At 38.1% G+C, this 70,589-nt stretch overlaps 3 protein-coding genes across 3 annotated transcripts; 2 read left to right on the plus strand and 1 right to left on the minus strand.

Annotated features, from left to right (window-relative positions):
* Positions 1–964: 964 nt before the first annotated feature.
* On the plus strand, positions 965–29,420 carry kcnk12 (potassium channel, subfamily K, member 12). Its single transcript, XM_055029338.1, has 2 exons — positions 965–1,693; positions 28,412–29,420. The coding sequence occupies exons 1-2, from the start codon at positions 1,354–1,356 to the stop codon at positions 29,302–29,304; spliced, it is 1,233 nt and encodes a 410-aa protein (XP_054885313.1). The 5' UTR covers positions 965–1,353; the 3' UTR covers positions 29,305–29,420.
* A 19,177-nt stretch (positions 29,421–48,597) lies between these two features.
* On the plus strand, positions 48,598–55,549 carry msh6 (mutS homolog 6 (E. coli)). The gene is made up of 10 exons (XM_055029339.1): positions 48,598–49,008; positions 49,697–49,899; positions 50,007–50,185; positions 50,300–52,856; positions 53,021–53,304; positions 53,382–53,499; positions 54,001–54,090; positions 54,168–54,322; positions 55,152–55,351; positions 55,426–55,549. The coding sequence occupies exons 1-10, from the start codon at positions 48,743–48,745 to the stop codon at positions 55,505–55,507; spliced, it is 4,134 nt and encodes a 1,377-aa protein (XP_054885314.1). The 5' UTR covers positions 48,598–48,742; the 3' UTR covers positions 55,508–55,549.
* A 16-nt stretch (positions 55,550–55,565) lies between these two features.
* On the minus strand, positions 55,566–69,051 carry fbxo11a (F-box protein 11a). The gene is made up of 22 exons (XM_055029340.1): positions 68,752–69,051; positions 65,637–65,761; positions 65,453–65,534; positions 64,222–64,366; positions 63,690–63,819; positions 62,655–62,738; positions 62,443–62,575; positions 62,255–62,361; positions 62,025–62,136; positions 61,589–61,695; positions 60,942–61,079; positions 60,558–60,775; positions 60,298–60,478; positions 60,046–60,168; positions 59,386–59,471; positions 59,179–59,255; positions 58,929–59,072; positions 58,714–58,824; positions 58,503–58,610; positions 58,313–58,421; positions 58,127–58,225; positions 55,566–57,094 (listed from the first exon to the last, which is right to left on the minus strand). Exons 1-22 carry the CDS (start codon positions 68,843–68,845, stop codon positions 56,965–56,967), a joined length of 2,643 nt encoding a protein of 880 aa, XP_054885315.1. The 5' UTR covers positions 68,846–69,051; the 3' UTR covers positions 55,566–56,964.
* Positions 69,052–70,589: the final 1,538 nt, after the last annotated feature.

Below are 70,589 nucleotides of genomic sequence, written 5' to 3' on the forward strand. Positions count from 1 at the left end.
AACATTAGTGAGCAAACAGCATCATGAAAACAAGGAGCACCAAATAGGTCAGAGGTCAAGAAGTTTAAATCAGCTTAAAGTTATGATGCAATACGGTATGGAACATCTGCAAACCAAGACATGCACTTGAACTGATAGAGCAGGCATAGAGATTACATTAAAAAAATCCCTAAGGTCTAAGGTGGAAGTTAAGATAAAGCCCATACTTGAATCTAATTGAGAATGTTCAGACTCTCCACATCCAATTTCACTGGATTCAAACACTTTTGACAGAAAGAGTGGGGGGGAATATATCAGTTTTTGGATTAAACCCAAAAAGACATTCAACTATGATAGCAGAGGAAAGTGGTTCTATTGACTACAAATGCACACCACACTTTTCAGGTGGACTACTTTTGCAAGGCTCTGTGCAAGTTAGTTCTTGCAAACTAATACAACAAACTATTTATTTAGAATGTTTTATTTTTTAATGTGATTGTCCTGATGATTAATCAGTTTCACTTCTCTGGTGTTAGAGATTTTCTGCACAGATTCTTCCTTCCCGTTGAATATTTAATTTCGCTGCGTCTTTATCTCCGCATTAAGACTTTTATTTTTATTAAATTGCCGCATGTGCACCCCCACTACAAACATGAATTTGATAAAAACACACCGAGGCACGAAGTAACAAAGTATCGGGGAGGGGGGAAACACACCGTGCCATCTGAAGACAACTAGAGAAGCGCGGGAATCCTCTTTTTTTTCTGCCAACTGCTCAAAACCCGATTTATAGTGAAGAGTGATCTCACCGTGTGCGCTGTGGTGGGATTCAGTGTGCCACTACAACATGCACACAACGACTGCGGCTCTGCTCTTCCCAGAACACCAAACCTGAGGATACAGGACTTTATTCGAGATCGACAGCGAGATAAGCTGTAAATTACGCCTCCCCTTTTTTATCTTTTGTGGAGACTGGGGGGTTTTGGTGCAGGGGACTCGAAGGATGCTGCTGCCTGTTGGAGCACAAAGACGCGCGGTTCCTTGTTGGGTTCAGTCTGCAGTCCACTTACCACCAACTGCATTGCCACACAATCGTGGGAAGAGAATGTGTGTATTATGAAACTCTGCGCCCGCCTGGAGCTTTTCTTGTCAACTCTTTGTGGATCATCGCGCTGACGTTCGCATGTGGAGTGCAGATCATCACTCTTTGAAACAACTACAATGTGGTGCGCAAAGTAAAGTGGAGGAAATGTTGCATCCGAGCGCAGTGGACGGGCAGGACTGTGACTTCCAGAGCGTGCCCGCCGACCTGTGAACGCCGCACTCGATGTGGCGCTTGTCGCTGTCCGACGCGCGTGTGGTGCTGAAATTTGGATGATGCCCAGCCTGCGACTGCAGGGCTGCCGCTCCCTGCACCTGAACGAGGACAACGGCCGCTTCGTCCTGCTCGCCGTGCTCATCCTGGTGTACCTGCTGTGCGGCGCTGCGGTCTTCTCGGCCATAGAGAGGCCCTCGGAGCTGCGGGCTCACGGCCGCTGGAACGGGACGCTCCTCAACTTTAGTGAGACCTTCAACATCAGCCTGCAGGAGCTCAACTCTTTCCTGCGGGAGTACGAGGCCGCCATAGCCGCCGGGATCCGGGCTGACGCTCTTAGACCGAGATGGGATTTTACAGGAGCTTTTTATTTTGTTGGAACTGTGGTGTCGACTATAGGTGGGTGATGTTTGCAGCGTTCACTCAATGCCTTGACCTTTGAGTCCATTTTGTTGCAGGGAGATAGTGGAGAGAGAGAAAAAAAAGTCAACACACACTTGAAAAAATGCCAGGTTTTACAATGCAGATAAAACACGAGAGAAAGGTAATTCAGTTCAGAACTTTTTCAATCTTTAATGTGGCCGATAGCTTGTATGAATCATCCAAGACTCCTTGTTTGACAGAAAATTAATCTAAAATAAGACCTAACTCCTCTTAAAGTCCTTCTGATTAACCACAAATAAAGTTCAGCTGTGAAGGAAGGAAATTTCCTTAGTCAAACACCACAGAAAACAATGAAGACGACCCTGAAGCAGAGAAAGAAAATATTGCAACTTAATATTTCTGGGAACTGAATGTTCCCCAAAAACCAGTGACAGAAAGTGGCTATAGCTGAGAGGCATGCAGCTGCATTTTAGTGTCACCATCAGCAAGTACTGACTATATGGGGGACAAACATGCCAATATATGAACCTTCTCTCAGAAATGACACCCACGTTTGGTGTAAATGAGCAAAAAGCCATTCAAAGCCTAACAGTAAGCCTAAAAATGATGTTAAGATCAGAAGTGAAACACAGTGAAGCATGGTGGTGGCAGCATCATGCATTGGGACCTTATCCAAGTTCCAAATACCAGTCAAAGTTGACCCAAAACCTTCAAAAAAAAATTTCTAGAAAGCTAAAGGTGAGGATTAACTTTAGATTTCTGCATGACAGCAACGCAAAGCATAAATTACATCATCTGAAGGAGACTTAAGAGGAGAAAGAGACGGCACACCAGAGTGAAATTGAAACTACAAAACGGTTTGAAAAGAAGTTGTGAACAGAAAACGTTATCATCAGAAAGAGTTGAAAGTTTCTTGTAAAGAGCAGCAGACAAATATTATCAGATCAAGACGTGCCAGGTTGACTGTGGTTATCTGATGGAGCCAACACAAAGTTCATGTTCAGGCCAATTTTGTTTTTTGTTTTTTTGTTCACTACTATTTATTTGATACACTTGAAGTTTAAAATGAATGTGTCACATGTTGATTTAAACAAAAGTTTTGAATGAAAAGGAGTGGTTGGAGGAAAGAAATCCTATATAGCCTACCTCTTCTTGCAAAAGTCAATTCAATATAATATTAGCAACTTAACATCAATTAAGATAACTCTTTAAAAACAAAACAGGCTACGTATAAAAACATAACAAAACAGGATATATTTGTAATGATGCAGCACTCTACTTGCTTTAATTTTTCATTTTGTATTTCCTCCTAACAGATTTAAAATTACATTTAAAGTGAGCTGCACAAGTTAAGGGGCATGTCAGTGGTGGAGAAAGTTCTGAACTATTATCTTGATCTCATTTTTAATATACTGAGGCCTGTAATTTTAACAGGGATGTGTAAACAGTTTATATCCACTGTGGTGGTTTCTTCTTGGAAACATAAGTTTGTAGGTGTCCTAAAGCTGAAAATGAGGAACCACCTCACATTGAGAAGACAGTTGAAATGAAGTAATTTCAGGCCAGATGGGTTTTGGAACCACATGTCTTTCTAAATGGTTAAATAATCATGTCATTACTTTCAGTCTGGATATCTGAGGGACTGGAGCAGTCTCCCTCTGGATCACTTTCTTTCTGCTGGCTTGTTCGCAGAATACCAGATTAAACTTCCGTTTTTTTTTAGTTGGCTTTTATTTTGGTCGTGTGTTAAATTTTTTTGGCTCTGATGGACTTTTGGAAATGGGGGCAACATCTGACTTGTTTGCCATTTGGATCTGCTCGCTCATCGCTGGCTATAGGACAGCACCCATGGGTGCAGCCTCTCTTTTTTTGTCACATTTCTCATCAAACTAACAGGAATGTCAATGAGAAGCCCCTTCTACTCTCCTCCCCCCGTTTAACATTTACTCATGCAATAGGTCAGAAAAGAGCAAGTGTACCTCCCAGGGCAACCTGAGGGCCAACGGTGTGACGCTGTGCATGGCTGATGGCTCTGACATCCACTTTCCACTCATATACAGTCCTTACAGAAAGAATTTATTTCCTTTTTTCCACATTTGTGCTGTTATGTAACTTTTAAAGTGTTTAGTAACATCTCTCGGCATTCACCAACACAACGAAGCTCTTAGCTGTGACATGGAGGGAAGAGTAAATTTTAGTTCAGCCCTCTTTTACCCAGATACCCCTAAATGAAATCTTGTGCAACCAGCTGCCTTCAGATGTAAACACAGATTGGTGGATGTTGCAGAAATTTACAATTCTAAACACATTTTTCTTCAGTAGGGACAGAAAAACAAGACTTCATAGTCAAGTAAAGTTTATTTTTATAGCATATTTCAGCAACCAGAAATATGTGTTACATCATAAAAACATCATACAGAAATGATTAAAGAACAAGCAATAAACATTACATTTTGTCAAATAGCATCAAAGTCATCAAAATCAACTTTTAACTTACTACTAATCAAATGCTACTCTAAAAGGTTGGATTTTAAGTCTTGATTTAAAGGAACTTGGTGTTTCAGGTGTTTTCCTTCTGGTAAAACTCTGAAAGTTCATTCCTGATTTGAGGAGCATAGAAGCTAAATGCTGCTTCTCCATGTTTGGTTCTGGTTCTGCAGATGAAGAGCAGACCAGAGCCAGAAGACCTGAGATGTCTGGATGGTTGATACAACAACAGCAGATCTTTAATGCATTTTTGTGCTACACCACAGTAAGATGACTGGAGCTTGAGTTAAGATTTAGCACCTTTTACTGGAATTACAGCGGCAAGTTTATAGAAACGGAAACCTTTGCCAATTTCATTTCTCTCTGTGAAAAGCAATTTTAGAGTCTTTCCACAAATTCTCGGTTAGAATCAGGTCAGGATTTTGACATTAATATGCTTTTAAGCCCAATTCCACGGCTCTGGTTGTATATTTAATATTCTGCTGCTAGAAGATGAACCTGTGCCTCAGTGAAGTAGAGCTTTGTTGTTCCTGACAGGTTTTCTGGAAGGATTGACACACATTTACTATCAACTATGACCAGTTTCCCAAGAAACTCAAGAAAAGCAGATCCACTCCTTTGTTTCACTGGGTCTGCACAACTTCATGTTGTCGACAGATTCGTACCTGAGTTGGACCTCCAGTCAGAATGGTCACTCTCAGCTGATTAATTGTTAACTAAAGTATACAAACTTCAAAAAAATTAGGCTACATGCTGAAATAACATGTTAAGAGCAGAGATTAAGCCAAATTACAAAATATGTATACATTTTGCATTTAAGATAAATGCAAAATGTAAGATAAAAACAAAAAGCCTTTATATGTAATTATGTAACATATAAAGAACTAGTTTTAGTTTAGTTTTAGCTTCACCCGGTTCAGTAGGAATGCTATTATTGCAGATTCGGCAATAAAAAAAGAAACTGAATTGTTTCCTTTGTATTCAAAGGTTTGTTTACTAATCCTCTGAAACAAACCGATGAATCTTAGGAGTTTAATCTAATATGCACATATAAAATTTGACTTGTGAAGCAATAAGTTGCAGGTGATCTTATTTTGGTTAATTAAAGAAAGATGAATACAAATGAAGCTCAGACAACAGTTTTATATTGATATATTATTATTTCCCTATCACTTCACCTACTTTGTGTTGATTTGTCTCATAAAATCCCTCTAACATACGTTGAAGTTTGTGGTTGTGCCGAGACAAAATGTGAAAAAGTCGAATGCACACTTTGGCAAAGCCCTTTGGACAGAGAGTGAATATAAATGGATGAAAACAGTCCAGGTTGTAATCAAAGCTGACAGCAGCTTTATCTCAGACATCGCCCTAAACACAAACATGTACTCATATACGTGCAACATGATGGCATACCCCTGGCTACTACTTTTAATTGAAAACTGCAGTGAGACAGGATGTGAGAGGAAACTGATGGTCATGTTCGCTATGATTCCTCAGGGAAAATTGGATTCACATAGGCAGAACTGTCACAACTTTATTTACTGTAGACCTGTCAGGAGAGCTTTATTGGCCCTCCCACCTTCCGCTCTTGGATACACAAATGCACTCATACGCAGCTCTCAGGGCGACCGCGCACTCAGCCACAGCAGCTGTGTTTGCTTACATGTCTGTGGCAGGTTGTCCTCCTTTGTACTTTAGTTGTCATGCAGCATCACTGTCTTCCCTGACAGGTAGATTATCTAAACTGACTCAGCTGCTTATGTAAAGGAGGGAGTTAAAGTGAGATGCTAATATTCTCTGTTTCTCCCGTAGTTTTTCTGTTAGATTTCCTTTTGGGATTTCATCCAGCTTTGATCTCCTCTCCCAACCTCATCCACCGGTCTGCGTATGCCTGTCTTTTGGCATGCTGGTGAGCTGCTGATATGAAAGGGATTTGAGGACCTCCCCACATCACTTTTTATAAGAGCGGCTTTCCCCCCCTGTGAGCTCTGGATGCTTCTCCTAAACACTTCCTGTCTCTGACTCAGCTGTGGGAGAGGCTTCAAATCAGCAGTGACTCTTTGCTCCCCTTGATGTGCCTCCATGGTATCACTTTGAAAGATAAAAGCAAAGCTGCGGCCACATGATGCAGGTTGTTTACCAGAGGTTTGTGGTCAGGATCACTGACGATTAGGTGCTTTCACGGATGCGTTGTTAGGAATACAGGAAAGATTGCCTCCAAAATGCTTTCTGGGTCAAATAGGTTAGAAACAACTGCAATGTTTGCTGACTTTACATATTCCACTCTGTGGCCTTTCAGGGTATATCAGAAGTTCTCCTCCAGCAACTACTATATTATTATTTTAGGCTTTTGGATTAAGTACCAGATAGGATGTTCACCACATTTTCAAATATAACCCAAGCTATTTCCCATGGCAACCATAATCTTAACCCTCCTGTTGTCCTCGGCTCATGTCGACCGAGGACAAGCCCTTAAAAAATATGTTTTTCAATTGCAGCTGCATACAGAAACTTTAATCTAACAGTCCTGCATCAGAACTATGGTGTGCACAACTCAGGGGGAAGTTTAGGCTCAAGCAATCCAAATGTGAACTTTACAAAAAAAATAAAGATAACCAAACCCAGGCCTCAGGTCAGACTGACCGGAAGACTAAGGAAATTACAGCTGGACAGGCAAACAGTATGGAATGGCATCACTGATCTCCGTAAAACTGATATCTTTTCAAATTTCCCCCCCTCCTGTTGCCCTCGGGTTGACATGACCCGAGGACAAGCCCTTATAAAACATTTTTTTAATTGCAACTGCATACAGAAACTTGAAATCTAACAGTCCTGAATCAGACCTACAGTGTTCACAACTCAGATGGAATTTTCTGCTGGAGCAATTCAAATGTGAACTTGACGAAAAAAAATAAGAATAACCTCCTGTTGTCTTCGGGTCAAAATGACCCGAAGACAATAGGAGGGTTAAGTCATTTCCTCTATCAAGTCATCATGCCCTCTTAACCCCAGAACAGTAGCACATACTTTGTTCCTCCATTTCTCACATCTCTGTTAAAATGTGCTAATTTTTAAACTAATTTTGCACTAATTTTGCATTTAGTGCTCAAAATAATTAGCGCAAACTGTAAAACTCAGGCTGCGTTCACACACAGCCTGAAGTGACCTAATTCCATTTTTTTTTTTTTTTTTTTTTTTTTTTTTGCCTGTGGTGTATCTGATTGTTTCATGACAGTCTGAACAACACAGGTCAGATTTTCTTCTAATGCGACTCAGGCCACTTGGACATCCGATACGTATCTGAATCAAATGTGACCTGAATCTGAACGTCACTGATACTCGACAAATGTCACTATTCTGTGTCCTGATTCCCGCAAGCGGAAAAAACCCAACAACATCCATGACGGATCATAATGAGGATTAAGTTGTTAATATGCCAGCAACAACTTCATATGTGTAGGCTATGCTCCACCATTAGCACCTATACTTGCTTCCGCAAACACTGAGCACTACTTCTTCTTTATGTTCATATATTTGACACACACAAAAAAATCCAATTTGACAAAAAATAGGATTTTCATATCAGGCTGCAGTGTGAACGCAGCCTTAGTTACTTTGCAAATGCAAGCCACTTGCTGAGAATGGATAGTTTATTCAATAAAAGCAAGTATTCATGTCAATGAAAGTGTCAGTTATAAATGAAAAGTCCTGACCCAATTGTTTACAATCAATAGAGGCTTTGCCATGTTTCCATCATGACAGCTCATTCTTTTAGTGCAAGGAAGTTGAGTGTTTATGACACTATCTGAAAATGTCCAAGACAGCACTACACCCTATTTGCACAGTCATTTGAAATCTACAAATGGTTGAGTAATTTGTAAAGTATTTCTTAATTGCTTTCATTCATCAGTAAACTTCACATTTTCAAAACACTTAGTAGAAAGACCTAAACGGCAGCAATTCTCTCAGCATGTCACTTGCAAACAAAATGAAACAAGGAGAATAAAACCAGAAAAACTTTTACTTTCCACATACATAGAAAAGAGAAGCAAAACAATAATTACAAAACATGTTCACTAACTCCAAAGAGTTTCTTGGTAGCTGTCGCAAAGTAAAATGGCATGAATACAACTTCCCTTGTATGTAAACAAACCTCAGGAAGATTTTGCCCTCTTGGTGGCATGCCAAAGTCACCAAGCAATCTCTTATCGAAAGTGGAAATCATCAAAATACATGCATATGGAAAAACACAGGGATGTGAGAAGAGAAACTTACTTATTTTCTGTGACGTCAGTAAGTAGCCAGGTCATTGAGAGAGCAGTAGTGTGCTTGGGTGAAGTCCACTGATGTTATTCTTCTTTAATGAGGTTGAATGAGGTCGGTGCCTTTTATGGCCCCCACCAGTTACTGATTTAATACTAAGTTGTAAAACCTCTGACTTAAGTTCAGCCGACACCACAGGTAATTAGGGTTTGACATAAAATCACGGTTAGTGATAAAATCGATACATTTTTCTATTTCTCTGCCAAGCCTGATGAAACAATAAACATGTTTTACTTTTCTTAACATACAAAATGAACCCAAAATGTTTTAAAGTGTCTAAATATTTTTGGTTCTAATTGAGTGTGAGACATTTACTGTCAAACATCTAAACATTCTGCCAAGACGATTGGTCAAATTCTTATCCAGAATTATGACTAGAGCTTGTTGATGTGTGTAAAATGTGTAGCTGAAGTCTTTTTAACCAGATATTAGTGGAGTGTCTGCAAAATGTTGACTGTATGAATAAAATCTACAATAATTGATAGGGGGGAAAAAATTGGAAAGTTGAAATTTCTCGTATTAAAAGCCTGAATTAAAATGACATGTATGCCCAAAATGAGTTTAAGTGAAAAAAATGACTTCTAATTTTCTGAACAACTGACCCTCTTTCCAAAAACCCCATACATGGTGTGTATTTTCCAACTATAACTCACTCATTGTCTGTGGGTGCCTGGCTGACTCTGAAGCCTTTTTACTGACAACCAAACAGGAAATACTGTTTTCAGGAGACTCCAACATTCATCTGGCTGTTGGTTCGGCAAATCATTCCCCAAACGACCATCAGTACCTAATGACTTCACTGATCCCCTGATTTTTCCTTCAACATTATTTATTTCTCCAAGTATTTACCATGATGAACCAGGCTCTGCTTACAGGCACTCATGAATTTAATCTTTTTCTACAGAAGAAATGCTTTGCTGTAATTGGTAGCTCTTAATTACTTTTTTCATAATTAACTATAACTAATAATTAACTTTGTGAACTTTGATTTATCAAGATACCATGTTGTCTCTGTTTATGTCTGGAAATTACATTAAACTGTTTTTCAGTGATGAAATTCATTCAAGATTTCAGGCCTTGATGTTAGAAAAAGTATCAACCTTTGATTGAGTTCTAAGTCATGTCAATTTTATTTTTGTAATATGTTTCAGCAACAATTTCCATGTGCAGTTTGAATTGCTTTGTCATGTAAAGCAGCTCAAATGAAAGCATAACGCAATTACCTATTGTGTTGAGAACAGCAAACAAGCAATAAACATTATACTTTTTGAATGCCATCACCAAAATCACCGGCAAATATTGGAAGGAAGGATAAAACTTTTTAACAGGCTGCATTAATAGTCCGACTCAGGATTTAACATCTTACTGAAGGAGTTTACATGGAGACAAAAGGTGAGATGGGATGGGGGGATTTTTAGATACAGAACAAGATTTACATTCATGTTGGCCAAAGGTTTCCTAAACTTAAAGCCAGGTGACCTAAAACAAGAATATCACATGTAACAGTATCACAATACTGTTTTCAATGGCAACTGATGAAGAATTGCTGCTGGCGGGAGTCTCAATTTTCTCCAAATCTCAAAAAAGAAAAGAGAAAAACCCCAGCAAAAGTAGAAAACGAGACAGCATGTAGCACTTCCTGTTAGCTTGGCCATGTGAGAATAGTAAATAACATTCTCAGTTTGCATGAACACTAGTTCATATCCTGCCACATATAACATCAAAATTTGTGGATTAATTCAGATGCTATGTGTAGCTACCTGGTATTGGAATTAAAAAAGTCAAATAAAAACAGGTTCAGTTTTACAAACTGTGGTTTGAGTGCAACTTGCACCATAGATGGTTTAAGACCTCACAAAGTTTTTAAATAATAAAGCCAGTTTCTCTGCTGCTTCAGTTGCTTAAATGTTCCTGCTTGATGAAGTGAGTAGCACTTCATTTAGGCAGACAGAGAGTCTGCAGACAGAGTGTTGTATTGGAATAAAAGAAATTTCTATTGTGTTAAAATTGATCTGCTGCCTCTTATTAGTTTCACCGCTTTCTGAGAAAGAAGAAGGGATGAAATTGAAGTTTATTTTCAACACAGAGGTGCTGTTTGAGTTTAGGACCTTCATAGAGTCCATGGCATTAAACATCACAATAAATTGGTTTGAAGGGTCAGACAGTATCAGGATTGATGCAACAATAAGGTGTACCTTCATTATAATGTTTAATGATTTCTCAAATAACAAAAGGTTTCTGATCAGTAGATGCTGACCGATCAGCAGCAGCGCAGGGGTTTAATTTCCCCTGAAGGGGGAAAGCAGCTCCCATCAGTTATGAAGGGAGACCAATTATTCCTCTTGTAAACACTGCCTTGTACACACGTCAGGAGAGGTCATACATTCAACCACTGGGCAGTGGAGCTGTGGGCATGAGGTCAGCGGTGGGGTCAACATTTTACAGACACATCTTTCGTTATATCTCTCATTTAGCTGAGGTCCAAATGACGGGACGTGTCCCCTGGGAGAGCCGTCAGGTAGCAGATGCTTCCACAATTAGAGGGGGACGGGTGAAGCTGTTGTCCAGAAACAAAAGAGCTCCATGTCAACAAAGGCCAGACAGTGTGAAGGTTTCAGCTGGGAAATTTCTACCCTGTCGCCTCAGGTTCATAATGAGGAAGACCAGGTCTGACTCTGGATTGGAGGAGATGTGTGAAATGTTAAAACTCTACCGGTTTATTCAATGTATTAGAACTGAACTTTAATGGAAAGACCGATATGAACTTGTTAATTATTTTAAAGTGAAAGGAAAAGTAAATATAAAAATAGTTTAAAAACATTTACCATTTGTTTACATTGAACCCCTTTTACTCTGAAATCCCTAAATAAATTTCAATGCAACTAATTAGTGCAAATTAAGCCTCCGAGTTTAATTTGAGTATTAACTGAGCTGTTCTGCAAATGCCTCAGAGGTTTGTGAGAGAACATTGGAGAACATTGAGCATCATTACTGTCAAGGATCACAACAGTTTGAAGCAAAGTCATTTTATTTAAAGCAATTTACCAAACTTTCAACATCTAATTTCAACATCCGATGATAAATTTCTCATCGGAAGATAAAACAAGTGACACAACTATAACTTTATAAGATAGCAATGTGTCTTTATTAGTGAAATGTTTGATTCCCTTCTGTGCAAAGCTGTAATAGCTGCAACCCCTAATATTTGCACTTATCACTACAACAAAAAGTGATTTTACAAAGTGTTGAATCGGTGGGTAAAGACAAAACAGTTTTCTCTTTTTATCCATTGTAACAAACTTTTCTGCTTATTACACATGTATTACTTGTGTAGGTGGAGCACATAAAAATCTGTCAGGGCTGGTTGTTTTAATATTGCAAATCTGAAACCAAGTTTAATCTGAACTTTTCCAATTGATTTCTGACTGCTGATGTTGCTTGAAAGGTTTCCTATGAGAGCCTGCTTGTGTTGTGCTAGATGGAGGAACCTGACTATAACTGGCTTGATGGAGATTTCTGGTGTGAGCTGCTTGATTTATGAAACCCAGATTTCTTGATCTGATTAATTCTGGCAACCAGTAAATAATCAGGATGCAGAATTGGCTAAAGAGCAGAAAGAAGCAGAAAGAAACCAAAAAAGAAAACTCAATTACCAGATAGGGAGTGAGTGAAAAATGACTAAGAACATCACAAAATCTGGTCTCTGGCATGAAATCATGAGGCTCAGCTGGTGGTCAGACTTTTTAGCACATGCTGTCTTCATTCCTGTAATCAGCAGACAAGCAAAGAAAGATGAGTACTCCTCAGAAAAGCACAGTGGCAGACATGAAAGAATACAATAGAGGAAATAAACTCATGAACACTCAGTCAGGGCATGGACTCCTTACATAAGTATGTGACATATTCTGTTTTATAATCTTTTTGCATATGCTGCATAGTCGACAAACTCTTCCTTTTGCTCACTGAACGAAGCGGACATACTTTGCTTAAAGTCTTCAGTGCTGCACTAAACTACGTACAGTTTCAACCCTCCGACTTTTAATAGTGTAGCATTGCCCTACATTTCCAGTCTTAGCCTTCCTGTTTTCATTCTCATTAAGGAGGGCACAAGAGCCTGTTCTGCTAACACAGTTTCCATCAATATGGTTGCTATTTATAACCCTCAGTTAGGGCTGATCGCTGACAACTGCCAATTAGGACATTAGGACGTCTTTCTGTAGAAGTTTTGGGGTTTTTGTATCTTATTATTAGTCACTGCACAAATATTTCAGAGAAGAACAGTTGCTAAAAAATTTAGCAATAGGTTTTAATGTTTTGAGAGAAAGTGGATAAGCCCAGTTAGAGCAGGAGGCTGTTGTACAGTTTTGTGTTTTGTGATGTTTTTTCCTTGGGATAAAGTGTGTCCTGCTTGTACTTGCCCCTGGCAGCTACTGCAGCATCCTGCTCCATAGTAGTTGTAGCCACCCACAATGGGAGACAAGGCAAATAAGATAGTTTAACGCCACCAAACAGACCCACATTCTGATTTGTTTTGCTTTAAATGAGGTCTGGTTTAGACTAAGCGCAGTCAAAACCTTTCAGAGTGACAAATAATAACATGAGAGTGACAAGAGGAGGAGAAATAACTGATAAGATGTCTGTTGAATCTTTGGATTGTGCTTGCACCTTAAAATAATAAACAGAAACATGTATTGGATGTTTTCAATGCTATACATGGAAAAAAAAAGAACGAGCGCAAATCAAGTTAAACTCAATTAGAAATGCAGTCATATTAACCTGATTAAATAATTACATTAAATTTTACTACAATCAGAATAAACTAAATGTAAGCAAATTCTGTAGCTTTGTAGTTTTACTGGGGGTACAAAATTTAGATTGCAGAAATACTAGCTTAAACATACATCTTCTTTTGCAGCACCATGGACAGCACCAAAATGTCTCTGCACACAACAAAGTAATAGATTGTTTTATTTTGGGGGGTTTATAACTTCCTGTTGGAGCCAAACACCAATTTCCACAGAACATCAGTCACATAAAGAGTCGCAGACAGACTCCTTGTACTAATTACATGCACCACCTCCTTTGCCCTGCGATATTAAAAATGATACTTTCAGTCACAAGCTGATTGTCCATAACCTAATCCTAAATTAGCTGCCTTACTGTTTTATTTAAGATCTCCATGTATGCTTTCAAAGGGACTGTTTCCTCCCTTTCTAAAATTGAGAATCACAAACATTTGTTTTTATTCCACACAGTGTCAAAAGGGAGAGTCATATTAACTAAACACAGTGAGATTAGGTAACGCTGCAGACATTGAGCTTTTGCAGCGTTTTCACATGGCTGGGGTGAAAACAGGAGAAAATGTATGAATGAAACAAAAACACATTTTTCTCCACAGTTTATTTCACTTTACATATTTTTCTATATTGTAAAAAAGATGCTTGTTGCCTTTCCAATGATGATGGCTTTATATCATCATGTAAAAACAAAGAAAACAAAACAACCAAATGAAATCACATGTATATTGAATGGCACTTCAATCGAAAATATAGTAAGTTCCAATCAGATAATTTCAAGAAAACATGTAAAAATTCCAACTGATCGCATCTCGCCATTGGTTTTTCTGCAACACTTTATCCTGAGCAAGCATGTGGCGACAGTGGCAAGCAACCATTTCCTTGTAACAGGAAGAAACCTCCAGCTGAGACAGACTCAGTATGAGAGACCAGGACAGGAACGAGACACGGTGTAACAACAGCATCAGCGGACCAGGAATACTTTTTGGAAAAGAAAAAGGCAGAAAAAAACATAAACCTGAAAACAGCAAGAGAAAAAAAGCAAAGTCCTCCAGAAAAAATCACCAGTTATCAACAACAATAATTTGAACAAAAGTTAATGAACAACATGACCTGGGAGTTGACCCGATATGCTTACATGAGGAAAATAATTACTGTCATTCATAATGGGTGTTTTGTAGAAAACACATTCATTAACATCCAAACATTTCTTCTGAAGCAGCGGTCTTTAAAGGGATCTAAATATCCAGTTATTTTTTGGAGGAGGGGTTTAAAGTGAACAAAGTGGGAGCCACTGGGTCTAAACGTCGTCTTTGTCCAGGAAGCTCTTTTCTTATTGAAGTATGGTCTGCAGTGCTGCGATAAAGCTTCGACAAGGCTCCCTAATAGCTTTATGACAAAAAATAATGCCCAAAAAATAAATCAGAGTTCTGTCCTTCCATATTATCGTTGTTTTTTGATTATAAATGTCAGTTCACAATTTGACTTAATGCCAGGCTTACAGTAATAGGCAATTAATGTTGAGAAGGTGCATGAGGAGATTGCTGCTTGGCAATTTAAAAGAAGCTTTTACCACTACAACATCTTTCAGAAATTACAACAAAAAACCCCCAAAAAGCATATATTGTCAGCTTATTAAACTTCCCTCATTTTCTTTATAATGAGAAGCAGGCCTTAGCTAACAATGTTTATTTACTGCAAAGACACAAAGTATTACCAAGTATTTTTTGGTCCAGTTTCTAGAGCCAGTTTCTTGAGCAAATAAGTGAAATAACCCTGATGAATTATTTCACTTTTAACTTGAGAAAAATTTCTTGTTTTAAGTGAAGTAATCTGCCAGTGAAAATAGCAATTCTAAAATTAATTTTAGAAACATTTACTTAAAACAAACTATATTTTGCTGAAGACTTACTTGTAAGTTACTTTTGTGCTATTTCAAATGTACAAAGATATTTGCACTAGAAACTAGACCAAAAATGCTTGGTAAGATTTTGTGTTTTTGCAGCACAGAAAAAAGTAAAAATAAACTAACAACTAGCTTGAAAATAAATCTGCAGTCTCTTATGACTGCTGTGTATTTCATAAAGTCATTTCATGCTTATTCTCATATCAGAAAGTCAATATTTCTTTCTGATTCTTTTTTGAGTCACTTTCAAAAACCGCTGATTTTGCAGCTGAACTTTATTGACCCTCCCCAGTGAGGTCGGTGAGACTATTACATGCCTGACAGGGCCCTGCGTATCTAGAAGAGAATCGCACATTAAAGGCCTCCCCTGTCCTGTGCTTTGTAAATCCACGTGGCACTGAGGTTACGAGACGGTATCACCTCAGGCTGGTGGAGCGTGCATCTGGCATTTAAGCTGTGCGAGAAACCATGTAGTAGATGGCTAACTCTTTGACGGCGAGCTGTGTTTTCACAGCGAGGTGGTGTTCTCATTTATATTAATTGATGTGTGCGGCCTTGCTGAGAAAAAAACCATCTGTGTTGTTGTTACTGTGGGTACATGCGCTACCAGGAGGTGGGTGGGACCTGTTTGCAACCTGTGAAAGTGAATTCATCGTGTTTGTGGTCTGTCTCTCACGTTGCTGCCAGACTCTGCTGACTCCTCTTTAGCAGCTATCCCTAGTCTGCTTGAAATTACCACACTAGAACTTATGATTTGTCCTTTTAACTGCTTGGAAGCCACATGTTTTGAATCTGCCTGGCTATGCCACACAGAATGACAATCACCTCAAAGGACTGATGTGAGTCGGTCAATAAAACTTTTTTTCTTCCCAGTTTTGGCTGCCGTCTACTACCTCCCCTCTCACCCCCTTTCTTTAGATCTCTTCTTACTGCTGGGTGAAATCACAGGCTCAGTGGAAATGTCACTGTTAAAAATGGAAAACAGAGGGCCTTCAGTCACATGAAAGGCACCACAGGTCATTTTAGAAAGTGCACAATCCAGATGCTCAGCATAAAAATGGTCTCACTGGCAATTTGGCAATTTACGTTGAGCTAAACACCAGCTATGCAGCACAGACGTTCTGTAAAGATGAGTCTAATTTTTGGTAAAATGCATATTATATCTATCTTAAAGCTGCTCCACTCAGCACTTTCTATTATGAAATGAAATCAGAGGAAGTCTGAGCTCACCCACAATTACTTTTACTGGCCACAAGTTAGAGCTTAACGGAAAAATAACAATTCAGCTATGGTTATTTAGGTAATTTTACCAATTCAGCATCATTAGGTTTAACTTTAAGCAACAGCTTAACATGGTAACTACATTTACAGCAAGTGTTACTCATAATGTAAACAACAGATTTGTGCTATTTAAGTGTCAACCCCAGACATTATAGGACGCAAAGGAAGGTTCAAGTTCACTGACAAGTCATTGTTACTGTGTCAGAAATTAGACAACCAAATGTGTTGAGTCGACGGGCAGCTATGTTTGTGAATATAACTCTAATGTGTTACCTCTCATATTCTGCATGTCTAATGCAAATCGCTGTATTTCAAACGTTAACATTGATTTGCTCTTTTCTCACATAGGCTGAATAAATTTGTGCCAATAACTTACCACACTAGCTGTGTGGTAAGTTACACTAAAAATCCTAACTGGTGATATGAGTAATTATAGAATCTAAATGGGCAAATAGAGCAATAATTGGGCAACACATCTGGTAATGATCTGTACAAACGCTTCCAAATAATGACAATCTTCCAGTTTGCACTTATGTTTAGGCTGAACAAATTTCAAGATTTGTTGACGTTGCTCACTTCAAGATTACCTATAAAGCTCTAAAACTAAATTTCTGTGTCTTTCTCAACTTTTTGCCAGAGCTGAATCATATGGGACCCACAGCAAAATGTAATGTAGGAGTTCATCTTCAACTTATTACCCGTCGTTCACCAAAGCAACCCACATACAGTTTTATTTTGCATTTTGCAGTGTTAGATTTATTGCTTATAACTAAACCCAGAATAAAATTAGCAATATCCCAGGCCGTGTTTTGCTTTCTTTGTTAAATGAAAAGAAATGACATGAATATGACTCCAACACAGAGCACCAGCCGTAATAAAACTAGCATCATTAGCTGTATAATTGTGACTGCTGTATTTGCTGTAACTTCTTGGAAAATTTGAGATTTAGAAACCTCTGGAGTGATTTGAAAAATAGACTTTTTTTGTGATGAAAAGTTTGATTAATGTCCCCAGTTGCAGCACAGAAGAAAGCTGCATGACTCAAACAGGTCTAATAAACCTACAAAGAGATAATTACACTGCAGACAGGGACAAATAAAAGGCAGGGCTTCAAAATAAAAAAACTAAAAACCCTAAAAAAAAAATTCTGTTGTTTTCAAACACAAATAGAAACCTGGAGTGACACTGAAACAGAGAGCATGTGAGGAGAACAGCAAGCAAATTAAAGCAGGAAATAATGTTTATCGAGACAAACGGTGGCTAAGCGGTGAAATGAAATGAAAAGCTCAATTAAAAAGAAATCCTTCTGAGTGTGAGGCTGAGGCTCTGGAGCAGGAAGTGAGGAAGGCGATGCTGAGGCTGAGAAAGAGATGGATTTTCAGAATATCTCAGCTAATCCTGTCTGGTGCTCCATCTCATTCTCCTGCAGTAGTTTTAAATGAAAGCGCCCAGTGGAGACCCCATGACAAAACTCTAGACTCTCCTGTTGCTATCAATCTTTACCAAAGTCGACACAGCTGAGCCACAGTTTCACAAAATATGTATTTACTTTTTCTTTTTTTTTCCAGGAAGACAGGGGATGACACATTCTTGAGAAACATAAAAAAAGTGAGATGAGATAAAATATTCAGTTGTTTCTAAGTTATGTATAATGAGCAAATTAAATGTGCATCTTCTGATACATTAATGCATTATGTAGGTTTGCGAAGCAATGCATTTGTGCATACATTCACATATGCATGTATATTGGATCACTAGTTTGATTTAGAACTTGTATGAAGATTCACAGACTGGATAAGCCATTGCTTCTTCCTGCTCCCTTTTTGGACACCTTTAGTTTTGTTTTACAGAATTTTAGCTGGAAATTTTATGTTGTTGCTAATAACCTCCCCCCACCCCTTGGATTTGATTTGTGTATATTTTTATGAAAGATAAAAAAAGAGAGGTAGGAATGATGGGGGTCTTATGCAGCGGTACCAGGGGCTGGTTATTTTAATTGAGACAACAATTAAATTTGTGGAAATAAAGTTCACAGTCACTCTCTCTCCATTGTCCCAATGTTTACTCTTTTCTGAGTGTTTCCTGAAGTGATCTGTAAGTTCAACTCTCCATTTATGAGTGTGTGTGTGCGCGTATGCGTGTGTGTGTGTGTGTGCGTGTGTGTGAGGGAGAAAGTGTTGGAGAATGTTCAATAAATCCCCATCATACTCCTGTACAGGACACTGTGCACACCTCTGCGCTCCTTTGCAGCAGGTCATAAATCTGCCTTGACTTGCTAAGACGCGTTCGCCTACGTTCAGTTTCTACAGACCCAGCTCTTCAAGCGAGACCAATTTCATTTTAGAGGACACACCAATTCCTTATGCTTCTTTCTCCCCAAACTGTTTAGTATTACACCTAAACTCCTCTATGCAAAGATGAAGCAGATTGTGAATTAACTGTTGTTTTTTTGACAGAAACATTGAAATTTTGATCTGGATTGATGGGGTTTTTTATGATACAAAATGGTTATTATGGATAACTTAAAGACATGAAAGTTTAAATGTTTTCAATAAGCAGAAAAAACATTTCTAGTGAAACTTTCTATCAGCTGGCAATAAGATTTATCTAATTTGTTAGCACTGTCACATTGCTTTGTACATGTGACAGTGCAATGACAATAAAGTTGAATTCTATTCTATTCTATTCTATTCTATTCTATTAAAGGGGACTTCTTATACAAAATTCACATTTGAATATCAACTGCTTCTAAAAACAGTCCGAGTGCTTAAAAAAGCACTCAACTGTCTTTTTAGCAATAAATTAATGTGTTTTGGTGTCTGGAAACAATCTGCTGAATATTAAGCCACATTCAACAGGCACTGAGCTAGCCTAGCCTCGTTACCAATCCAAGTCTGAGTTCCAGTACATTTGATCAACTGATTTTACCTTTGTATGCTCTGTATAATGTCTGCTGGTGAAGACAAGTGTTTTGTTAGACTTACCAACCAGAAACCACTTGCTGCATTCTTGTTGGTTGTGGAGGAGGCTCCACTTCTGCTTTTCAAAGATGCACAGCCGTATAATTGTCCATCTGTTTGCAGCTATTTTCAGGTATCAGTGTAAACGTTGAGTTGGGGACGTGGCCAGCAGCAGCTTATTTGTATTTAAAATGATAAAATTCCCCTAAAATATTTTGGGGAAAAAAATATATTGAACATGTTTTGTATAGCCCTTAGATTTACCATCACATGCTAAATGGATCATAAATAACCTTAACAACTATTTTTCCTGCTTGTGTGAGAGCTTGGCTATGTTTGGGGAAAAAAATCAATGTTGACATGTAGCTACAGTTTATGCAAATTAGTTTAAAGAATTTTCAAATTTTCTTGAGTTGCTTCAATTTTCATGAGCTTCAACCAAGCCAACCTGATAATAGATAAAATCTGGAGAAAGTTAAAAAGGTACACTCCAAGTCTGAGTTTGACCTTGAATTTGCAATATGGTTCATCACTATGATTGAGTTACAAAAGAAAGAGCCAGCACTGTATCATCCATCCTCAGATACATAAATCACATTTGCTCAGATTATATAATTTGTTTAGATTAGATCATTTTTCACATTCTTTCTGGGGAAAAAAAACATATAGGATTATGTATAGCTAAATATATTTGGTTTTTGTGGCAACATGTACAAAATATTCTGCTACCTTCAGGCTGCCACAGAAATGGGCACGTTTAGTTTCTGGAGAAGTCGGTGCTTGATCTAATCATGATCAAAAGAGCGTATCTTTATCATTTCTCTATGACAGCTTTCTGTATTTTCTCTATGTTTGATCCCAGATCATTATTGCAGCTGTCAGTAATACTGCAGCCCCTGATGGGGATCAAGTTTTTGCACAGCCCGGAATTTCATGGCTTTGTGCTTTCGCTTTTCACATGGTTGCTTAACTTCAAGCACTCATTTCCCTTTTGGCAAATGCTTTAAATGTTTTCATGTAATTGTCAAAAATCTGAGAAAAATATGAAAAGTGTGTTGGTATTGCAAAATCACATCTGCAAAATGTGTTAACTTAATTTGAAGACTTATCATGCGCATGTGAGGCTGGTTTAAAAGTTGGGTTAGGAGTAAAACTATATAGCTTTGCGTAGCTAAGCATTAATTCAAATACAGACAGGGGATTGAGCAAGAAAAGTCTAATACCCAGCAGAAAAGCTGACGGTTTATACCTGTTAGAGAGAAGGTGTAAATCTGGATGACAATTAAATAGAGAGACATAATCATTGCTTCAACTTGTAGTCACTGTGCCTTAAAATAGTCTTCATAATGCTAGAAGATTGTTTCCATTTTGCTTCAGTAAAACCCTGTTTTTATTTCATTGAGGTTGAATGTGACAAACCTTCATGACTCTAAGCAGTATATATCTGTGAAGTGGAAGGAAAGGGATACATTGCCTTCAAAATTTCTTGATGACTGAACATCTTTAGACTGGGATGCTCATAGGCGTTCAACTTCATTGCATCTAGAGCTCATTTTAAAAATTACCCCAAATTCAGTTATATTGAAAAGAAAGCATCCAGGATTGTCAGCAGGATGCATGGTCACACTATTTTCTTGCAGAAAGAAGGTTCTGGGTTTTTGTGTTTTTTTCTTCTCTATGTGCATGTGTGGGTTTTCTAGTTGCTGCAAATTTATTCTTGCGTTATCAGAAAACCGATCCACAACACATATTTTTCATTTTTGTTTGTAAAGAAACAAGAAATCATTCATCATTTCTTTCTCTTACTCATTTCTCACTTTGATCTTACTCCCCACCTTGCCATTTTCAATTATGCATTGCTTTGTTTTGGTCTGTCTCATAAAAGAATAACATAAAAGGCTGAAGTTTAGTTGTGAAAAGTGACTATGAATACTTTTTCACAGATTGGTTTCTGCTTTATTTCCTACCAAAATGACAAAAAAAATACACTGAAAAACGCTGAGAAATAAATGTTGGTCTGGATCTAAAAACAAAGCTGATTTTTTTTTTCCTCAGAAACAAAAATCAATATGGACAACAACAGAGTCATCAGTCCTCCAGGCTTTCTTTCTGTATTTCTTTAACCACTGAAACATACTTTAAGAAAAAGTGGATTCAGTAGTTATAAAATTGCAAAAAACAATGAATTTCAGGTTTTGATCTGATTGGTGCTTTCAGGATGTAAACCTACACAAAGCGCTACATGGGTAATTTATATCTGTATCGACGTGTTTTAATGAATGTTCCCACACTTTCTTTATAATCCTGCTGGTCCAATATTTCTTATCGCTGCATGCTCATTATAATTGCTTTGACAAGCGTAACAAATGCCATTAACGTGTGTTATGTGTGTGCGCTTAGGGTGATAAATTCTCATTGATTTGCTGCAGGGTCCCGCAGAAACATCACTGACTGCTGGCTTTTAGACATGTTATACTACAGTATTTAACATAACCATCAGTTCACAGATACATTGATATGATACAGTCTCCAACCAGACTGACCTATTTTTTGATGCGCTATTTGTAAACCTGGCAGCATCCTGTGTGTATTTCTGTTGCAGTCAGTAAACTTGGCAGCTCCTCAGCAGATGGTGCGGTGATGGTGTCGCAGGTCTGGCCGTGGTGCTGCTTCCTGGGCCCTCTGTCCTCTCTGCGGACCCCTGCTGCGCCACACTCGTGACTAATCAGTTCCTGCTTGTCATAAGAGGGGCGGGCAGGCGTGGCGGTCTCTGCTGCCACTTGTTTCAGGCCAATCTGAGGCTCTTCAGAATGATAGCACAGAATTGGTTTTATTGGGAGCCTGATTTTGGAGTCTATGGATCAGGATAGAAACAGCCTTTATTGTCCAGTGCCGAAATTCAGGTGCATCAGCAGCATCAAGACACATAGCATATTAATAACAAGATTAACAATAATAATACTGTGCAAGACCGCATAAAAATCATTGTGCAGTTGTCAGAAATAGAAATCAGTATTCAAAAGATGTACAACAAAGTACCCTGCAAAAAATCTTACCAATTTTTTGTCTATAATGTTGCAAATATATTTTTTTGTTTGTAGAAAAAAAAGACAAAAAGTAACTTTCAAGTAACTTTTTAGCTAAATATAGCAGTTTGTTTTACATCAATAATTTTTGTCAATTGACAAAAAGTGCTGCTTCCACTTTTTCCACTCATAACATGGGAAACATGTCTTGTTATAAGTGATAAAAATCACCCAGTGGATCTAATTATTTTCATCAAAGTTGAACAATATTGAAGAATTATTTACTTAAAGCAAGTTTCTATATCTTTTTTATTTGCACAAGGCAGACAAAATACTTGGTAAGATTTTGTGTTTTTGTAATACGTATGTGTGTTGAACATTAGTCCTATAAAGTATATCGCAGTACAGAAAAACACATTTGCAACAACAGAAGAAAAATTAATAAAAGTGCAATTACTGCAGGGATGTACACAGTGAGCTGGGGATATTTGAGTTTTTGTTGTTTATAAAAAAAAAGAAGCCATGTGCTTTGTGATCCTGTATTCCTTCATAGCTAAAAAAATGTTATTTTATGATAACTGATTAAAAACAAAAATGTTTCTTTTAAATCTGGATGTAAGAGTCTTATGCCTCAAGGTTTCCCATTACATTTTTTTTATCTTAATTTTTCCAACTGACCTTTCTACTCCTTTCTTTGTTTTATTTTTTGACTGAACTCCTTTCTCCTACAGCCAAGCTGCTCTAACATTAGACGGAAAGATTTATAGCAAGAACCTTGGGCGGATAACATTCTAGTAAAGTGAATCAATATGCCTCTTCGAGGAAGCATTAATTTGTAAATGGTGCCAAGCGGGTGTTTATCAAACAAAACATGAGCTCAAGCATATTCTTCCTGTGAGTTGTGAGACACACCAGGAGTCTGGTTCTAACCTGTCTTCATTTATGTCTGAACCCAGCTGGCTGTCAAACAGTGCTGAGAGTTTTAAAAGTTACCCAGATAATGAGTAAAAAATGTTCTGCTTTGGCAAAAAACAAATCAATCTTCTGTAAATGTCAGCTCATGTTTGGGTGATGTAATATATGCAGCCCTCAAAAGGGATTACAAATTACTATTACAAACCAACCAGGACAATACTTTATTAAACTACTTTCCCAGAGTTTAATCATAAATTAACTGCAATAAGCCACTTTTTTTGGCTTAGTTTTTAATTATTATACTTGTAAAAGTGAGAAGCATTTGGAAAAAAATTGAAAACATAAAATAGCCTAAAAGATTTTAAAAAATCTTTAGAGTGTCTAGTATTTGGATGTAATAAGCTGGGATGGCTGTTTATGTTCTTGTGTAAAATACAGATATTTCAGTAAAATTACTAAAAAATAAGTAGCTCTGGTTAGATTAAAACTGTTTGGCTATAAGAAAACCTCTGACCAAAACTCCAATAAAAACCCTTGCATGCTGCAGAGTTTGAACAGCACTCCTCTTCTCACATATGTATGAAATTTGCTAATTGATTGCTATTTAGAGTTGAGTGAAATGTAGAGTGTTCAATATCACTATTAGCACCACCCTTTCTAATTTAACCTCGCTGTTCATGTCCCCTGCTTTAATATAAAACATAATGTACCACTTAAATTTGCCACTGAAGTGAAAGCTGTATATTTTAGATTGTGTTATGTGATAATTGTAGAGCCCAGGTGATTTACACTTGATCACTGGCAGTAAAATCCATCCTAAATGCTTGATCCACCACAGTCTAGTATCGACCCGTTATGATAACCTGAGGCTTTGAATTAAGACGCCTTCTGAATCCAGAGGGATTTATGAAAAATGTAAGGCTGTCATACAAAGATTTTTAATGTTTAGGCTCTGCAGAAACTATTGAACAGATTAGGCCTTGGGGGTTTATTGAATGTTGTTGACATTAAAAAGACACAGCTCCATTATTGTAGTGATGTTAAGCTACCTTAGAATATTTTATTGTTCATAAATCAATCAGTCTGACAAACTACAACTATATAAAGATTTTAATTTTATCTTCACTCGAAGCAATGCCTACTACATGAAAAAACGCAGGATTCATTTTTAATTTATTTAGAATCAGTAAAAAACAATAACACTTTAATTGAAGATTATGACAAGAACCACTGAGAGCTAATCACTAATAGAATCAGGACTTAAAAATCAACTTGCATCAATTAATGAAAATCAGAGAAAAATCAAAGAAAATTGAAAGAAATAATAAAGGCCACCAAAAACTTTTACCACAGACCTTTGCCTCTCTTTGAGAAAAACCGAGTAACACTTTTGCCTTTTTCTCTCTCTTAAGATTGATTATGAATCGATAAGGTTTACTGATTTTATTTCATGAAACAGATAGAAATAAACAAATGTAGCCTTTTTACTGCCAAGAGAAAAGAAATGGACATTGCAGCCTCGCAATGTCCTATGCCTCACATATTTGAATATCCACCTGCAGGAATAAGACATTGTTTTGACTTGACCCATTGATCTACAAGGACATTTTTAATTGACCTGCAGAAAAGCAGTTGTTGTTGATGAAATGTGTCTGTCATTAAAAGACACATAAAATCATGTTCTTCTAACATCTATTAATTTCCCTATTTCAAATTCCCCCGCCTCAGATTGCAGAAACCTTTACCACAGACCTTTGCTAAAAACTGTCAAATCGTAATTAATGGTTATGAATGACACCGTCTAAATAACTCTCCTCCTTCTTGAAGCTCTAGTGTGTAATTATGTGTGCAGCCACTGAGGCATAGCGTCATTTTCCATGTTGAGTCGATAATACTTTATTTAATGTTAATGAATAAATATTCTCCCAGGGCTCCGACTGAATCGGATTAGCACACATATAATTTTCTGCGTTATCAAGTTCCACTGGATGAAATAACTCATCTCAACTCGTTCGCTGAGGTCAGCTCCTCCATTTCCCTCCCACTGGCTTCAGTTGTAGCCTTTATTTAAGAGCTTTATTGTATAAATAAATAAGTCTTTGTGAACAAATAAGCTTGTGTTTGCTTAGTTGGGGCTTTGCTTTCTATTATTGGATGTTATCCCCTAATGTGTCTTGACACAGTGGTCTGGAGTAATGGTCTGAAATGCTACACCGAATCAATGCCTGGTGCCTTTTCCTCTCTTAGGTAATTTACTTGGTAATGAGAGACGGTGCGGAAGGCTGTCTCTGCAAGCTCGAAGAAGAGGTAATCTGTTTTCCCACTGATTCAAGCAGGTTAAAGAGTCTTGCACTGCTAATTAATTAACTACAAAACACTGAAGTAGGATTTCACTGAAGGGCTCAATTTGGGTGACCAGAACCCTTCGCCCTTCTGCACCCTGGAGTTTTCCCGATGTCTGCTGGTGAACTTTGTCACTGTCATAAAAGCAGGCATTTCAGCATCTGTAACGTACAAAAGTCGTCTCTTGTTTGGTTTTTGTACACGTGAGCGAGCCGTGTTCCTTTTTGTCTATAAAACAATCTGTATCAATCAAAATTGATCTAAATGAGCTGGCATGTCAACAGAAGACGTGCTTCGGAGTGGTTTTCACGGCCAGAGATAAGGTCAAAAAAGCCATTTTGGCCATCATAAAAGAAGTATTGTCATGCTATTGATGTCATTTATTACCTGACAAGGATGGTTGGAGGAAAAAAGGAGGAAAACGATCTGGCCTAATGCTCTGAGGAGACTGAAACGGTTGATGGAAAAATCTATTAACCTTGCCCCGAAAGTGAACTTGCTGATATTTGAGCACGATTTTATTTGTTGACAAAAATAACATCTGTTACTTTGTTGATATGTGACATAACATAGTATAAATCCCTGTGTATCTGGTTGTTTGTTCTTAATGTGTCCTGACATTGAGCCTGGATCAGAAACCACCAATCACGTAATTCTAATAGTTAATGGGAGATATGTGCTTTGATGGTCAGTCATAAACATAAAATATAAAATATGGAGCTAAAGCTTAGAAGATAGCATGTGGAGCCTAATGAATGACTTGAAAGAGAAAACACAGTTTATGCTTGTTGGCAATTCAGATAAAGATGCTTAAAAAAAATGTTGAAATAAAATCAATTCAAATAATAAAAACAATTGATTAATATTTTATTGCGGTAGCATGATTACACACTATAAAAATATAACTAAATGACTCCTGTAACATATCTTTAAATGTTTATAATTATTCCTTCATTTTAAAGTTGATCACAGTGTGTTTGAGCTTTTAATTAGCATCCTATAACTTCTGGACCTTCATCATACAAAATGGGAAAGACAAGATAACTTGTTCAAATGATGCAGATGTGTGTCCAACTGCATAAAATCACTGCTTGCCTGAAAACTCTGATAGTGGCAGTCATGAGAAAAAATACAAAGTTTTACCTTGCCACCAGGAACAGTGAGAAGAAGTGGGTCCAGTAAATAAGAAAGATATTGTTGGCAAAATGTTATAGGAGAAGATCCTGTTCTTTTGGTACTGCAGACATACAAAGTATTAAAATAATACAGCTATCAATCAATGTGGCATCACACATATGTTTTTTTTATGAACCATTAATCTCAGAATGATCCTTTTTCTAAGCCAAATTAATGTATTTGAAATAAGAATTTGACTTTTTCTAACATTTTCAGTGTAAAGTTTTACTACTGCAGTAAGAAATTGATTCATTTAAAGGCTTTTTACACATCTTTATCAGGAGAGCCAATATGTGTGGAAGGGACAGTTCATTAATGTAATTTATTATTAATATACGCTATGCTATGAAACTGTGACTCCCACAAATGGATCCAAAGTGGGTTTTGGATCTTGAAAGGTTTATGATTTCTGCACCATTATTCTTTTTTTTTAATAGCCATTCCTATTTTTTTAATGTTTAGTACATTCAGTTGAAATAAGCTCAGCTGATTTATTTCAGTCAAGAAAATATATATAGTGGTTTGTTTTATAATTGTGGCAATTGAATGGCTGAGATAATATATGGTATTTGATATTGTCCATCCCCGTTTTTCATTAGCATGGCATCAAACCTTACAGAGTAATCATTCCTGGCCACGCAGCAAAGACAGAGAGATCTAAAAGACGCTTTAACGCTCGAGTAAAACTGAGACAGCTGCTCAGAAGGCACTGAGAAGTGAAATAACTGCTGCTGAGATAAAACACATTCACAAATTAAATTCTTAGCTCATCTATTTATATGCACTATATTGCACAACAAAGATAATGTACATTTTCAGGAAAATCATCAGTTTTCTTTGAAAAGACACTGAAATTTCTGTTTGGACTCCATCATATGTGGGGTTTCCCAAGGCTCTCTTTTGATTCCCTTATTTTTTTGCCATGACCTTGGACAAATTATTAGAAAGATCCATTATATCACCTTTATACAGATGACATTCAAAAAATTTTAGTTTGTCAAGCTATCTTAACCATTTAAGTGCTGAAATGAAACACAAACTAGTTGAATTAATTCCTTCTGCCAAACTTTGAGACGATCTGGTGTCTGATCATTCGCCAATGGGCAGCAGATTGGTTCAACTCTGACAACAAGGCAGACAATAGGAATTTAGTTGCTGTTTTCAACAAATCGATGTCTCAAAATTAATATGACTGAAACTGATGTATATCTCAAAAAGATATATATTTTTTAATTTGTATTTAACTAAGAAGGTCAGTGTCATAACATAAACTTGTTTTTTTATGCTTTTATTTCTTCTTGTGTAGTCTATTGGAAATAACATTGGATTCATAGTTAGGTAAATATCACATTCAAGACTTAAATAGATTTTTTCCTACATTGAAATGCAGCATTCTCAACACAATCCTCTTGCTCAAATCTGGACACCCCTCTTGATTTAATCTGTTCCCAAATCTAAAGAAAAGAAGTGTTCTGCCTCAGTTTTGAAACTAACTGCATGATATCTTTATGTCTCTGCAGGGTTTGGGATGACGACGCCCGTGACAATTGCAGGGAAGGTGTTCCTTATATTTTACGGACTTCTGGGCTGTGCTGCCACTATCCTCTTCTTTAACCTTTTCCTGGAGCGCATCATCACTCTGCTGGCTGTAGTGATGAAGGCTGTGAGGGAGAGGAGAATCAGGAACAGCGGTCTCCTTCCGCCGGGGATCCGACATGACTTCTCGGCCTACTCTCTCCCGGGATGGAAGCCCTCTGTCTATCACGTGATGCTGATTCTGGGATTGTCGGCCATTACCATTTCCTGCTGCGCGTCGGCCATGTACAGCCCAGTGGAGGGCTGGGCCTACTTAGACTCGCTCTACTTCTGCTTCGTCACCTTCAGCACCATTGGCTTCGGAGACTTCGTCAGCAGCCAGGACGCCTCTTACGGATACCAAAGCCTCTACAGGGTGGCCAACTTCTTCTTCATGTTAATGGGTGTCTGCTGCATCTACTCGCTCTTCAACGTCATTTCCATCGTCATCAAGCAGGTGCTCAACTGGATGCTGGAGAAAATGAGCTGTTTGTTTTGCCAACGTTGTAATAAGGCCAACGCCTTCCTGGGGAGGCGAAATGCCATCCGCCCGGGCTCCAGGGGTCGTAAGGGTCGCTTCAACCATCAGCCAGAATCAGACGGGCCTTGCGATAGCGACACTGAGGGACGGAGACTATCAGGGGAAATGATCTCCATGAAGGACCTGGCGGCATCGAACAAGGTGTCACTGGCGATCATGCAGAAGCAGCTGTCTGAATCTGCCAACGGATACCCCAGGACGGTCTGCGGCAGCTCCCGCCATAACGGCTTCTCTGGGGGAGTCGGGGCTCTGGGCATCATGAACAACAGACTGGCAGAGACAAGTAACTCCAGGTAGAAACCACAGAGAGGCTGAAAACAAAGCATTCACGCTCCTCTCAAGCCTCACTATAGAACTTTGACATGCTAATGAAAGGATAACTTGTTATGCATGAGCTATATCGTTTTTACTCCTGACTTGGATTACAAACTCGCGGTGAGGTTGGCGGCATGAAGAGAGAATCACAAAGCTGATCTTAAAGCATGGTGACCATATTCTAGACCGAAAGCCCTGAAATAAAACAAGTCACTAAAGAGCTTGGCTGGAATCCCTTGGTGCAGTTGGTCAGCTCATCAGACTTTTTATGGCTGAATCATTGAGCTGAACAGAAGCCAAGTGAAGCAAACTGCACAGTTTTTACTGTCTTGGGGTGTTGCCAGGTCATTTGAATGTACATATTGGATGCTGACGAAAACAAGTATAACCACTGAATGATATAGCACATACTGATCTATGCATTACACTTCTCATGCATTTTTGCACCATTTCTCAACCTTCCATATTTTTCTCCCCTACCACATCCTTTTGGTGATGATTGGTTTCTTTTCTGGGGGCCAACAGTGAAAAGTAGACGTAGCTGATTAAAACAGTGTTGCAGCATGGGATGCCTTTCCAGTGCTACACCAACAGGATACAAAGGGTTATTTCCTCTCTCTGCAGATGGAAGAAAGGCAAAAGATGAAGAATGAAAATCTATTTCATGTTAGAGAGGGACTGCCTTTCTTATCAGCTATAAGCACATGTTTGAGTGGCCACAGACATTGACTTGTCAGGTAAAAGAAGGCACCATCCAAATCTTTCTTTCTCTCTGCCATATATGTTAGGCTTAACAGCGATTAAAATAAAGAGTTTTAGTGTTTAAATAGTTATCGATTGCAATATCTTAAAAGTATCTGCAAAATAAAATAAATGAGAAAACATACCAAACATAGTTTGAAGATGCTGAGGAGATACATTCAAGTGCAAAAGCTTGGTCATAGATTTGTTTCTGATTTCAAAAAGTTTCAGATTCAGTGCCTTGCAAATGTACTCTTACCGTACCAAAAGTTTATTATATTACAACCACAAACTTCAAAGTATTTTGTACGGATTTTATGTGACTGACCATAGTAGCGTATACCTTCAAAGTGCAAGGAAATCTTTTCAAATGAAAACTGTTCAGTTCCCCTTATTCTACCAGGTCAGAAATAAAATTATGAATAAGTTTAAAGCAGTAATAGATTATAAATCATAGGAAGCTCTGTTCTAATCCGTAATCTGAAAGTTGGAATTAATATTGACCGAGAGCATTAATTGGAAAAGCGGCCAAGACATCCATGGAAACTGTTCACAGATTCTCCTGAGAGAGAATATCGTCTTGTTTTTGTTTGAATAGCAAGAGAAAACCTTCTGGAAGAAAATCTGAAATAAATACTGTTTGCAGTTTGCCAGAAGCAAGAGAGCGAACATCTAAAACAAACCTCTGCAACTCCACTCCTCAAGAGCCACTGTTCTGCAACTGTTGGATATATTTCTTTTGATTCACCTGAATCAAAAGGCTGAAGTACATCCTTGGTATGTCAGAAAGTTTCGCAAAAGTTAAAGTCACTAACTGTTCATTTTATTCTGGTTTACAGCAGCACTGATGTTGTGGCACTCAAAGACAGTGCTGTGGTGAGATGAGACTAAGATTTAGCTTTTTGTCCTTTAAGCAAAATGTGAGACTTATCGCCATAAGCATGGTATCCCATGGTGATACATGGTGGTGGCAGTATCATGCTGTGAAGATTTTTTTTTTCCTTAAGCAGGTATTGGGAAGCTGTTGAACAGATCATGTAAAGATGGAGGTAAAACCAAGACAAACCTGGAAGTAAACTTGTGAAAGGCAGCAAAACAAGAAAGATTGCTTCACTTTGCAGCAGGACAAATTTAAACACACAATAAGATTGCTTAGATCAAATCTTATGCATATCTTAGAGTGACCTAGTCAAAGTCCAGTATTCTTCATGAGTAAGAAGAAATATAGAACAATGTCATTTCACTAAGCTTTGTGTTGGAGCTCAGTCTTAAATCTGCATAGAGATCAATAAAGTTTGTGCTTTTAATTTGAAAACAGTTTTAAGGAATGTGAATATTTTTGCAAGACATTGTACAAATTAGAAAAATACCTACCTTAATTTAATTGAGGTGAAGGATCACTTCAGAGATTGTCAGATAATATAAAAGTCACATAAAAAGTGAGGAAAGATCTTAAGTACTTTTAGAAAAGACTCAGCTGTTTGAAAAATCACAAAGTACTCAAAACCAGTGAACCTGGAGCAGATGAAACAGAGACAGCGGAGCATCTCCAGGCAGCAGAGTCTTTCTGCGTTGTGATTTAAAAAAGAACCGATGACCAACAGAGAAATTGAAGGAAGAAAACTTTCTCAAAGAAGTATTCACACATGACAAAATCTGTCTTCAACTTCAAATATTAAAGTAGATCCAGTAGATGGAGTGAGGTTGTTGCAGCTTTTCCAGTCCAGCCACACTCTCATAAATATTACAGCTTTGCAAGACATTTTAAAGATAGTTTCTCATTCTTGATGTTTTATGTTCACTGCTCTTTAGAGGGACACCTACTGATTTTTGATGATGTTTAGCTTGGGGACCCAGCAGCTCTCTAAGAAAAGGTTACCTGCAGCAAAGTCCCCAAAGCAGGATCGATACATGCCTACTACCAGGAGTCAGATGTTTTATGAATACCTACATTCTTTATTCTGCGGGCAAACCTTTGTTTTCCATAATTTAAATCTGAAGCTTTATTCTTACTGCTCATGAAAACTCATTTTGTTTGCTTCAGGAGTCCTCTATACAGTCTGGCTTTGAAATTCTTGTTTCTATGAGATATTTATGTGTTAAAGATATGAAGCCATGCGATGTTTGATGTTCGACTCAACAGAGGAGGATACATTTATAGCTGAACTGTGTTGGTGACAGTGATGTGGGTAATGGGGGAGGAACGGCAGCACAAAGTTGCTGCTGCGTTAATCGACCCCTTCCAGATCCAGATCCAGATTCATGCTCAATGCAAATTTATAGCCACGGGTTCACCCACTGCCACGGTCTATCTTCAACATCTAACGTCCCGCGATGCACTTTGCATTTTTTTTGTCTTTCCTGTGTTTCTCCATCATCTCTCCTTTCACTTAGCATGTACTGAGCAAACACTGTCCTGCTTTCTTTCCTTTGCAGATTTGCTGCTCCTGCTCTTACACTGTGAATAACAGGCATGTCATTAATGTATATATGTAAAGAACTGGAATGTCTTTTAAAGACTGTTCACAATAGGGTGTGGACTGAATTTGAAGCTCTGCGTTTTAGTGCATAGATCTGAATAATTTTCTTTGCTCCCTATAGTTTCAATCAAGAGGAATAGAGAAAATGACTCAGGTAGTTAAATTTTCAGGCCTTGCTTAGTTTTTGTTTTTTTTCTGCATGCCATTATGGCAAAGCCATAGCTGTAAATAAAACAGAGTACTGTTTCAAATCTATTTTTCTACATATAGCTCAAATATCTACACATGGAACAAAGTATCTGCTTCAACTTGTCTGTCATACAGTCACTCTGCAGAAAAATGGAATAAAAGAACCAGAATTTGTCCATCCTGCAAAAGCATAAATACAAGAAAAGAATGAGAGCAAAACATTTCAAAATGTACAGAATTTGTTGCGTTTGTTACTGTTTTTTATTGGAACAAGTTTATATTTTATGTTTCCCCGAAACACAGACTAATGATGAGGTAGAGATGTGTCAAAGCTTACAGCAGCACAACAGCAGTGAACTTACACACCCCTAAAATGTCTTCGCAGTCATATGAATATTCTGCACCAAAGTACATTTTGAATCTAGTGAAGATTTCCCTGGTATAATTTGTCTCCATGGGTTAAAAGGAGTTGAATTTGCTGACACCTTTTCAAAATAATCAATGCAGAATGAATAATATTATATGAACCTTCACCTTTCCTCTGAGAACTAAGATTAAAGTGGCAGAGGTTTCATAACTTCCTTCAACAGCACATCTATGTAATCAGCTGCTGCATGTCCATAACCTTCCTCTCTAAAAGGATGACATTCTTTAGCATTTTGTGCTGTCGGATCATACTTCACAGGACTGAACAAAATACTACTTTGAATTCTTTCTTGAATATCGGCCACTGCTCTGCTGAAGATGTTGCTCAAATTAATATGATCATGTTTTAATCTGTATTTTTCCTGAAACTGAAACACGTCAAGCTTTTTAAGATACAAGCAATGGCGCTCAGATATTTGCATAGACTCATCATGATATGACTATAGCTGTTAAATGATTTTTATTGTCAACAAAAAACACAAAAATGTTCACTTTTGATGAAAATTTACTTTGAACTCATTGTGGATTTTCTATAATATACACACTAAAAAGAATTTAACTAGAAAGAAAAGACACATACCCCAACTAATCAAAAATGTTTTAGCTGTCGTCAACCAGGTCCAGATAGAAATTTGGTTAAATATTTGACCACTTTTTTTCTCAAAAATAGCAGCATTCATTTAAAATGGTTACCTTCATGACATAAAATTGACTTTTAAGCAAAACCCTAAAGATTTTTAATTTGTTTGAAGTTAGGCCAGTTCCAGAAACGTCGAAAAACAACAACCATAGAGGTCCACAAAGAGAATAAAGTTGTTAAAATGCTGGCTACAGTCAGACAACAACTTCAAAATTGCAAGCTATCCTCCACCGTTACCCTCCATGTTTACTTCCACAAACACTGATTACGTGGGACGTTACTGCGCCCTCTACTGCGAAATGCAGGACACTTTCAGCTTGTCTGCAGTTCACATTTTAGAACACAGACAGGTGGCATATATTTACCACGGCAAAAATAAATAAATAAATCAGATTTGATAAAAATCGGAATTGGGTCACTTCAGGCTACAGTGTGATTGTAGCCAAAAACCTCTGGAATGTAACGGTACAAATCACTGCCATTACGTAGCAACCCCAGTGAAGTCCAGTTCGTTTCCTTGCAACCCCAGAAGCTCCAGAACATTTGGTCAGCAGAGAGATCTCATTATCTTAAGATTTTGTGCAAGAAAATGTAATGAGCATGTTTCGTGCTGCCCACAGACCTGTCCTAACCTGTTCCAGGGAGCATAATTGCTCACCTTTAAGTTGTTATTGATTAATTTGGAGGTCACCTAGCAGCATTGAAACACTAAGACGGACACTCAGGATGATGCTGCCACAACCTTGTGGCCAAGTTTGAAAACTTCAGTTTTCGCACTCCAAGCTTTCTTCTTGCTACTGTGGTCAAACAACCCAAACTTTGTTTCAGCTGACCACAAATCATTTATCTACCTGGATAGTTTATGTGATTAATCTAAACACTAATAAGGCTAATTTAACTAAAGGATAATGGGGTGTGTGTATATAGTTTTAGCCAGTATTTTAAATTTAAATCCGGTATGGCTTTAAAAAAAAAAAACAATTCCGCCTAAACAAAAGAACTGTTCAAATCAATCATCACAGGCTTGAAATTAAAATCATATTTAGGTCTATGATGAGTGTATGTAGAGTTCTGGCTGACGCTGTAGTCATATCAACAGTCACTTTATATGTATGTGTGGCTTTAAATCAATTGCCTTACAGAAGTCATTGCATATAACAATCACTTTCCTTTTTTTATGATAAGCAGAGCTTGTGCAAGTCATACCTCACAATCCTTTTGCAGTTTGCAAAATTGATTTCCATTGATGACAATGGTTTTAATGGCCCCGCTGTTCACTGTATCTTCTGTGAGAGAAAACAGTTGGTCTTTAAGCGTCATTTGTGTTTTGCTGCAGCAGGAACGCTTCTGAATTTGGATATCAGTGTGTTTGCGTTTTAATTAATTTATTCATGTTCTCAATGAACCCTATAAGTAAAGTGAGACGATGCAAAATTCAAAAGCGGGAGCCGCACAACTTGCCGTACAACAAAGCAGGCCCTGGTGGCGGTGCTGCACGAGCTGCAGTGAAGTTTTCAGTGTTAATTCAGGCTTGTACTGTTGGAAATGATCACTGACACTGTTTATTTCCTGTAAACAAATATTGTGCTGTAGTCACACGGCTCCGTAGGCAGCGGCTCTTCATTAAAATGTCATGCTTCCGTGGCAAGTATGATAATAAAACAATTAGCTTGACACGGGGAAAAAAGGCTGGAGATGCTGTTAGTGTGTAATTTGTTGACGCGGTTGACGGAGCGGTGGCAGAATTATCTTTTATTTAGCTTTTCCCTCCATAATCACAGTGTGATGCATAACAATTTGCTCTCTTGGATTTCAGTGAAGAAAGAGCGTGTTAGCTTCTTAGTGTTTATGACATTAAGTTGGTTGACAGTCATATCTGTCAGATCTATTCTCCACTGTACATGGCTGCTCAATACTTTAAAAGTTGTACTGACTTTAATTTTCCAAATTTAAAGGACATTTGTGCCATTTTAATTATTCTTCTTCTTTTTCCCAAAAAGGCAGATGATTTGGAGCCACACTCTTGATTTAGAAACTCTGCCATCTTACTTTAACCTGTGACTGTACTCACCTCAGCATCATTTCATACCTCAGTGTGTCTCATGTTGCTTGTTTTATGCTGTAACATCCAGTTAATGTATGCAAATTAATTCAGTTTGCAAGTTGCACATTTATACAAATGATTGTACTTTTATATTTATGTAACGGAAAATGAAACCTATATGAGATGAGAAAGGAGTTACATTAAATGATAATGATACTGACTTTTCCTTGTTTTATTCATTCTTATTCTGTGCTAATGGCTTGTTTTAAAAGATTTATGAGAGAAAATTAGCCAGTAGAAGGATTCAAGATGGCCTAAAGGAGAATACTTTTCAGCCATTTATGGAGTTTTCAGAAAAATCTTTGTTGTAATAACTCTGATGTTACATGATTATTGCATTGCGATTCCCTAATGATACTTCTGGAGTTTTCTCAGACAGCAGCACCAATTCCAGGAAATTACTGCCAAGAATAATTCTGCTCATAAGCTTCAAAAAGCTACAGATCTTATTTGGATTCTTGGGATTTTGTGTGGATTAAACAAAGCTAAAACGTGCTAAATAATGAGCTTATGTGAAGGATTTCATCTACATTACTCTGAGACAGAAAGGGTTTTTTTTTCTTTAATTTACAGTTTTTGTTTTAAATTATCCCCCAGAAAATAAATGTAAAATTAAAATTATACACTATCTGCAGCAGAAGCTTACCACAATTATAGTCTTGCTTTATCATCTCAAGAGCGTAAAAAATTTTGTTTGACAACTTTGCAACAAGAACATTATCCTAACCATGTAAATAAAATTTGAATATCCTTAAAATGAACCTTAAACACTGCTGCTGGTAAAATTTGTATCTTTGTTCTTCTATGAAGAAACTAGACCAAAAGAATTAGAGTAAAAACAGAATATATCATATACATTTTTCAAATTGAAACTTTAAAATCAGCAATAAATAACAGTTATGGAGACAGAATTTAGCTCTGGTTTGAATTTCCAAAGCCAATTTTCCACTGCAAAATTATTTATACTTCTTAAAAGATTTCTGTCACCTTCAAAGTAAGAGCTAAGTGTAACATTGCAATTTTTGGAGATAGACGCAGCGCACTGCAGAAGTCCTGCATCTAGATTTCGCCTGGATTTAAAGGAACTCAGTGTTTCAGCAGTTCTGAAGTATTCTGACAATCTGTTCCAGATTTTTGGTGCACTGGAGCTGAATGCTGCTTCTGCAACCCCAGAACCTGGATTTTGACATAACATTAGCAGATCTGTAATGTATTTAGGGCAGGTAAAATCTCTGCAGACTCCACACATTCTGGACACAAACTTTTTTTGACTCTTACCTCCAGGTTGGTGCTGCAGAGCAATTTCCTCCACACACTGTCGCTTTGATAAAGACAACAACTTAGATCTTCAATCGTCAGCTCCTCTTCTGTTAAACAAAATAAGCATATTTGTACTCCTATATTAAATCTTCATTTTTAATTTCCTTCTAAAAATAAATGTCAGTAAATCCATATACATATTGGTCCTTTATTCTAACTTTATTTTCTCAAAAGTTTTGTATTTCTATATTTTGGTTGTTCACTTTGAGCGTTTGAGAACCAAAATCAAATTCCTCATTTGTCCACACCCGAAACTATTATTCTGATGTTGAAGCAAATATTTCCTATAGCTTCACATTTGTGAGCAAATACATTGAAGGGGGACGTTTTTTTCCCCCCCTACTAAACGCTCATCATTCAATTGTATTCATCGATCTGATTTAACAGTAAGTTATCAGTGGTTCTCAGTATGTGATTCTGCTGAATTGATTTCCTTGGACCCTGTTGCAAGCAGAACACATGCAGGACCATGAAACAGCATGCCTTTTACAGTAATGGGCCGATCAGGATGTTAGGCATAAAGGGGAACCTGTAATTGCATTCATTATTGAGATTAGTCTGATCCCAGCAAATTATGCCAAAAAAAAAAAAAAAAAAAGCAGCATACATTATCTCGCTGCGCAAAGGCCTTGAGAGGAGCCTGTGCAGAGGAAATTTGCCACAAAGCCTGGACTCAGCAGCAATTTTCTGTCTCAAAGGCTTGTTTCTCCTGTGAGGATGGACAGAAAACATTCCAGTGTTGTTGCTGAAGCAGCGAACACCCACCTAAAAGGACTGCAGTGTTTCCTGCTCCTTATGCTTAACAAATGATCAGCAGGGTCTTTGTTTTACCGGAATACTGGCATGTTTCCAAAGTTGTGCAAAATAGTGGGAAGAACGTCAATTTCCCCAAAGAAGTCAATTTTTTTTACAGCAGCACCTGAAGTTATGCTGTTATTCAGAAAACCATTAAAGATAAACTCTTTCTGTGTTTTTTTCCCCCTCAGTTTTATGACTTTCCAGGCGTGCAAACAAACCTCTTTGCCACACTCCCAGTTTCTCCAAGCGAACAGAGAGATTGTTCCACAGGGAGACGGGACTGCAGTGAAATCTCCAGCAGCAGGCTGAAGTGTTTCTTCTGGGTTTCAGCTGGTGTCACTGACATGTGCCTCACTTCTTACACTGCGGCACTGAATCACTGCTGTTTATCAGGGACTGCTCATGTCAGGGGTTTTTTCTTTGAGTATCCTGTTAAATGTGAAATTCTCTTGCAGCTGCTGCCAGATGGCATCACTTTGTAGTAGCTCCTGATAAAATACCCATTTTCCTTCACTCTGAACGCTATTTGTCTTCATTTGACTTTCTCATGAAGGATTTGGCTGAGAAGCTTTTCATAGATGAGTGTTTTTAAGACTTTGTCCATTTAAATTCGATGCCCAATTCATTCATAGAAATCCAAACAGCAGCAGACAGTAATTTAATTTGACGTCAGGTTCAGAAGAGTCTTTAATCACTAAATAATCAAAAAGAAGCACATTTGTAATACATCTACTTGGTTCAGAGGATGACTTTGATATAAGAGATTTCAGTCATTCAATCCCTCTAAGAATACCATTTAATCTTATAATAATTACCCAGTTTTAAAATTACTTTTATGTCTATGTGACGCATAATTCAACAGCATATATTTGATTCTGAATTAAGAAAAGAGTAACAATCTGGTGTGCAAACCCTTGGATCAATATTTTATCAAAGAAACTTTTGATTCAGTTTTAGCGCTCAGTTTTCTTGAGTTCACAGTTTTAGCGCTCAGTTTTCTTGAGTTCACATCTGATATTAGTTACAGCAAATCATGTTTTTCCAATAAAGTTCTGCTGTCCTTGAAGGATTTTTGTTTATTGCTATCTGCTATCATGTCAAATGCGTTTTGTTATATTTAATTTGATGTTTTTGCTCTATTATATATAATTAAGTAAAGATAGCTCAATAAAACTGAACCAAATGAAGATATGGAACCAAAGTGACTTTACAAAAAGAGGAATTTTCTCCACAAATAATGAAAATATGGAACACAAAAGGTTGAGGAGGGTAATACTAACACTGAACATGAATTTTTGGCAGCCACCGGTTGTGTTTTACATGTGACAAAACTCTAACAATTTCCTGCTTTCTGCATATGCCTGCTCTGTGGAAGGTTGCACAACAGAATTGATTTCTTCCAGCCAAAAGATCTTGGCATGGCAAAAATCTCCTAAATCCTTGTGGGAGAATGTGTTGTTGTCTGATAAAACCAAGCTTACGCTTTTGGGCCTCAATTCAGAGGCTTGTTCTGCATATTGGGCCAAAAGAGAATACAGAAACTGTTCATCAGCAAAAGAACACAACACCCAAAGCAGTGGCAGCATCATGCTCTGGGGTTGCTTTCATTTTAATGGAGCTGGAGTTTTGTATAAAATTACAAATAGTTCAAAATTTGAATTAAAAATAGCTTAAGATGAAGACGGATTTCATTTTTCAGCATCTCAGACATTGGAGTTAAATACAGAACGGCTTCATGAAGAAGAAAGTTATTAAACAGCCTGGTCAGAGTTCAGAACTAAAACCAAAAGAGAAATGTGAACATCACACTTTGAGACATTTGGAGATTTTTAGCAACGTACCGTGGGGTAATGTTGCCAGGTTGACGTTGTATTCCTGGTGACTTTTACCAAAGAATTTTGAATGCTAATTATATTAAAATGTTGTCCCAGATCATTAGTTGTTTTGCTATTTTTAAATAAAAAAAACACCACAAGCCTCCAAACAAATTTATTTGTTGTTTTACAGTTGAATTGCACCAGATGGGTTTTGCAACACAAATAGAAAGTGTTTTCAGATGAACAGTCATGGACTTATTTTCTACAGCAGAAAAACATGGAAGAGTGCACAATGAATACCCATTGGCCCTCTGTGTGTGATACTGTGCAATTTTATTTCACTGAAAGATCTCCTAACACTACTGGAAAAAGAGCTCTACTATATTTCACTGCACATCATTACGCCACATTAAGACACGTATGGGAGAGTGGACTCCATTTTGAGTTAATTCAAAGTTTATTATCTAAATTATGTAATCTATATTTGTTCCAGTGGGCGTGTTTAAATCCACAGTTGAAAATCATCTGTTAAAACATATCAGCCCTGTTCAGTCAGTGTTGAAAAATTTTTTTTTTCTTCGGTAATGCAGCAAAAAATAAAGTATAAACTGTAATTCCCGAAAAAGCAGAATAGAAAATTAAGTGACTGAAAGATTGAGATTATCTGACATTAATGTTAGAGCTCCAAATTGATGCTGTGATTTTCAGCGCTGCATTAAAACTTGACACAATCAGTGCATAAGCTGAGGAAACAGCTGTTATCTCATTCTGCATGCAATACAACAGCATGGATCTGCTGCAAAATATTCTGGGTGCTGAACTGGCCTGTCAGCTGCCCAGATTTGCCATCCACTGAGCACACATAAAAATGAGACTCCAAACAACTGAATTTCGGTAAAAACAAGTGGAGCTGATTTGCTTTTCAAAAGGCTTTTCAAGGCGAGTTTCCCATTTTTAGCTGCTCTTTTGAAATGATCAGTAAAAAATGAAAGTTAATAGTTTTTCAAAAAAATTTACAGTATTTGTTTAGTCAAGTTGCAGACTGTAGATTAGGTCTTCACATGTAATATTTATGCCTCAATCTGCAGAAGTACAATATTTCAAAACATCAGGAATCCATTTCAGCTGAGCAAAGCTTGCCTTCTGCTCACTTTTTATGTCATCAAACTATCCAGAAAAGTATACCAAATGTGCAGCCGGGCTCTGATCAGACCCGGAGCGAAGCTGAAGTAAAAGGTAGTGCGAAAAACTGTTAAGCCGTTGTTGAAATGATCCATTTGCATACAGAGAAGTGGATCAGTCTGAGCGATGAGGCAATTACCCTTTTTACATCTTCTCCTTCAATTACCACTGGAGAGGAGGCATAGGGAGAGAGGGGTTAACAGATAAAGCCAACTCACCAGTTCAGCTAATGCACTTTGATATGATCTTTGATTAGCAGAGAGAGGTGTTTAGCAATACAGGAAATATTGGCTGTCTGCGTGGCTAAATTGTGGGAGTTCACAGCGGATAAAAGGCTAATCAAGTTGAAGGTGAGGAGAAAAGCTTTCAGCTTTAAACACTTCAGTGACTCGGGGTTGCAGGTGTTGGGGGCGGTACTTTAAAGAATTTTTATCGCAAAAGTCACAAGAACAACAAAACTCAAGCTCAACATAACTTGAAACTATATGCAAAGAAAAATGAATATGCACTATTCTGGGAGTGTATTAAATGTTAGCTAATAAAACCTTGATTTAACATATTAAATCAAGGTTTATGATCAAAATTTGCTCGTTGGAGTCCTTTTGTCCACTAATCCTGGAGATGTTCTTCAGGTGATAGTAGGCTGACTTTGTGATTGTCTTTATGTGACTCTGAAGGTTCGGGTCAGAGAACATCACTACTCTCAGGTTCCGAGCCTGATCGCTGGTGTTTAGTTGTAACAACTGAAGCTCTCCATTGACTCTAGATAGTTCCTCTTTAGGACCAAAGATAATAACTTCAGTTTTGTTCTGACATTTCTCATTTTTTTCTTGTCAATACAGCAGTCTTTTTTCTATTTACAGCTCTAGGCAGTGACAGTCTTCAAGACAGAGCTGTTATAGATATCTTATCATCACACAAGGAAGTGCATGTCTAGTTTGAAGGGTGAAACTGAAAAAGCCTTCCTGGTGTCAGAAAAACGTGTTTTAAAATGACTGATTTGCCTTAAAAAACTAAGATAAAGGTCAAATGTTTTCTGTCAAGAACAGGTTTATATTTTTCACTTAAATGATAACAAATTCATTATTGCAGGCTCAGAGAGCCTCTTTTTGGGAGGCTGCATCCTTCTTTACCTATTTGTTTCTGGGGGTTTTGTTGTTGTTATTCACACCAGTGTACAGAGTACACTTAATCAAAAACATGCAAAAACCCAATTGAAATGAAGACATGCAATAGTTGTATAAACACTGATATGTTCCTTCATAATAATAGAGAAGGAACTGTTTTTAAGAAACCCAGAGAAGTACGACATTTACTCAATTAAACTGTAAAAAAAATCTTTTCAATTAGTAAGGATAAATGAATAAAGATTGATGTGAAATGGCATCGCATTCAACATAATTACATTGCTCAAAGCATAATAATGGTGCTTTAGTCTGAGACAGTGAATGCAATGCCTTCTAAAAATAAAGAAAGCGCTTTGGTTTTCACTCACTTGTTGGGAATAGACAAGTTGCTGTTATTTAGGGCCAAGCAGTATAAAAAAAACTCTTTTAAAAATGAGGGTGGTTAAATAGCTTTTGAATTGCAAATCAGTGTGCAGCGTTCACAACTCGGTGTGTCTCAAGTGGAGCATAAATCCTACAGATGATGAAAAACCGTGATAATACAAGATTTTTTTTCTCTCCTGGGTAGCTGATGGTTTTGGTTTCCATATTTTTAGAAAATGTGTAAAATACAGACTAAACAACTCTGAATATGTACAGAATTTCAACTTTTTATTGTGAGGGAAGGAAAAAACTGCATACAAAAGATCTTCCTCAACCTCCTCTTCCTCATTTTGCCTCATTTCTCTGTGAGCAGGAAAAAATGTATACACTGTTAAACCTGCTGACTGCACTATCACTCAGCTATCTGTGGCTGTCTTCACTTCACCTGAGGCAGCAGAATTAATATGTGAATGAAACGTACGCATTTTAGTTCAATAGCAGGTGGAGGAAATGTGGAGCAATGAGGAAGACTACATTTATATTAGGGGATCTAATTAGTCTGCAGGTCCTAGCATTAAGAAATAATGAAACCCTGTAATTATAAAGTCTGTCTTATGTTAGTGCAGCGTAACAGCCACAACAGAGAGAGAACTTGGCTTTATTTGCTCTACCCTATAAAGCTGCAGACAGGGGGGAGGAGGGTTAGAGGAAGGAAGGACAGGGCTGAGTTTTGTTTCATGTTGTTTCTCTCTCTCTCTACATCCTCAGCGGTGCTTCACAAATTACTCTCCTCATGAGTCCGTAGTGTGTTCCTCATTATCCTTTAGGAACCCCTCGGTTTCTATCAGCACTGATATGGAGCAACAAGAGAGCATGCAAGGCATGGCAACAAAGGTGGATAAATTAATCAATAAATAAAAAATACTTTGACAGGTCAAGCAGTGGCGGTGCGACCTATCGAAGCGAAATGGGGTTTAAAACAAGACAGATGGAAACAGAATAGCCATTTTTCGCTACTCCCAAGATAGATGCAACAGATCTATGTGTAGATCTATATATAGATCTATGTGTAGATCTATATATAGATTTATATATATATATCTATATATATATATATATATATATATATATATATATATATCTATATATATATATAGATATAGATATATATCTATATATATATATATAGATAGATAGATATATCTATATATATATATATATATATATATATATATTATATATAATATATATATATATATATATATATATTATATATATATATATATATATAATATATAATATATATATATCTATATATATATATATATATAAGTGTCAGTTCTTCCCTGAGGCCCTGGTATTTCTCCAGTTTCTCGTGCTCCTTTTTCCTGATGTTGCAATCACTTGGTATTGCTACATCTACCACAAAGGCTTTCCTCTGATTTTTATCCACTACGACAATGTCTGGTTGGTTCGCCATTACCATTCTGTCTGTCTGGATCTGGAAGTCCCACAGGATCTTAGCTCTGGCGTTCTCCACCACCTTTGGGGGTGTTTCCCACTTTGATCTCGGGGTTTCCAGTCCATATTCTGCACAGATGTTTCTGTACACCATGCCTGCCACTTGGTTATGTCGCTCCATGTACGCTTTCCCTGCCAGTATCTTGCACCCTGCTGTTATGTGCTGGACTGTCTCAGGGGCCTCCTTGCACAACCTACACCTTGGGTCTTATCTGGTGTGGTAGATCTGGTAGATCTACCACACCAGAAAGGTATCGGTGTAAATAGCAGAGGAGCCAAACACCAACTCCTCGTAGACCACACATTTGCCCGAGACTGCAAAACCCGACACACCAACCTGTGCATGGCCTGGATTGATTACAAGAAAGCCTATGACTCAATGCCGCATACTTGGATCATTGAATGCTTAGAGATGTATAACATCAACAGGATTCTGAGAGCCTTCATTGCAAACTCGATGAGGCTGTGGAAAACCACCCTTGAAGCCAACTGCAAACCACTTGCACAAGTGTCCATCAAATGTGGCATATACCAAGGAGATGCTCTGTCCCCGCTCCTGTTCTGCATAGGCCTGAACCCCCTCAGCCAAATTATCAACAAGACTGGCTACAGATACCAACTCAAAAATGGGGCCAACATCAGTCACCTCAAGGATGGATGACATCAAGCTGTATGCCAAGAGTGAGCGAGACATCGACTCACTGATCCACACCACCAGGATCTACAGCACGGACATTGGGATGTCATTCGGACTAGAGAAGTGTGGTTGGCTGATCACAAAGAGGGGGAAGGTCATCCGCACAGAAGGAGTTTCACTCCCACAAGGAACAATAGCAGACATAGAGGACAGTTACAAGTACCTAGGTATACCACAAGCAAATGGCAACCTCGATGAGGTCACAAGGAAAGGAGCCACAGCTAAATACCTCCAACGAATAAGGCAAGTCCTGAGAAGCCAGCTCAATGGCAAGAACAAAATCCGTGCGATAAACAGCTATGCACTTATATATATATATATATATATAATATATATATATATATATATATATATATATATATTTACATTAAAGGAGTAGAATATATTTTTGAATTCACATTTCAACCTTAATATGAGATGAAAATTTTAAACCATTATAATACTTAATTTAACTACTAAACAATGTTTTTTAGAACTCTATGTATGAATACATTTGCAAGCCACTGTGTGTAGGGTCTCTTTGTTTATTCTTGAGTGTCTGGCACTGTGTTACTTCAAACTACTAATTGGCCTCATTAACAATGATGAAAGACACTCTACTGAAGCAATTTTCCTAATTTAGAGCCACCAAGCAGCATAGGACAGCAAAACTTTGCAAAGTACAGCTTTTCCTGATGTTTTATTTTGTGAATTGGATTAAAAGCTGCCTTGACATTATGACTTCTCTATATGTTTGTTTCAGCAACAGAAGTAGGATCTTCAGCCAACTTGCATGGACTTGCATGTCTTCTTAGTCAAGAATGGAAACGATGAAAAGTCATTCTTTCTGATGTGGGCATGTGCTGCCGGGTCCAGATTACTTTCAGTGTGAGAATAAATGCTTTGCCATTGGTCACTTTCTGTTTACTCTCTACAGAGAACATTACTTTTAATCTGTCATTTCAGAATAAAGCGAGAAGGAAAAATGTTCGGCTTTGCCGCCTGGTGCATAATTTAAGCAGATGGGAAGGCTGCATTTAAAACATCAATTTCTCCTGGAGCAGTTTTAAAACCGTGTGATGGCCGCATCACAGAGGGCAGACAAAGTTGTAACATTTTATAGGGTCATCTAATGCTGCGTTTTACTCTACTTACCCATTTTATTTCATAAAACACTCGACTCGGCCCAGACAGGGAAGAGACCATCATGTCCTCCAGTGTGTTTAGGATATGAATAGTTTATGAGTGTGTTGTTTGCTGCTCTCAGTGTATCGTCACTGAAAGGGAAGGAGATGTGAAGAGATATGAAATAAAGTTTAACATTGAAAAGAAACTCATAATTCTCTAATTTATAGTAGCATACTGTATTTATATGGTAAAATTCTGCTGCCATTATTTTACTGTAAATTAGAAACAATTTCTTTCCAGTGTATGTTTTACTTGACTACAGGTTGTCTTTATGAAAATTTTTAGTAATATCTTGGGATGTTTCAGTTTAGTTAATCTCACAAATGAGCCTCATCTGAATCTAATTTACTGAATATGACTGTTAGCAGACCAGAATTGTGAGATGGAATTGAAATGATACACAGTTTTCAAAATTATTTAGAAACAAAAATACTGAGAAAATGTGACAACAGTTGTCACATTTTCAGAAATATTCGATCCATTTGGCTGTCTTTTGGAAAATGTTTATACCAGCTACAGACATTTAGTCAATACTTTTTTGCCCATTTTTCTTCTCAGCCTCAATATTCAATTGGATGTATGAACAGGTTAACCTCCTTCCCAGCCTCAAGTTTTTTGTGAACTCTTACAGATTTTCTTTCAGGATTGCTCTGAAATTAGCTTTTCTCATGTCACTGTGTTTCAGTGATGTGAAGAGTTTGTTTTCTGCTGTACGTGGCATTATCCAGTAGTTCAGATCAATGTTAAAATAAAGAGACAAAAATTCTATTTTCTCATAATGTCACATTAGAGTCGGTTTAAAAAAATGCCCTTTGTTGGCTACAAAAGATATTTTCACTGATAATTAGTTGCTCTAAAGCTCCTGTTTTCCGGGCAGCTGGATACTATACCTGAGAAGAAAAGAACAAGGTGAGCAATTTTCTCTTTCTTTGTCCTTTATTTGAGAATCCTCTTCAATTTTGTATAATTGAGCCATAATTAGCTGCTCTCATTGAACTAAAAGACACTGATTATTGAGGTTCTGTATGAGTTGCCTGATGAACATTGACACACACAACCTAGCATCAGTCTGATATCTTCCTTACAGATTCTGATTTTACTGTTTAGTTATTGTTTGCTTCTTGTTACAGTGGTGGTCTCTTGTCTTACTGAACTGAGACATAACTGCTGTGTGAGTTTCCATCTTAATTAGATGCTTTTCTATCACCCACACACCATACGCCAAAAAAGTCATACGTGGGAGGATGTTTGCTTGTGTGGAATATGTAAGGCCGTCTTTATTTTATGATCATTATTGTGGTGGAGGTTTTGCATTCTCTCCAGTGGAGTATTTCAGCATTTTGTCCAGCAGTGATGTTGTGCAAATACAATTTTCAGATAAAGAGTTTTACTGACGTTTCTTTCAAATCTGACTTCAAATAGGACAATATATATAGCTGTAAGTTAGATTTCAACAGCTCTTGTAATAATCCTGTAATTAACTATTTTTTGTATAGTGTGTACTGGTTTTCAAGTGAGGTTTCTGTCATTCTGCTGCACTCTGTTGGTGATAGATGACTACTGCAGGAAACGCTTTGAGTAACGCTAATCTGCACTGACACAGAGGTCATTCATTTTCTTTGCTGATAGCTTCCTCTCATCTCTTTTTCAGCTTTGCTGCAGCTGTCCCTTTGCTGCAGTTGTGCTGCAACAAAGGCAGGCTGATGGGTTCAAAGTGGGATGCACTTACAGCTTCACTCGGTTGCACACATTTGATAATGGAGAGTCCCATATAACACATCATTTTATACTCATCAGCTCTTTTTGTGATACTTTAGAGAAAGATCTGCTATCTACCACCTCATCAGATAATAACTGTTCATCAAAAAAATCTATATTCTTTTTTCTATACCAAACTCTTGAAAGGTAAGAAAATTGTGCAATATAAACATTTGTTTAATTAGCAGCATTACATGACAAATCTCATCTCAGGGTTCTTTACAAGACAAACAGGTAAAACTGATATTAATTTGAATAAAATCCCATGTTTGCTCTAAATTAAATTGATAGCAATCCCTTCACTTTCTACACAGAGTCTCAATGATCAAGGAGAGAGAGCGTTGTTCCTGTTAGAGCTAAAGTGTCTTAGCCTGGTGGAAAATAAGAGACTACACAACACTTGAAATTGAGGTGGACATAGGGGCCTAATCAAAGCTCATAACAGTAGCCAACTCAGACTAAAATTTTAAGGTACACTTAAAAACTACTTTTTTTCTATGTACTTCACAGTTATGTTCTGCCTTATGCTGGTTTGTCAAAAATTAAAAAAAATAATTTGGCAAAACCTGAAAAGGTTCAAAGGGGGGTTAATATTTTTTTGTAAAAATCCTCAAAGTGTTTATTTTATCCAAACTTTATACTGTGTGTAAATGTTCAGACGTATATTTATGTATTTTGCAGTTAGACTTTAGACTACTCAGTCTTGGGCGGATACTTTTCACTTTTCCTTGAGTAAAAGTATATTGAAGTAGATACTATCACTAGAGTACAATTTTCGGTACTCAAGTGGACCACGAGGTATGGTTTGTATGTTTATGAGGAAAATGAAGTATTCGCGCCAACAGCGTGACCAACAAGCGAAGCTGTGTTTTGATTTCGTTTCTTCCACGTTAAGTGTCGTCGCCTGTCATTGGTCAAAGCTTTTGTTCACGCCCTCAACGTCGACAGCGTTTGTTTCCCGCGAGTAGCGAGCGCAGTGGCTACCGGATGCTAAGTGGTGGTGATAGAGGCGACTGGAGGTTCAGGACGGCTCTACCTTTCGGGACTGTATCTGGAAAAGGCAGCGAAAGCTGAATTTGATCGAGAGCACATGGCGAAGCAGAGCTCTCTGTTCAACTTTTTCACCAAGTCGCCGCCGACGGTTTCCAAACCGAAGCAGAGTTCCTCCCCGGCCGAGGCGGACCTGCCGAGCTCCGTGGAAAAGTCCAGCTCTTCTCCCAAGGAGGAGGCGAGACAGACGCAAAGCAACCAGCAGCAGCAGCAGCCGAGTAAGAACACCAAAGTTAAACAGAACAAGACCGCAAGCGGAGGATTCAAGAAGCTGTTCGGAGACAAGGCCGCGACGACTGAAAACAGGTCAGTTTTTGGAACCGTGTAATTCCTGGCGTCGCTGTTAACGTTTTATTTCCCCGTCTGACTGAAAACATGACCGCATGGTTAGCATGCTTTATGTTCAAAACGTTGCAAAAAACAAATTTGTAGTTCTCACATGTGTGATGCAGGTTGTGGTTGCAAACTAAGCCTTTTTGTTGTAAACCTCGAACGTGAATCATCTCTAATCAAAACTGAAGGCATGATGATGATTTGCAGGTTGTGTTCTAGTTGTAGACTATTTACAACACTGTCCTAAAGTGCTTTCTAGTCAAAAAGAAGAATACAAAACATATAAGTGATCAACAACAACCTATCCTAGACTATTCTTGAATAGAAGTTTAAATAGCTGAAGCTATAAAGCTGACAGTTTTGTAGTAGCAGCTTATTGTTTTTGAGAGTCTGCCTTTTTTTCTATTTAACCATTTATCTCCAAGCAGATAAAATGGGGGTCTGGGTTTATCAGAGTATAAAATATTCAATACTCTAGGTCATTAATAGTTGACTTTTATCTAAAAAAAATGACTTAAATATAGCATTCTGGCTATAATATTACATCCTCTGTCACTGGCATAAATGTCATATTAATTTTAGTCAAACTTTTGCAGCAATTCTTGTTTTTAAAACATATTGAAGTTACACTATTTGATTTGTGACTTTTCCTCTTTGGCAGCTCCAAATGCTCATTTGGTGCTGGAGCCCTAGTGTGGGCCAAACTGGAAGGACACCCCTGGTGGCCATGCATGGTGGTACCTCAACCTCTGACAGGCCAGCAAATGAGGGGCAAAGGTCGGGATCAGCGCATACATGTCCATTTCTTTGATGAACCTCCAACTAGAGGATGGGTCAGCACCAAATACATTAGAGAGTACCAAGGTGAGCTGTTTATACTAGTCATAATTAAAACAGTATAAATGATTGAAATGTTTCAGTCTGTATTGAGTCCTTGTGCGCGTAATCTAATCTAGATTGTGTCTCTTCAGGGTCTGACAGCAGTGATGTTCAACCGGGGGGGGCGTTCTTCAGCAGCAAACCTATGATCCGTCGTGCAATGGAGCTTGCTGATAAATCTTTTTTCGATAGTCCTGAGAAACGACTAAAAATGCCGGTCTGCAGGGATCCATCTGATGAGGAAGAGGAGGATGAAGAAGAAGAAATGGAGGTGAATATAAAAAGCCTGTTAGAATGAGATTAATTAATTACTGACCTTGAATTTAACTCAGTTAAAGTTTTAATTCAATCATTACTTGAAATTTACTTGTTTGTTTTTTCTTAGCTTGACAAGTCAACAGTGAGTGATGAAGAGGTCAGTGACATGGACGAAAAGAAAAGCAAAGAAGCGAAGTCGTCCAAAGTCGGTCGACGTTCTTCGCGATCCTCCGCAGAGCAAGGAGGCAAATCTAAGCGCCGCCGCATCATCGTGGCCTCAGACAGCGACGGATCAGACGAGGAGTTCAAACCAGAGCAAGCTGCATCCACCAGCGAGGAAGAGGAGGAAGAGGCGACCGTGAGCAGTGAAGAGGAGGAGAAGGAGAGCAGCCAAGAATCGGAAGCAGACAGCCCGATCAAACCTGTGAAGCGCAAACGTCCCGCAGATAAATCCGTTAGTAAGAAAGCAAAGATGCCGTCTACGCCCTCAGCTGGACCTAAACGAGCTCCAAAAACGATCACAGCTGAAGCCAAATCCCGCTTGTCTGCCTTCTCGGCCCCAGACAGCTTTGAGAGCCAAGCAAACGGATCCGGTCCTACCGGAGGGGCGACAATCTGGGATCATGAGAAGCTGGAATGGCTGCAGGACGGTCGTAGGAAGGACGGGAAGAGACGCCGTCAGAGTGAGGACGACTACGACCCGACCACCCTGTACGTACCCGAAGACTTCCTGAACAGAAACACTCCTGGGATGCGTCGCTGGTGGCAGCTGAAGTCTGGGATGTTTGACACTGTGATTTTCTACAAGGTGGGAAAGTTTTACGAGTTGTACCACATGGACGCCGTGATTGGTGTCAACGAGCTTGGCCTGACGTTCATGAAAGGCACGTGGGCGCACTCTGGCTTCCCGGAAATTGGCTTTGCGCGTTTTTCAGACGTGTTGGTGCAGAAGGGCTACAAGGTGGCCCGCGTGGAGCAAACAGAGACCCCGGAAATGATGGAAGCACGCTGCAAGACCATGGCCAAGCCCACGAAGTTTGACCGCGTTGTCAGAAGGGAAGTCTGCCGAATTATCACCCGCGGTACCCAAACCTACAGTGTGTTGGACGGCGCTCCTTCAGAGAGCCAGAGCAAGTTCCTCCTGAGCTTAAAGGAAAAGGCTGAAGACGAGAGCTCTGGACGCCATCGCTCCTATGGCGTTTGCTTCGCAGACACATCAGTGGGATATTTTCACATTGGTCAGTTCTCAGATGATCGCCACTGCTCACGGCTACGCACCTTAATTGCACACTTCCCCCCTGCTGAGGTTCTCTTTGAAAAGAGTAACCCGTCTACCGAGACCCGCAAAATCTTGAAGGCGTCTCTGTCCTCCGCGCTGCAGGAAGGGTTGAACGCAGGGACACAGTTTTGGGATGCTCAGAAGACGCTGAAAACCCTCTCAGAGGAGAATTACTTTGAGGAGACGGCTGGAGACGGATTCCTCCCTGATCTCCTGCGGAGGATGACCTCGGAGACTGACTCCTTGTGTCTGTCTCCTAAGGAAGGCTATGAATTGGCGCTGTCGGCTTTAGGCGGCTGCATCTTCTACCTGAAGAAATGTCTGGTCGACAAAGAGCTGCTCTCCATGGCCAACTTCGAAGAGTACGTCCCTGTTGATGTGGAGTTAGAGAAAGCTGCTGGACCCGCCAGTTTTTTCTCCCAGACCCGTCAGCGGATGGTTCTGGACGGTGTGACACTGGCGAACCTGGAGATCTTCCAGAACGCCTCAGGGGGAACCGAAGGGACGCTGTTGGAGCGTTTAGACTCCTGCTCTACTCCGTTTGGTAAGAGGCTGCTGAAGCAGTGGGTCTGTGCTCCGTTGTGTAACCCCACCTCCATCAGGGACAGGCTGGACGCCATGGACGACCTGATTGCAGCGCAGGCTCAGGCCGCCGACGTCTCAGAGCTGCTGAAGAAGCTTCCGGATCTGGAACGGCTTCTGAGTAAAATCCACAGCATTGGCACCCCTCTGAAGGGCCAGGACCACCCGGACTCCAGAGCGGTGCTCTATGAGGAAGTCACCTACAGCAAGCGCAAGATTGCCGACTTCCTGTCAGCTCTAGAAGGCTTCAAAACCATGCAAGAGATCATTTCTACTTTCACTCCGGCTTCAGGCGACTTTCGCTCCACGCTGCTTCGTCAGATTGTCACCCTGAAGACGGAAGAGGAAGGCCTCTTCCCAGATCTGTCGGCAGAGCTGAAGCGCTGGGAAACAGCTTTCGACCACCAGAAAGCCTGCACCACTGGGGTCATAACCCCGAAGACCGGCTTTGATCCGGAGTTCGACCAGGCTCTCGCAGGAATCAAAGCCTGCGAACGGGATCTGCAGGACTACCTGGAGCGGCAGAAGAAGAGGCTCGGCTGTAAGAACATGGCATACTGGGGAACCGGGCGGAACCGCTTTCAGATGGAAGTTCCTGACAGTGTTTCAGAGAGGAACATCCCTGAAGAGTATGAAGTGAAATCCACCAAGAAAGGCTGGAAGCGCTACGTGACAAAGGAAAGTGAGCGGCTCTTCTCAGAGCTGCAGGGATTTGAGGAGAAGAGAGACGCAGCGCTGAAGGACTGCATGAGGAGGCTCTTCTACAACTTTGACAAGAACTACAGAGACTGGAGGACAGCTGTGGAATGCATGGCCGTACTGGGTAAGAACCGCTGACGTCACATGGAGACTTATCTCTCTGTCCATTTATCTTTCCAGCTGTCCATATATTTATCTGCTCTTTGGCTTTCCCAACTATCACTTTCTGTTCATTCATCCCTCAGTTTCTCCTGAGTTTCATTTTTTGTGGGGGTTTTTTTCCCCCAGATGTTCTGCTGGCTTTGTCCCGCTACAGCCTGGGTGGGGACGGGCCGATGGCCAGACCCCAGGTAGTCCTACCAGAGGACGATGACCGCGGCACGCCCTTCATTAACCTCATTGGTTCCCGTCACCCGTGTGTGACTAAAACGTTTTTTGGGGATGACTTCATTCCTAACGACGTCTTCGTCGGTTGCCCTGGGAGCAGTGAAGGTGATGAGGTAGAAGGTCATGCTTCATGTGTCCTTATAACAGGGCCAAACATGGGGGGGAAATCCACCCTAATGAGACAGGTGGGTCTGTCTTTCCATTAAATTAACCTTTTTTTGTGCTCTCTGCCAGTGTGTTTCAATAAATGTTGTTTTTCCAGTGTGGACTTGTGATTATCCTAGCTCAGCTCGGATGCTACGTTCCAGCTGAGAGCCTTTGCTTTACTCCAGTCGATCGGGTCTTCACTCGGCTGGGAGCATCGGATCGAATTATGGCCGGTAACGCCACACACACCTTTAACCTCCACTACAGGCTAATGCATGATAATGCAAGTTCACCCTCTTGGAGAACAATAAACTCATTTCTAACCAACACGTAACACTGAAACTGAATCACACTAAATATCCAGAATTAACAAAACAACTGAAACAACAAATAAAATAGGTACTGAAGTCTCTGTAAACAAAATTGCCCTTCAGAAAAAATCTAGCTGAGACTAAAAAAACTAAACTGAAGCTTTTGTCATCCAGTGTGTGGTAGAGAAAAATGAGAAAAACAAACAATAATATGAAGGGACAACATGAATCTCATTTTAATTCATCAGGTGATCGGTTGAATTATTGCTTACTGCGACAGGCTTAGTGGCGTCACAACCGCGTAAAAAAAATCAGATTCCAGTCAAAAAATTGTAATTGAGCATCAGGACCTGCCGTGTACCTGTATCCATGACGACCTGAGCTGCTTCCTCCGGTCAAAATAGTTTTTCTGTCCCTCTGCAGGGGAGAGCACCTTCTATGTGGAGCTCAGTGAGACGGCCAGCATCCTGCACCACGCCACCAGGCACTCTCTGGTGCTCCTTGATGAACTCGGTGAGACTTTGATTTGCGCCACTTCCTGCCTGTCATTGTGTTGTCACGGTGACTCATGAGGCTGTGGCGTGTTGTAGGAAGGGGCACGGCAACATACGACGGCACAGCCATCGCCAGCGCTGTTGTGAAGGAGCTGGCTGAGAAGATCTGCTGTCGCACTCTGTTCTCCACGCATTACCACTCCCTAGTGGAGGACTATGCTAACAACGCCGCTGTGCGACTCGGTCACATGGTAAGAGGAGCACAAATCTGTCATTCCTTTAATTTAATATTTTAAAAAAACACCTAAATGTTTCCTATTATGGAGGTATATTTTCAACATATACATTAATGTTTTGTCATTAATGAAAGAATTGAATTCATAATTGACTGTTTTCAGTCAGAAATTTGACTTTCAAAGCCATAAATGTGTGATTTAAATTTTAGAAAACTGACTTTTCTTTATTCATTTCACAAGTGGTGTAAAAGAACAAGTTTATTGGAATTCAATCCAAGATCCTATCAGGATCTTCCCAATAGAATACCATTTCCACCACTTGAAAGAAAAAAAAACACATTGTCATAATTATAAAATGGAAAATATTTATTTCCATGCTCTGGCAGTTGAATGCTTTTGTAGAAATCACTTTTGCCCTCACATCACAACTTAAAACACTATATTTAGTGAAACAAAAGTAAAGGATTTGAAATTGATGATGCATCTTTTGATTGAAAGTCTAAATATGACTTTAAACTAATAGTTTGGTCTTTCAAAGTTGAAAATATGTTGAATCTCATTATATTTGATTCCCAAATGTCCCAATCTATTTCTTTCCAAGTCATAAAATTGGGCTTTAAAACTCAACATAAAGTGTGAAGCAATAACCAAGAGATCACAGTTGGGGAGAATTTGAACAGTTGGTGGCTTCATCTAGATTACAGAACAGCTGCATCCTCTGATCCGGCCTCAAACAGCTTCCTGAAGCAACGTTTGACCTTGCAGAAGAAAGTTTGTGCTTCTTTCCACCAAATCAGCCATCGCCTTCACTTTTCCACTTCAACTTGTGTTTTATCCCCTGCAGGCATGCATGGTGGAGAACGAATGTGAGGATCCAAGTCAGGAAACGATCACATTCCTCTACAAGTTCATCGCTGGTGCTTGTCCGAAGAGCTACGGCTTCAACGCGGCGCGGCTCGCCAACCTGCCAGAGGAGGTCATCCAGTCTGGACACAGGAAGGCCACAGAGTTTGAGAAAAGCACCATCAGACTCAGACTATTCAGGTGTGTCTCCTTTTGAAATGTGAAGCAAGTTTAATGCTGCAGCTCTGTTGAGTTTCCCTTCATTTTCCCTGCAGGAAACTCTGCCAGTTGGCTGAAGATGCTGCTCCAGACAACGCACGCTTCACTTCACTCGTTCAACTGCTTAACACCCTGTAGTTCCACAAACCCTTGTTTCTATTTTTGTTCTTTTCAGGAGGGAAAAAAACACTACTGCAATGATCTAATAAAGTTTATTTTAAAAAATGACAATGTTTCATCTAGGAAATTAAACCCTTTTAATTCACACTAGCGCCTACATAACGGTTATTGAATACTTCACAATATATTAAGTCTAGATGTTATGATACATGCATACATTTTCAGTCTGTATGAGAAATCCACAATCACCAGTACACATGGATGGACAGAGGGGGGAGGCGATGAAACCATAAAGCGCTGTAAATAGGTACTTGTCTCAGCTTCTGTAGAGCAAAAGCTGTTTTGATTCTCCAGCAACATTGGAAACAGAAAAATCCTAAGAATTATGCTTTTACAAGACTTTTTGCTTTTAATTTTGTGGATGTAAAAACAGTCAGGCATCTGATATTAAAGACAATGAGGCAACACTTTAAAACAGGACCAGATGTAAACAAAAAGGACTTGGATCATTTCCCATCCGTTGTGTAATTAAACACACACATCAGTAATCGTTTCACTTTTACTTGGTTGTAAAGAAAAGTTGTTTTGGATTAAGTTTCAAGCTTCTAAAACGCATGTTTAGCAAACCAACATGAAAAATAAACGATATGCATAGAAGACTTAAAGCAGACTAGCGGTCTTGTCAAAGCACATTTCAGCATCAGATTTTCTGTGTTGCAAAAAAAAAAAAAAACCTAAGTCAACATTGCTGGAGAAAATGTTTAGTGTTTCCTCTTTTTTCTGGTCTCTTTCACAGAAAGAAGTTAGATACTGCGACATGAATATAATTACAGCAATTCTGGGGAATAACCAAAAAAAAAAAAAACATTTAATAAAATAAAGACATTCAAGTACAGTAAGATTTTTGCATGAAAATACAAAACTACACAAAAGCATAAAATCAAATCTCATCAGTTGTCTCGAAGAAAAAAAAAAAGCTGAAGTGCTGAAGGGTTTTCTTTCTTTAGTTTTTTTTTTTTTTTTTTTTTTTTTTACCCCGTACGTTACAAACAAGAACATCGGTCGCCCAAGTGGTGGAAGCATTGGAAGTGGGACCTTTTCCTCTGATGAGAACTCTGGATCTGTACATCACCGAACTATCTTGTTCTTGCACTTTTTTTAAGGAAGATGAGCGAAGGTGGCTTGTGTCCGTCTCACCAGTTCAACCCACAAACCCTGAGTCAGCTGCTCTCCTCTGATCCACTGGTGTCTTTTTTTTTTTTTTAACAAAAAGCAAGGCATCCATCATCAAGACTTTTTTTTTTCTCTTAACATCTTTAAGCATTTTCATGTCCCAAGTGTTTTTTTTTTGTAAGCTGTATTTGCTCTGTCAAAGTGAATCTGTTACTTAGTTCGGGCTTCCTCTTCTGCTGCACAACTAAAAGTGTCTGTGTGTTCAATCGAGTCGAGGCACAAAGGGTCCTCAGGCCTGGAGCTCAGTTGTGCTGCAGCGTGTTGGACTCTATAGGAGGAGCCGAGTCGTACAACGTGTCTGTGTCATGAGTCGGCTCCCCAGCTAACGTGCATGGATTCGACAGCGTGCCTGCGCCGCAGTCGCAAAAAAATCTGCATCAAGAAGCAAAAGAAGAAGAATCACGGTAAATGTCAGGTTGAATTACATTGCAAGAACAGATTAGGCCACTGGTAAACAGGAAAAACATAGAATTAATGTTGCATTTAAATGTAAAACAGATTTTTGCCATTTTCATTGATGCAAGTGGAACAACATTTGAAAAGGTGAGGTGAGTTTAAATTTTCATGATTTTTTTGCTTTGTCTTTTATATGCTTTTTAAACTACATAAATGATACATGGACTTAATTTATTTAGCACTTTTCAAGTCAAGAGAAGTAAGACTTCAGTAAGTGCTGAACGATAAAAGTCAAATACAGTAAGTGTTCGTTGTGCGTCTTCTGGGGGCTCGAATGGCGCCGCATCAGGTTCTAATAACGGATGAGGAAAGTCACAAAATTTGAATTTTGAGATGCATCTAGTTAAAATACGCACTAAGCAATAAATGCTGTTGACTAAAAAAACAATTCCTGTAAATGTTTAGTATTTATAAAAGACTTCCTTCTACAAATAGAAAACAATTTCTAGTAGTAAATAGCTTCTTTTTCTAAGAAGTTGCACTGGGAAATGCAATTTTTCCTGATAGAAAGTTAACTGTAGTTTTTTTTTTTTTTGTGGTAGTTGAAATGTTTATTGTGGGTTTACATTTGATAAAATTTATGAATAAATGTGTTGTATGAAGAGAATTGAAATAGTTAATGATATCTACTTGATTCCTGTTACATTTACTTTTTATTTTGTTTCTACATTACAAATAAAAAAAGTTAGTAATCTGAAAACTTGTACACAGCAATGTGGGTATTTGACATTTATGTATTCAAGTTTAATAAAAAAAAATGTTTACATAATTTCTTTTCTGTAAGAACATGCTGCAATTTATTATTTAATTATTCAACTGTTGTGAATTTCACCCACAAAAGCAATTCATATAAAACTACATAAGGAATAAAATGGCTTCTTTGAAAAAAAAAAAAAAAAAATATATATATATATATATATATATATATATATATATATACACACTGACCTATCATGTCTGATGAACTCCACGTCGTGTCCTTGGTGACACTTCTTGATGCAGTTCACACAAATGGCGTTGCGGTCTGTTGTGTTGCAGGTGTGACACCTGTGTGAACCAAAAATGAATCGTCAATAAAAGAAAAACTCAAAAACCATGAGAGATCATTGCTGTCTCCATGATTGAGCTTGTTACCTGTAAAAATCGTGCATTGGGTAGCTGGTGTAACTTGAAATCTTGTACAGGCACTGACCTCTGCTCACAGCCTTTTCAATGGCATCTTGATTGTTCTGTATTTTATTATCTGAAGTAGACATAGGAGATATGTAGACATTAATATCTTTTTAACAACTGGTTGGTATAAATTATTTGAGCATGCAAGTACCTTTCATTGTAACATTGACACCAGATGCCAGGAACAATCCCCCAAAACGATTGTTGAAGATCTGATTGCCTTCTAGGGTTGCTGTAGCGTGGTTGGTTATCTCAATGCCTTCAATTAAGGAGCAAAACAGATTTAAAATAACTCTTTTTCACAAAATAAAAACAAACAGCATTCAAAGTTTATTAAAAATGGCTGTGTGTGTGTTAGCCACCTGCAGCAAAGCCGTCAAATATCCTGTTTTTCCTCAGTGTGGGGTGACTGTTGGTGCTAATGAGAACACCTGCTTGGGCATTTCTGAAGATGTCATTCTCTTCTAGCAAACCTTCACAAAGAAAGACTGACTTTTAGATTTACTGCAGTAGTAATGCAGGAAAAATACTAAACAGTATCAATCTGTGACTTTTAGATGACAAATTGATAAACTACCTCGTCCTCCATTGAATATACAGATCCCTCCGTCTCTCCCATCATGGATCTTATTCCTCCGCAGCGTGGGGTTGCTGTCTGTTTTGATCCACACTCCCGCCATCGCATTGTCAAAGATCTCATTGTCCTCAATGAATCCCAAGCCTGAAAAGCAAGGAGAAATTGAGTAAACAAAGTGGCAAATAGAAATACCAAAGCACTATATTGGCAAAAATAAAATCAAATTTAAAAATCCCTCTGTACTTCCCACCTGAGTTGTAAACCAAAATGCCTCCATTTTGGCCGCCCCAGATCTTGTTCCGTCTGATTTTGGGATTGCTGCCAGTCCTGTCGAAAAGAAAAAGGATAAAAGGTCTGGGTGAGTAAGTTACAGCAGACTGTTTATTTTAGCATCTATAAATCAAAACCTGGGATTAAAAATTTTCAAGATTGTTGATTTTTTTTTTTCCCAACAAACCTTATTTGAACCCCAGAGTACATGTGATTGTAGATGTCATTGTCCTCCAGCACACCATGGCCATTGTCGTAGAAGTAAACTCCAACCTGTTTCAATAACACAAATTGGGACTTAATTTTCTTCTTGGTAAAATACACAAAACTGAAGAGCTTTAAAGGCTGTTACTCTGATGGAGAATTAATGGCATGGTTACATAATCAAAAAAAAAAAAATAAATACTAAACATAAACAAGTGATTGTATGGAACAGGGATTCATACATTTTCTAAAAAAAACCCTGTAAAGATCAGTTTTAGAGATTCAAAGCTTTTTTTCCCTCCTCTTTCATTATTCAAGAGAGTGAGTGTTACAAATTGGAAGCTATAATGATTCTGCGTATTTTATTGTTTTAAGGTTGTTTGTAAATAAATTATTCTTTTATAGAAAAACATTTTCAAGATTGTGATGGGAATACTGTCATCACTATATGTTTGTTTTAATGAATGAAGTTTATTTCTCACTATGAATAACAATATTTACATTTTAACCACTCAAATGACTTTGTGATTAAGTCAAACAAAATAAAGTTTAAGAACCAATAAGAAACACTAAAATGTTTGTGTTTTTTTTTGTTACTTTTTACTTGCACATATCTGTTTCATATAACCAGCTGTCATCTTACCTGCTTCCCGCTGTGTATCCTGTTCCTCCTCAGTACTGGCATACTGCCTGTCGTCACCCACACTCCGGCCAGAGTGTTACTGTACACCTCGTTCTCCTCTATGACTCCCTGTCCTTTTTCATGCTACACACACACAAAGAAAGAAAAACAAACACTATTATGTTTTCAAGTTGGAGGAGAAAATCTACTCAAGCTACAAACTAAAAATGGAAGAAAATTAACCAAAAGGTTTGTTTTAACGGCTGAATTTACCACATATATGCCACCATGTTGACCATCATGGATCTTGTTATGTCGCACAATAGGACAGCTGTTCGTCCTGATCTGGATTCCTGCCAAGGCGTTGCCGTAGATGTCGTTGCCTTCAATGAGACCTCGGCCATCACCAAAAATGTAAACGCCACCTTGATTGCCATTAAAGATGGCGTTTCCCCTGTGTTTGGACAAAACAACATATTTGAGCATGTAGCATTTTAAAGGAAAACCCCAGCTGTGAGTCTGGCCACACTAACCTTATTGTGGGGTCGCTGTTTGAGGTTATCCACACGCCTGCAAAGTTATTTGCATAGATCTTGTTTTCAATGAACTGCCCGCGGCCCTTTTCATGCACATAGATGCCACCAGTCTGACCGTGGTGGATTTCACAACGAACCACTGTGGGGTTGGCGTACGCCTTCACTTCGAAGCCAGCAATCCGGTTCCTATGGATGTTGCAGCTTTCAAAGTAACCCTACAAAAACACAGAGAAATACTGAGTTGGTGTGCAAAGAGGCAAGTTTCATCAAACGTGTGTGTGAACAACTACACACATGTTCTCTTTTGTCACATTGCAAACAGAAGCAAAGAGTTTGAAACCAAATATTTAGGAAAGAAACCCAGAAGCTTTTATATCTTACCATGCCGTGATCAAATGTGAAGACGCCAACATCTCTGCCATGATGGATGTGATTCCTTCTGATGATTGGGTTGCCGTGGTTCTTCACCCAAATCCCTGCCAGAGCGTTGTTTGAAATCTCATTGTCCTCGTAAATGCCCTAAACAACATAAATACATGTTTCAAAGTTACGTGTAGCAATTATTTGCACTTAAAATAAAAACAGTTTTGCACTAACAGTTTTGCACTAATGATGTAGAATGTATGTTCCAGAAGCTATTTTCTCAACAGAAATCAATTTGTTGTTGATTAATTTGTTGGGACTTTTATGTGATCGGACAATTTTTCTAAGACCAGTGATCATTGCAGAATATCCTGACATTTTTCTGTTTATTAAAAGCACCAAAGGTAAAAATTCCCTTTTACCAACTTTATGTCTTTCAAATGACAAATAAAAGCACTATATCATCCCAAGTGAGAAAAAGTTATCATGTCATTCCTCAAAGAAAATCTGAAATCTGTATTGCCAAGAATAGCTTGACTGATGGATCTCTCAGTACCTAACAGTATCTGAGATCCTACTCCTTTAGTGGAATAAAGATGAAATTACTGCCACACAAATCCAGATGATCAAATGTTAACATTATACAAGTGAAAAGTGTACACTACCTGTGCATGATCAGTGATGTAAAGGCCAACATTTTCACAGTCACTGATGTTGCAGTGCTTTATTGTGGGACAAGCCCCCTGACCACTGACACACACGGCAGACCCAACTGAAACAGAAAAACCAAAAACATAGAAATAAAGACCAAACAGCGAGGTCAAATATACAAAGTAAGAAAACTGCAGTTCTGAAAAATGATAGAAGCAGATTTTGAGAAATGTATACAAGTAATAAGATAATGTAAGGCAGCTTTATTATATACAGCACCTTTCATCCAACGGCAATTCAGAGTGAAAGTACATTAAGACAAAACAACACAATGTAATAAAACACTTCAAACCAATAAACAAACTGTGATTTTTCAATTTGAAATTTCTTGAATTTTAATATAAGACAGGCAGACCTTTCGAGGTTTTGTATTAGAGGACAGAGTGTTACCTGTACATGTGCTACGGATAATGCAGTGGTCGATGATGGGGCTGCAGTTCACTGTAATCTCCAAGCAGTGGTGTGCATTGTGGTGCTGGGCGGATTTATCGTCAGGGTTGAACTGCAGATCAGACAGCAAGTACAAAATAACTAACAATAAACATGCACAACCATGGAAACGAGAAGAAATTGCACTAAACTTGCTACATACTACAATTATAAACCACAAGTCTTTTTACCCTGATAGTCATAAATCCAACGTAAGCGTCCTCTGAGCCCTCCATAAAAACAAAAGTGGAGTCTCTGGTGTTCTCTATGATGACTTTCTCTGCAACCTTTCCAGGAGCTGCAAAAAGATTTTAACAGTTTAATAACAAGACAAAATTAATTCAAATGTACTTTTGAAATAGATTTAAGACACACATACCAGCTCCAATCATTGTGATCGGCGATTCAATATAGATCCACTCATCCGTGTAAATACCAGAGTGGACAAATATCAAGCCGTCAAAGTGAGGCTCTTGACCGCCTCCCAGAGCATCTTCAATGGTGTCATAATACTGAAAAAAAAAATAATAAGTGAATACTTAAAAATTATAGATTAAAAAACATCATGGTTAGAAAAGCTGTTTTACTTACAAACATGTTATCTCTTCCTTTGTATCTGGCAGGATTACTGTAGAAATGTTCTGCAAAGCCTGGCTTAACGTGGGCACCTTTATACTAAAAAGGGAAACAACATAGACAGAGAGAAAATAATTTATACTAGACAAATAATAGTCCAAGATTTTCAGATTTAAACTAACATTATGCAACATTTTAAAATCCAGAAAGAGAAAGTGGGCTGCTCCACAGCCGGAAAACTTATTTGGTTATTTTCTATTTCTAGATAACAGTAGAAAAAAAAGAAAACAGATTTTTTTTTCTCTTATTTATCTAAAGAATAAAAATTAAATGTTATTATTTTTCAGTTTTACAAAAAAAATACATTTTGATTTGTTGAACATTCAGATAAGGCAGATACTATCCAAGTATCTGCCTCTGAACTCAGGCATTGTACTGCATTGCTGGTCTGCAAATATTGGAGCAACTCATCATAACACAATCACTTTAATATAAAAACAGAAATTCATTTCTGAGGATTTCAAGGATTCCAAATAACTGTCTTTTTTCTAATCAGGAGTAAAATACTGAATGCATATTTAATATAGTTAATATTTTGAACATAAATCTCAAAAATCTGCAAACAATTAAAAAATGTATAAAATTTTTTTTATCAAAAACTAAGGGGAATTTGTAAATAAAAATGAGGACATTATGGAGATGGAAATATCTCATTTCTACATTCTGGAGTTTAGTTTTACTATAAAAACGTATAAAAAACATGTTGAGCTTCATTTGGGAGATCTACCTTCACACAAACATTTAATTCTCAGAAGACAAACTGCACTACAACATCCTTCTGGTGTATTTTAATATTATAGTTGTTTTTTTTAACCCATAAAAATATGCTCTTCTCATAATACAATTTTTGACCAAGTGAAACCAGAACATATTTAGTTAAATGCATCTTCTTTTAGTTTAGTTTAATACTCTAAAATGATAGCTGAATACTAAGTTTTGCTAGAAACCACAAGGAGGAGGAAAGCTATTTCATAAATGAGATTTCCTCACCAGTTGCTGAAAACTCTCCTTCCATGGGTTTGGCTGTTCATACTCCTCTGGATTTATCTGGTAAAACTTTCCTGCCTCTGGGTGCATCATAGGTCGGGTGTATTCGAAAACCTCCATGTACAATCGCTTCCTGAAATGTTAAAACATATCAACTGTAAATAATATTCTCATATAGACCACAAACACATTACATCCCTATATGTTTCTCTTTTACATACACACTTAAGTAAATGTTTAATAATAGCGATCATTGTGGCATTTTGTAGTATCCCAGAAAACAACTGGAAATTTGAAATAAAGCTGGATAAATGAAAAATTAAGTTATTTAAAAATATATAGCAACCTCTCAAACTTAATTTTAACCAAGTAAAACACAATATTCAATATTTATACTGTGGTGTCAAGTTGTGCATCCCTCAAGAAAACCCTGAGGCTTTCTAAATCCTCAAGGTTTAGAAAGCTGTTTTACAATGTTAGAATATGGTGGGTCAAATACCAACATACAAGTCATTATTTGGACAACAAGCCTCACCAGAGGATGGGGTCGTTGGCCAGCTCACTGAAGCGCTTGCACACACAAGCTGCACGGCACAAGTCCTGCTCCAACAGGTACGAGAAGATCTTCAGCACCACCTCATCTGGAAGCTTCTCCTGCAAATACTGTTCTGCTGGAGCAGCTGGGAAGATAGTGACCACAGCGTTAGACCATAATATGTTTGTGGGAACAGACCTGACATATTTACATCAAGATCACAGGAGCAAACAAAACAGTTACTCAGGACTTAAACAGAGAAGAAGAAGAAAAAATCTTTGAGAGAATTTGTGGCACCAAGTCAAAATGAAGCACTAAATGAAAAAAATTAATACAATACTTTCTAAATAGTTGAACTGCTTCTTATTTCAAAATGAGCCACTTTGGCCAACCTTGTGCATAACATGATCTAAGCTGACAGTTGGCTTCAGTACAGCAAGACTGTGTCACAGGCAAATATCCATTTCAAGTCTTTTGGCTAGAGCAGCAGAGGATGACAAGGCCCATATGTCATGAGCATCAGACTTTATAAGTTCCTCATATGCAAGTTTAAAGCAGTACTACATGTTTAATCCAAAAATATCAACCCCAATTCATTTCTATTCAAATACAGAACTGCAAAGATGGATAAATAAAGCTTAATTAATTCAAAATATGAATTTATGCTTGCTTAAATCACATTTAACAGTTATTCTGGTTTGGCAAGGTGTTAAAATCTGTCATATTTATGAAGAGCCGTCTAACTCAAAAGGTCAAAATACTGGTCCAAGTAATAATCAGGATAAACAGGTTGCAAAACAAGGACTCTAAATAATATACAATTGAATTAAATTAGAAATTATTTTTCTGCATTTCTAGTGACTATTTATCCCCACTATTTAATCAGAATTATTAACCATGTTGATAAGTAAACTGATGCACAATGATTTAACTCCACAGGAACAAAACTGCTTGATTTCAAGTACAAATCAGAAGTGGGAAGGGAAAAAATAGAGGTGCAAATTGGTGAAGGAGAAAAATAACCTGGAGCTCAGAAAAACAGGCAAGAATAAAAAAAGTCACAACTACAAACAAGTACTGCAGTAAATATAAACCTCTTTATGAAAAGCTGCCATGAAAATTTTGCACTGCCTCAGTTTACTTTGACTAATTTTCACTCCCAACATATGTAAAACATAATGACAAGTGTGTTCTAAAGAAAAAAACAAGACAGGATGATGTGTGGAAGTACCTGGTAAATCTGGACACTTTCCTGAAACTCTGGGACGCTTAGGTCGGTGTCCAAAGTTTTCTGTTGTTGAAGTGGAAGCACCCTGCAGGCCAAAGGAAATCCCTCATTATTAGTTATAGAATCATCTTTACAAACTCTTTTCTTCCATCAATCGTTTCTGCTTGCTGTTTTAGTAAGACCATACCTCCATGTTTGTCTTTGTGGGACACACCGTTCTCTTGGGTAGAGACTTTCTTCTAAGCTGGTAGGGACTATTCTGAGCTCCTGGACCGGATTCTTCTGCAACCATTTCTGCAGGAATGTCCTCATCTACAGTTAATAGATGAGGGAGAAAAAGATAGTAATTAAATCAACCCAAACAATATAAAAAAAATGCATTTACCAAGGACACAATGGTCAAAAACTTTTGCTCATGTGAATTTTAAGCTCCTAAGAAAGAAAAAGTTCCTTATGTACCATTAAATAAAATGTTTCCTAATTGGTATATTTTGTTTTGAAGCTCACGCTGAAATATCAAAATACCTGCTTGAACAGAATTAATATAATAACTCATCAGCTGAATTAAATGTTCAAATTACAATATAATCTTTCAGAAATAAACTTAAAAGACACAAGAAATACAGTAGTGAGCACCAAACAGTATTCATGAGGAGCCGAGATCAAAATCAGGAAAGGTAAATTGTCCTTTTTAGAATCTACTCTGTAAAGAATAAGCTCAATATACATTCAATTAAGAGGGGATTTAGTCAACAACAAAACACCCAAACATGTCACAAGTTTTATCATAGACTAACCCGTATGTACATCTTTAAACCTGCTCATCATTCTGAGTTGATGAACACTTCTAGTGAAAGATACGACTCCTGAAAAATTTGATTTTTTTTTTATTTACTATTTATTAAACGAATCCACATCAAGAGGTTTCACCATTTATTCTATCTATTCTATTACACATCAGATAACAGCTAAGGTCAACGGCTATGATAAGTAATCGATTAGACTCTTATCTACTTGATAAGAATCTAATCGGTTATTATATAAACAGCACAAAAACACCAAATACGCCTTAAAAAGTGTTACGATGCAGCTGTGTGAACTAGAGCTAGATGACATGGACAAATAAATATCACATTATTTCTACTATAACAATATTACTGTAATGAGTGATTTCTATAAGTATCACATACCATTGCTATTACCTCTTTCCTGGTGGTTCCACTTTCTATGTTTACATCTCAAAGAACTAATTTAAGCAACTAATGAGATTCATTTTTTCAAAATTTCCATTAACTAATCACAGACACAGCATGTATTACAAGTAAGAATTATGTAAAATATGTATTAATGTACAAACCCATTTGTAGTACAGTTTAAGAATGCAAATATGTTTCAGTACATGCACAAAATAATACTAATAATTAATTTTACACTACTACAATCTATTCTCTGTCTTGTAGAAAAGCTTACTCAGCACTGCCCAATAAGCAACTTGAATCATCTTTTTCATTTACTTTCTTGATCAAAGTTTTATTGCACAATAGTATTGTAAATGCTTTTTTTTTTAGAAAAATATTTTCTAATGTAGGTGATCATTTAGCTGTAATGATGACAATACTAGAAATAGTATTGTATTCTGGGAAAATTCCCATTTCAGAGTCAGAATAATCCACTGGAAGTCGGACTTTCAACTAGGAATGCATCAACAAAGGAAAATTGGGGGGCGGCGTATTAATTTTAAGGTACACACTTGCCAGAGTGCATCTGAAATCAATGTTACAGTGGAAAGAATAGCTTAAAACTATTGTAAGAAGCACAAGTAGAACAAACATGGCTACTTAGACATTGGAATCCCAGCTTCAGTATCTTAACTGAAACGCTGTTAACTGTGGTATGACATCATTCACAGTTTCCAGTAAATGTAAATGCTAAACAGGTTACATGTATTTGCCATATAATTTATTTTTTTAGAAAAGCATTAAGTTGCTGCTGAAATACTACATTACAATATTTAATTGGTTTAAATTTATCTTATTGATGCATTGTAAAGTTTCTACGCTTTACTTATTTAAATAAACATGGTATGGTAAGGTAAGAATGACAAATTAATCAGTTTGGAAATAGTTCTGCTAAACTATTACACTAAGATATATATATATATATATATATATATATATATATATATATATATATATATATATATATATATATATATACACAATGACTGTTTAATTGAAATCCCCTACAGAACTTAGCATGACACCACTGTCACTGTGATGATCAATTTGCTGCATTATTTTTGTAGCAGTAAGAATAATTATTGTTTCATGTCTTAAATAAACGTAAGAAGATTGACTACAATACATGTTTTGTTTTTTTTTCTACTCTAAATTTATAATGGCCCACTCCTATTCCAGTTTCTTTGAATAACATTTACAAGCGCACATCTCCTTCTAGCTGTCATTCCGTTGATATTTAGAGATCAAATATTTCACCATCCCCTAGTCCCGCAAATACCGTCAAACTACATTCAGACCATAATTATTACCAGTACATTTTCCCTACGATTGGTAATTTGACAATAAGACACTGAAAGTACAAGAAAATGCTTCAACTTGAGGCCACTAATGGTTCACTGTTTAATGTCACCTAAAATGCTAAAGCCTAATGGGTTATTTCAAGAGAAAAAGTTAGTCATAATGACGGGCAGCACGACTGACATTTTAACATCTCAGAGGTTATAAAGACTGGGGCTTTTTTTAGGGGGAAATGACGGCTTGAGGGTATGAAAGTAAAGATACATATATAGCTGTTTAAATACTCCAATAATAACTAACTAGTACGGGCTACCTTTAATTAGCATGCTACTGCGACTAGCAAAACCCTTTAATGCGCCCTTCCAGGCGTTTGTCATCCGTCATTCTACTACAGTATCTACATTAGGTTATTCATTTGTGAAACATTAGTAATTCTGTCACATAAAAACACTTAAAACAGCAGCAGTATTGCGTGAGACAAGCAAAAGACGAGTCGACTCGGGACATAAAATCAAGCAAAAACAAAGCGCGGCCTAAATGTCAGCTACAAACACACAAGCCTCGGCGTTTCCTGACTGGACTTCACCGACTGAAAACACCGTGTTAGGCTCACACTTACTAACCCGTCTTTTCTTTATGTCCAACATTTAGCTAAAAAAATACACGAAACTGCTACGTATTGTCCTGAAAGAGTCAACTAAGCAACTGCGACTGGTAGTTTAAGAAGCCTCCCAGCAAAGCTAACGCTAGTTGAAGGAAAATTACCTCTTTCCTGGTGGTTCCTATCCGGCTGCACCGGGCGCGGCCTTGATACTCGCCTAGGTCTTCTGCTAACGTTACTTGCTCTGACGGAGTTCATTTGGGGTGTTGGTAATCTTGAGAAAATGTCGAAGCTTTCACGGCAGAAGAGGCGACGCCGAACACGCCGTCTATTTCTTTTTGTTAAGCATTTGACGAGCTGCCATCTTTCACCGCGGCTCGAGAGGACCGTATCGCTGTGCTGCTCCCTGTTCGCCCGCACTGGTGTTACGTCTGGCCCCGTTCATCTGGAGCAGGAGGAGCCATAACAGACAGCGACAGTCCGTCAGGCCTCAGTCGCATCACATGCGTAGACTCTTCGCCTGCTCATTGCTTTTTCTATTGAAGGCGCTCGATTTAAGACGTTCTTTAGACTAACACATTTTGTTAAAAGAATGTACTGTATGGGAACGTGTGGTTTGTCGTAGCTAAAGATGGGCTCTCGTTACTTTAGCTTATAAATGATCTCCCTACAGTGTTTTATTGACACTACAATACGAATATACTGGTTCTGTACCTCAGTGGGTTCAGGTAAGAAATGTGTAGGCTATATGCATTTCTCTCAGAATATGAGAAAAGCCTAAATACTTAAACATGTGTTTACAAGCTTAGTCTCGTACAAATTAATTACACAAAAAGATTTTAGCGTTTATTTCTGATCATTTTTATAATCGTTGCTGTAGCAAATAAAAACTTTAGCATTAAAAGAGGAATATAATATAAAAAAATAATAGTACATGTTCGGACTTAGTTTTTATTACAAAGATATGAGCCGTTTAAAAACTGTAAAGTGATCGGTGCATCATTTTGTATGTATCTATGCAATGTGTGGAGTCAAGAGGCAGTGTTTCATCTGCCTTCAGGTCCTGTCAATAGTTGGGTTTGCTGCCTCACCTTCTTTTTGACAACCACCCATGGATTGTCAATGAGGTTTGGGTCAGGCAGTTTCCTTTACTAGTCAAGCACCTGGGTATTAAACTAGAATTTACAGTTTTGGAGGTGGAGGCAGGTGCTAACTCCTGCTGGAAATCAGTATTACGTCAACAATGTCAGCAGAGGGAAACCATATCTTGATTGTAAACAATACATTGCTTTAAATAACCCCTCATTAAATAAAGCTGAATTAAAAAGAAACAGGAAGTACTTAACATTGCTTCCCATGTAAACATTTTCCTTCTACTCAACTTTTACTGTGCTTGGATACAGCACTCTGTAACAAAAAACAGCTTTGTTAGCAATTATGTTCTGTTACTTACTTTTGCAGCGGATGTGAGTGGCTACTAGTCAGCTGTCAAATCAGCAGTCTTTCCTATAATGGCGCAGACTTTAAAAATGCAATAAGATGTGGCATCTTATTGCATTTTATTCCATGAAAAGACATGAAACCTTTTCATGGTCTTATTTAACATAGTGATCTTATGTTGGGTTTTTCTTACAACTCCCTGTTGGGGTCGGGAGTTGCTGGTGCCTATCTCTCGCTGCATTCCGGGTCAGAGGCGGGGTACACCCTGGACAGGCCTCCAGTTTGTCGCAGGGCAACTTAGAAACAAACAGGACAAACAACCATGCATATATACACTCACACCTTGAGAGAATTTCATCAAAATGAGAAAAAATGAAAACATGCATGGGTTTGCAAGTCTTTTATAAGATTTTAGTTTTTTTATTCTGTATGTGTTGCTGTGAATCATGTATCATGCCACAAGTCTGTTGAATAAAGCAATCAATCAAAATAATATCACACTATGAGTAATGACTTTTAGCAAAAACAAAAAACTTAAAAGAATTACATAAATACAAATATA

The sequence above is a fragment of the Poeciliopsis prolifica genome, unplaced genomic scaffold (assembly GCF_027474105.1).
Source record: "Poeciliopsis prolifica strain line A6 unplaced genomic scaffold, Auburn_PproV2 SCAFFOLD005, whole genome shotgun sequence".
NCBI lineage: Eukaryota > Metazoa > Chordata > Actinopteri > Cyprinodontiformes > Poeciliidae > Poeciliopsis > Poeciliopsis prolifica.

Bases quoted from the DNA above. Each gene is read 5' to 3' on its own strand.
- kcnk12 (XM_055029338.1), top strand. From the start codon at position 1,354: ATGATGCCCAGCCTGCGACTGCAGGGCTGCCGCTCCCTGCACCTGAAC. The intron at 1,694-28,411 runs GTGGGTGATGTT...ATGTCTCTGCAG, and splicing joins AACTGTGGTGTCGACTATAG to GGTTTGGGATGACGACGCCC.
- msh6 (XM_055029339.1), top strand. From the start codon at position 48,743: ATGGCGAAGCAGAGCTCTCTGTTCAACTTTTTCACCAAGTCGCCGCCG. The intron at 49,009-49,696 runs GTCAGTTTTTGG...CCTCTTTGGCAG, and splicing joins GCCGCGACGACTGAAAACAG to CTCCAAATGCTCATTTGGTG. The intron at 53,305-53,381 runs GTGGGTCTGTCT...TTGTTTTTCCAG, and splicing joins AATCCACCCTAATGAGACAG to TGTGGACTTGTGATTATCCT.
- fbxo11a (XM_055029340.1), bottom strand. From the start codon at position 68,845: ATGAACTCCGTCAGAGCAAGTAACGTTAGCAGAAGACCTAGGCGAGTA. The intron at 58,825-58,928 runs GTAGTTTATCAA...TTCTTTGTGAAG, and splicing joins TATATTCAATGGAGGACGAG to GTTTGCTAGAAGAGAATGAC. The intron at 58,422-58,502 runs GTACTTGCATGC...TGTCTACTTCAG, and splicing joins TGTCAATGTTACAATGAAAG to ATAATAAAATACAGAACAAT.